Source organism: Esox lucius, chromosome 6 (assembly GCF_011004845.1).
Source record: "Esox lucius isolate fEsoLuc1 chromosome 6, fEsoLuc1.pri, whole genome shotgun sequence".
NCBI classification, from domain to species: domain Eukaryota; kingdom Metazoa; phylum Chordata; class Actinopteri; order Esociformes; family Esocidae; genus Esox; species Esox lucius.
Window position 1 is genome coordinate 28,679,815 of NC_047574.1, and position 70,138 is coordinate 28,749,952.

At 41.2% G+C, this 70,138-nt stretch overlaps 7 protein-coding genes across 9 annotated transcripts in view; 5 read left to right on the top strand and 2 right to left on the bottom strand.

Moving 5' to 3' along the window:
- Window positions 1-477, top strand: part of LOC105026567 (lysophosphatidylserine lipase ABHD12-like) — a 16,949-nt gene extending 16,472 nt beyond the window's left edge. The window contains exons 12-13 of the mRNA XM_013132141.3: window positions 1-45; window positions 153-477. The exon at window positions 1-45 is cut by the window's left edge and continues 80 nt beyond it. Coding sequence (XP_012987595.1) covers window positions 1-45; window positions 153-180 — 73 coding nt within the window. The 3' untranslated portion in view covers window positions 181-477. The remainder of the gene's footprint in view (window positions 46-152) is intronic.
- A 3,890-nt stretch (window positions 478-4,367) lies between these two features.
- tm9sf3 (transmembrane 9 superfamily member 3) lies at window positions 4,368-17,151 on the top strand. The gene is made up of 15 exons (XM_010898088.5): window positions 4,368-4,607; window positions 5,830-6,025; window positions 7,161-7,283; window positions 9,975-10,135; window positions 10,226-10,303; window positions 10,478-10,609; window positions 10,697-10,863; window positions 10,966-11,060; window positions 11,277-11,407; window positions 11,535-11,674; window positions 14,949-15,017; window positions 15,168-15,314; window positions 16,060-16,143; window positions 16,677-16,753; window positions 16,891-17,151. Exons 1-15 carry the CDS (start codon window positions 4,515-4,517, stop codon window positions 16,956-16,958), a joined length of 1,761 nt encoding a protein of 586 aa, XP_010896390.1. The 5' UTR covers window positions 4,368-4,514; the 3' UTR covers window positions 16,959-17,151.
- Window positions 17,152-18,988: 1,837 nt separating this feature from the next.
- prdx3 (peroxiredoxin 3) lies at window positions 18,989-21,114 on the bottom strand. The gene is given in 7 exon segments (NM_001311059.1): window positions 18,989-19,197; window positions 19,281-19,446; window positions 19,554-19,657; window positions 19,802-19,937; window positions 20,215-20,356; window positions 20,499-20,613; window positions 21,054-21,114. Coding segments are annotated over 7 exon segments (753 nt in total). The 5' UTR covers window positions 21,090-21,114; the 3' UTR covers window positions 18,989-19,143.
- A 102-nt stretch (window positions 21,115-21,216) lies between these two features.
- On the top strand, window positions 21,217-27,332 carry sfxn4 (sideroflexin 4). Its single transcript, XM_010898086.3, has 13 exons — window positions 21,217-21,559; window positions 21,714-21,779; window positions 22,360-22,419; window positions 22,684-22,738; window positions 22,938-22,963; window positions 23,095-23,148; window positions 23,231-23,293; window positions 23,412-23,480; window positions 23,593-23,683; window positions 23,882-23,997; window positions 24,092-24,177; window positions 26,127-26,241; window positions 26,328-27,332. Exons 1-13 carry the CDS (start codon window positions 21,521-21,523, stop codon window positions 26,403-26,405), a joined length of 918 nt encoding a protein of 305 aa, XP_010896388.2. The 5' UTR covers window positions 21,217-21,520; the 3' UTR covers window positions 26,406-27,332.
- A 1,331-nt stretch (window positions 27,333-28,663) lies between these two features.
- On the bottom strand, window positions 28,664-33,640 carry dennd10 (DENN domain containing 10). Its single transcript, XM_010898093.5, has 10 exons — window positions 33,278-33,640; window positions 32,904-32,967; window positions 32,354-32,550; window positions 32,176-32,255; window positions 31,907-32,055; window positions 31,644-31,755; window positions 31,337-31,437; window positions 30,801-30,908; window positions 30,471-30,565; window positions 28,664-30,280 (listed from the first exon to the last, which is right to left on the bottom strand). The coding sequence occupies exons 2-10, from the start codon at window positions 32,947-32,949 to the stop codon at window positions 30,113-30,115; spliced, it is 1,056 nt and encodes a 351-aa protein (XP_010896395.1). The 5' UTR covers window positions 32,950-32,967; window positions 33,278-33,640; the 3' UTR covers window positions 28,664-30,112.
- Window positions 32,981-52,123, top strand: eif3s10 (eukaryotic translation initiation factor 3, subunit 10 (theta)). Of its 3 annotated transcripts, XM_010898089.5 has the most exons (24): window positions 32,981-33,085; window positions 36,723-36,873; window positions 37,927-38,117; window positions 38,234-38,370; window positions 38,540-38,703; window positions 39,791-39,990; window positions 40,093-40,301; window positions 40,517-40,688; window positions 41,140-41,244; window positions 41,384-41,482; window positions 42,626-42,742; window positions 42,890-43,075; window positions 44,115-44,462; window positions 44,648-44,752; window positions 44,881-44,994; window positions 45,145-45,267; window positions 45,443-45,596; window positions 45,957-46,156; window positions 46,752-46,837; window positions 46,947-46,964; window positions 47,133-47,572; window positions 49,725-49,884; window positions 50,002-50,183; window positions 51,536-52,123. In XM_010898089.5, exons 2-24 carry the CDS (start codon window positions 36,825-36,827, stop codon window positions 51,745-51,747), a joined length of 3,771 nt encoding a protein of 1,256 aa, XP_010896391.1. In that variant the 5' UTR covers window positions 32,981-33,085; window positions 36,723-36,824; the 3' UTR covers window positions 51,748-52,123. The 3 variants fall into 3 exon arrangements, with proteins under 3 accessions (XP_010896391.1, XP_012987591.1, XP_012987592.1); XM_013132137.4 differs by lacking the exon at window positions 32,981-33,085 and having other exon boundaries at window positions 36,825-36,873; window positions 49,725-49,872; XM_013132138.4 differs by lacking the exon at window positions 32,981-33,085 and having other exon boundaries at window positions 36,825-36,873; window positions 49,746-49,884.
- Window positions 52,124-66,037: 13,914 nt separating this feature from the next.
- Window positions 66,038-70,138, top strand: part of emx2 (empty spiracles homeobox 2) — a 4,638-nt gene continuing 537 nt past the window's right edge. The window contains exons 1-3 of the mRNA XM_010898094.3: window positions 66,038-66,814; window positions 68,009-68,193; window positions 69,493-70,138. The exon at window positions 69,493-70,138 is cut by the window's right edge and continues 537 nt beyond it. Of these exons, the coding sequence (XP_010896396.1) occupies window positions 66,427-66,814; window positions 68,009-68,193; window positions 69,493-69,666 (747 nt within the window). The 5' untranslated portion in view covers window positions 66,038-66,426 and the 3' untranslated portion in view covers window positions 69,667-70,138. The remainder of the gene's footprint in view (window positions 66,815-68,008; window positions 68,194-69,492) is intronic.

Genomic DNA, 70,138 nt, shown 5'->3' on the forward strand with positions numbered 1-70,138 from the left:
TCATAATGGGTTGTATAAAGACCCTCACCTGCCAGACATCATTCGGTAAGAAAATCTCTTCAGTTGCATTTTATATTTTGAAAACAGATTGCAATGTCATTGTTTTATACTAATAATACATTTCCACCTTTTTTTCATCTATTTCGTTTCAGGGAATTTGTACATTCATTGTCCCCTTAATCCAGAGATCTATGCAGAAGAGCCATTGGACATCAATTGTTTGACCTAATATTGTAATGAAGTTCAATTGTTTTTATTATGCAAAGACAGAGTCTAAGGTCCAGTGCTCAGACAAGCACTTATAATTCAATTCATTATTTTCCAGACATAGGTTATTTGCAATTAACAAACTATAAGTAATTCATTTGTTGACTGAATGTGATGAATAATGATTAGTCAATGTGTTAAGCTTATAACAAATTATTTTTGTTGATTACTTTTTAACATAAAACCTGATAAACAGCTTTTAGAATTTTACTTTGGCAAATGTTTTTTTAAGATTGTATTCCCCCACCCATTTGTTGCATGAGGGCTCTTTTCTCACACTGACTGTGCTGAAGAAAAAAAATATATGTATATATGATCCTTGAGTGAGCTTATATACACTACCGTTGAAAAGTTTGGGGTCACTTAGAAATGTCCTTGTTTTCCATGAGATTAGTTTGAATAGGAAATATAGCAAAATGAATAGGAAATATAGTCATTGACAAGGTTAGAAATAATTATTTTTAATTGATATAATAATTGTGTCCTTCAAACTGCTTTTGTCAAAGAATCCTCCATTTGCAGCAGTTACAGCCTTGCAGACCCTTTGGCATTCTATTGGTCAATTTATTGAGGTAATCTTTAGAGATTTCACACCATGCTTCCTGAAGCGCCTCCCACAAGTTGGATTGGCTTGATGGGCACCTACATACCATACTGTCAAGCTGCTCCCACAACAGCTCAATGGAGTTGAGATCCAGTGCTGGCCATTCATTTATAGACAGAATACCAGTTAGCTGCTTCTTCCCTAAATAGTTCTTGCATAGTTTGGAGCTGTGCTTAGAGTCATTGTCCTGCTGTAGGAAGATTTAAGAAAATGTAAGACAATTGTCTCCAATCAAGCGCCATCCACAGGGAATTGCATTGCTTTGCAAAATGGAGGGATATACTTCCTTCTTTGAGATTCCCTTTTCCCTGTACAAACCTCCCACTTTACCACTACCAAAGCACCCACAGACCATCACATTGCCTCCACCATGCTTTACACATGGTGTCACACACTCCCCCAGCATCCTTTCATTTGGTCTGCTTCTCTAAAATGATCTTCTTTGTGATGTGCCTGTGCTATTTCATAACTTTTCCCAGAAGGCCAGCATCCTGGAGTTGCCTCACTGTTGACATGGAGACTAGTGTTTTGCGGGGTACAATTTCATGAAGCTGCCAGTTGAGGACCAGTGAGGCCTCTGTTTCACAAAGTAGACACTAATGCATTTAATCTTCTTGATCAATTGTGCACCAGGGCCTCCCACCCCTCTTTCTATTCTGGTTAGAGCCAGTTTGTGCCTTTCTGTGAATGGAGTAGTACACCGCATTCAGTTTCTTGGCAGTGTCTTTTCTAAGTGACCCCAAACTTTTGAACAGTAGTGGATACAGTATGTGATCACTGAGGGAGCAACAATCAAATGTATATGGTTGTCATCTCATCTGGTAGACTGGTGAAGAGAATTAACATATTGTAGCTTTTCTGAACATCTTAAAAATACCCCTTGCTTAGATGTTGCATTTATCAACCAATGGTTGCATGCCATGTCAACAACCATATTACTGACAGACAGAATGTTAATACTGTATTTGTATAGCTGTTTATCAGTGTCAGACGCACCACTTATCTTCACCTGGGCTTTCAATTTTTGACTTTCTCCTCAGGTCTCTCCAGACTTTACACATTTTAGTTGTAACCCTAAACTAGCACAGCGGATTTATGAGTCAACTAATCACAGAGGTATTGACTACGTAAATATGCCAGTTTTGGGGTTCAAGTAAAATTGTGACAGTCAGGAAGGTGCAAGAAGACATTGGAAAGCCCTGTATTGAACAAGGCTAGGGACCATGTTGAAGAGGCTTCAAACTACAAAGTTTTATGAGTGAAATGTGACTCATCAGCCCCTTTAATAATGAGTCCTTATTAATGGTGCAAGGGGATTTTTTTTATTAGTCCGTATGCAGTTACCTGCTGATATTTTGATCTTCTTGAACACAACCCAAGTCTGCAGCCCTGACCGTGATGTGGTCAGCTGATAGGTAAATGATCCTGTCTATCCATTTGTTGTTAGATATGACTAAGCTCAGCAAAACTGAGCAGAGAAACAAAACCAAAAATAGAGACCCAACACAATGGCGATCATACACAAATAATAAAATACATATTAATAATTAGTGCTGTGGATAATGACCCCTGCTCAAAAGAATTAAGGGAACACGTAATCATCACAGTATAACACAGAGTCATTGAAACTTCAGGGATATCAATCTGTCCAGTTAGGAAGCATAAGTGACTGTGAATCAGTGTCACCTGTTCTGGTGCAAATGAATGTGACCACAGGTGCACTGGAGAAGCAACAGAAAGACAACCCAGAAAAAGGGAAGGGTTTTGCAGGTTGTGGCCATAGACAATTTCTCTCTTCTTATCCTTCCTGACTGATTATTCATTAGTTTTGCATTTTGCTAGTATTTTTGTCACTACTGGTAGCATGAGGCGGTACCTGCAGCCCATTCAGTATGCACAGGTAGTCCAGCTCCTCCAGTATGGCACATCCATACGTGCCATCGCAAGAAGGTTTGCGGTGTCTCCCAGTACAGTCTCAAGAGCATGGAGGAGATACCAGGAGACAGACAGTTAAACGAGAACTGGACAGGGCTGTAGAAGGGCATCAACTGCAACATCATCCAGCATGACCGGTTTGGCGGTGGGTCAGTGATGGTCTGTGGAGGCATATCCTTGGAAGGTCGCACAGACTTGCACATGCTAGCCAACAGTACACTAACAGCTGTTAGGTACCGGGATGAAATCCTCAGACCCATTGTCAGACCTCACGCTGGTGCAGTGGGCCCTGGGTTCCTCCTGGTGCAGGACAATTCCCGGCCTCATATGTTGTCAGTTCCTGGATGACGAAGGTGTTCATGCCATTGACTGGCCCTCACATTCCCCTGACCTGAATCCATCTGAAAACCTCTGGGATGTTATGTATTGGTGCATCCGACACCACCAAGTAGTACCACAGACTGTCCAGGAGCTCACTGATGCCCTGACCCAGGTCTGGGAGGAGATCCCCCAGGACACCATACGCCATCTCATCAGGAGCTTGCCCAATCCTTGTCAGGAGTGCATATATGCACGTGGGGGCCATACAGACTACTGAGTCACATTACAAGTTGCCTTGATGAAATTCACGCAAGTTGGAACAGCCTGTGATTTCAATTGTTTACTTAGATTTTTGGTCTGAGTTAGAATCCAGCCCTCAATCAGCTGGTGCTTTTGGATTTCATTGACTGTTGTTACGTCATTTTGTTCTCAGAAAATTACACAATGTACAGTAAAGATTTTGATCTAGACCTGATGTGTGATTTAAGTGTTCCCTTAATTTTTTGGGGCAGTGTATAACCAAGATCATGCATTTTATTGTAGGAATATGGTATGCAAATGGTAGATTCCTGAAAGTACAGTACATTTAAAAGACTGAGGGCAGTCTGGGAAGACTGTCCGTCACCCAGTCCCGCTACTAAACAAGGTTTTATATAATTTTTTACAGTTTCATTGAGATGCAACATTTCACATATCTGAACCTCAGCCCTTATATTGTAGACACATATCACCTTCAATCAAAAAAAAATTCATAAAGAATCAAAAATGTGTGTACTAACTTGTAAAACACCATAAAATTCACAGTTGTTCCTCCTTTCTGACACTGAACTAAAATGTGATGTCACATGATACTGACAACATAACTAACAATCAGATGTTTTGATGATTATAATACATCTGAAATCACGAGTCGTCTCTAAAAACTGTATTTTATTAGTGTGGTCACCTTTTTCATCAGGTTTCTATACCGGCCGTCCGATTCTTTTTAAGTGAAAAGAACGGGTGTGATTGGTCAAAAGACCAATTAGTGGATTTTTTTTTATGCCTTTGGAAATGCAGACTAGTACCCCACAAAGGTGAGGCAGTTCTGGTTTTCGAAGTCGGATGACGTGGCTGAAAGTGTAGGATAGTGTAGAAGCCGGAGTACAGCCGGAGTTACATTGTTCAACGAGTTCTTCATCGTCTTCGACTTTGATTGGGTAGTAGAAGCCATGTGACATTTTTGCATCAATCACAAGCGAATACGATGCGTGCCTGGAAGGAAATCTACGCCATATGCGTACTATGAGAGCATCCTAAAAAACTGCCACTGTCATACAACCAGGAAGAAGGTGGGATAGCCCTAACTAAGCTAACATCCCAAATCTGTAAACTTTCCCAGAAAATTATGGGGTCTTCCAGGTGGAAAATTGCAGTGGTGGTCTTTCTCTCGCTTGCCGAGTTATTATTGCCGATAGAGGCAGATGAACACGAACACACGGTAAGATCAACTAAGGCCGATTGAAAAGGGGAAAGCCTTGTGTGAAAATAATGGACGTTCTGGTTTGCGTTAACTGCACCATTCAAATGCTTAACCTAGGTATTTTTATTGCAACAAGATGAAGAATAAATATAGTTATCATTATGGTATATTTAGTATTAACAACTTTAAATGTTGATACAAAATAAATACGAAGTTAACACAGGGGACCTCGTAGCTAAGTTGGCTAATCTTAGATGGCTAACGTTAGTTAGCTAGCCTGTGAAGAAACTAAAAGCTAGTTAGCAAGGGTGCATTACGTTTATATTTAAATCTGATTGAGGACAATAATTGCATAACCAAAGCATCTATTCTATTTCGTTATTTGGTTGCTTAGTTAAATTGCAAACTGTTAACTAAATTGTTACAAATTGCAAACTACAGTATTAGCCGGGATCAAAATGTCTAGCTAACAGCAGTTAGCTTAGCTAGCTATATCCAACCACAGTAATGTACTGTACTTTAGCTACCTAGCTTGCTATCATCGATAGTTATGTCATTGCGAAGACTGTATCCGGTTATGCAGGCCTGTCTGTCTAGGTAAAATGACATTCACTTGTAAAAGGAAAAGCTCATCTCCGTCCGATTTTAATTGTGCACTTGTAAATGCTGTAATTTCTCTTGTTTTGATTTCTGACTTGCAGTGTAAGGGTTTGATCATCATGCTTCAACTTGATCTAGTACTGTTAGCGCTAGGCCCTAGCTAATAGTATAAGCTTGGCATCCGCACTCGGTGCAGAATTGATAGTGTTTTCTGGCTAGCTAACTGCAAACCAGCGCAAGCCGACATAACCTTACCAAATGACATATTGTCAGTTTGGATGTGATCAGGTTAGGTATTACATGAATAAAGGTTAGGTATTTCAATTGTGTATATAGTGTTTCGCCAAAAATTGTCGTTTTGGCGATTGCTTGAATTTGCTTGAACTGTCATTCGGGTTGAAAAGACAGTGCAGCTGCAGTGTGCGTTTCGAAGCTGTTTACTTATGCCTGTGTCATGTTTTCACACAGTGACTTTTCATCACTCCATCAGTGTTACCATTGACAGCAGCCCTCTGATAGAGGCTTTTTTGGAATGAATACCATGAATAGAATACAAAATTCAGCAATCTGAGTACTAGCAAGACAAGTAGAACTAGTAGGACATGTTTGCAACGTGTAATGTCTTTCTTCCCTTCTGCAGTACACAGATAAAGAAGAGGTGGTTTTATGGATGAATACAGTGGGTCCTTACCACAACAGACAAGAAACATACAAGTACTTCTCTCTGCCATTCTGTGTGGGCACCAAAAAGACCATTAGCCACTACCATGAGACACTAGGAGAGGCTCTACAGGGAGTCGAGCTGGAGTTCAGCGGCCTTGACATCAAGTTCAAAGGTATCCAAACAGCGACACCCACTGGCAACTGTACTTAGGCTGATTATGTGGAATTTTGTGTGACAGGAATCACAAACAGTTGTATTAATCACTGTTTGATCAGCATTTGTTTGATCTGGAGTAGCACATCTTCTAAAATCCTTCAGTCTATCTACTATATCTCTGTCTGGTTGTATACCATTGAGCCGCCACGCTAGTTATGCCACAGTCCATTGCTGTACCAGTTTTAGCAGCACGTGTACCGAATTGGATGGTATCTGCAAACGGTAGACAACATTTTTTTTGTTTGTTTGAATTGCTGAGCAGTGCCTCATTTAAGTATCAAACCTGAGTCTGTTGATGTCAACCACCCCCTCCAAAACATTCCACGTTGCCTTGCTTATCACAAACCCTGTGTAATCATAGGGATTATTTACATTCATACTATGCTATATATATTATAAGGGATATCAAAGAAGACTAGATTATTTTGTTGTGTGAACTTGTGAATATCGTTGGCTCGAGACACTACCTTCCAAGCTAGTGTGCCACATTTTTGATTGAGCCCCCTGCAGGTACGCAAGTGTGAAGACAGTTGTAGGAACTGTATCAAGTTTCTGTACAGTGTGCATGCATGTAGCTCAGTTTTCCCTTGATTGACACCCACAGTTCTGCCTTGCATGTCCTTAACATGCCGGTGTAAGGTATGGAAATTATTATGCAAACCAAGATAAGTCCACCTAGTATTTTACTCTCTCTCATAATGCAAATAACCCCATATTAGCCATTTGGCAGCATGCTGCTGCAGAAGGGAAGTGATATGTAGCTTGTATGCTCAAATGTTGACACCTATGTTAGCTTATTACTTTTGATAGGGTGGTTGTCCATGCAATTGGATTTAATACTTTCTTGGTCACTCTGCGCAGCAAGATATGCCACGGTCTACTGATTATGGTCATCACCCATGCATGATACATGTTGCTAAACCTGGTACTGCAATGGGTTTTGGCTTAACCAGCACAGTCACTGAATGCTTTATAGCTAGACTGATTTATAGTAAGTATACTGTCAATCTCTGTCTTGAAGGTTGCTAGATGCGTCTTGTTGTGTCATAGTAAATCTAAAATCTCTTTTTTGTGTTGTTTTGTCCTAACAGATGAAGTCATGCAAACCACATATTGTGAAATCGAGCTGGACAAAGCCAAACGTGATGCCTTTGTATATGCCATTAGGAATCATTATTGGTACCAAATGTACATTGATGATCTACCGATCTGGGGTGAGTGATTCTGATACAAAGCCTGTTGCGACCTGTCCAGTATTTTAATTATTCTTTTCAATGTCACTCCCCAGGTAGTTGTAAAAATGACATCTAGTGTTCATTCTGAATTGTCTGCTTTTCTTGGCTGATCCGTGGCATGGTATAGAATGATCTTTGACCATGACATAAGGAGAAGATCGTTCATTACTTTAGAGGTCTGGCACTTCAGCTTGTTTGGGTGGAATGGCACCTGTGGGTTTGAACGCACCCATTGGCGTTTTTGTTTATTTCTATCTTCGTTCATCTATTAATTAGTCTGAACCTCTGCAGTGAGACTGGGACAGAGGTAGGGAAGAGTCATGGCTGGGAAATATTGCTTCTGGCTTTTTGAATTGTTTTGTGTACAATGTTTTTTAAACGTAATACATTATGTTTAAAAATATTACGTTTATATCTGGCGCACACCAGGTTAAACTCTGGTCCTTTAATGTGTAACAAATCCATGGGAAAAAATATTTAATATGGGCTGGGATGGGTGTGGTTTTCTTTAATTACTGTGGGGAGAACAAGTATTTGATACACTGCTGATTTTGCAGGTTTTCCTACTTACAAAGCATGTAGGGGTCTTTAATTTTTATCATATGTACACTTAAACTGTGAGAGACGGAATCATAAAAATCCAGAAAATCACATTGTATGATTTTTTTAATAATTAATTTGCATTTTATTGCATGACATAAGTATTTGATCACCTACCAACCAGTAAGAATTCTGGCTCTCACAGACCTGTTATTTTTTCTTTAAGAAGCCCTCCTGTTTTCCACTCATTACCTGTATTAACTGCACCTGTTTGAACTCGTTACCTGTATAAAAGACCTGTCCACACACTCAATCAAACAGACTCCAACCTCTCCACAATGGCCAAGACCAGAGAGCTGTGTAAGGACATCAGGGATAAAATTGTAGACCTGCACAAGGTTGGGATGGGCTACAGGACAATAGGCAAGCAGCTTGGTGAGAAGGCAACAACTGTTGGCGCAATTATTCGAAAATGGGAGAAGTTCAAGATGACGGTCAATCTCCCTTGGTCTGGGGCTCCATGCGAGATCTCACCTCGTGGGGCATCAGTGATCATGAGGAAGGTGAGGGAACAGCCCAGAACTACACGGCAGGACCTGGTCAATGACCTGAAGAGAGCTGGACCACAGTCTCAAAATTAAATTAAAAAATCATGTGAGAAGGTCATGTGGTCTGATGAGACAAAAATAGAGCTTTTTGGTCTAAACTCCACTCGCCGTGTTTGGAGGAAGAAGAAGGATGAGAAGAACACGCATGGAGGTGGAAACATCATTCTTTAGGGATGCTTTACTGCAAAGGGGACAGGACGACTGCACCGTATTGAGGGGAGGATGGATCGCAAGATGTATTGCGAGATCTTGGCCAACAACCTCCTTCCCTCAGTAAGAGCATCGAAGATGGGTCGTGGCTGGGTCTTCCAGCATGACAACGACCCGAAACACACAGCCAGGGCAACCAAGGAGTGGCTCCAACATAGAGGACCATCTCAAGGTCCTGGAGTGGCCTAGCCAGTCTCCACACCTGAACCCAATAGAAAATCTTTGGAGGGAGCTGAAAGTCTGCATTGCCCAGCGACAGCCGTGAAACCTGAAGGATCTGGAGAAGGTCTGTATGGAGGAGTGTGCCAAAATCCCTGCTGTAGTGTGTGCAAACCTGGTCAAGAACTACAGGAAACGTATGATCTCTGTAATTGCAAACAAAGCTTTCTGTACCAAATATTAAGTTCTAACTTTCTGATGTCATGCAAAAAAATGCAAATTAATTACTTAAAATCCATACAATGTGATTTTCTGGATATTTTTTTTAGATTCCGTCACTGAGTTGAAGCGTACACTAGTCAAGCCAAGTTTGAATATAAACCAAATTTGACCCCTTTGGCTTTTTCTTTCAAACTCATGGCCTATGTATACATGTTACTGATTTATATTTTCCCTGGCCAAGGGGCATAGAACCATAGCATGCTAGACTGTGTGCAGCTGCTGTGTTGTTGATAGACTAGCCTGTAGTTGATAAGACTGATTAATTACCTGATTTGCATGCAACATCTGCTTCCAGATGTCACGGTCTAGTCTGGTAGGTTGAAGTTTTTGCTTTTCTGTCAGCAATTCTGTCATCATGCTTACTAAATAGGCTACCCGTAGAGCCTGGTCTGAGCTTTGGGCCTCGTCCAGCTAACCCAGAATCTTGTTGGATAAGACGCAAAGCTGGCCCAGATTTACCAGTAGCCCTCTGACTGGCAAATTGTTCTCAACAGAAGAAAGTTGCTACTCTTTTTTTTTTTTAATGCTTTGCGTCCCTATGTTTACATAGTCAAAAAGTAATGTGGCACTGGCATGATGGCAAATGCTACCTCACCAGTTTGTGGAGGCTTGATTTGAAAGGAAATTATGGTGAAAACGACATTGGCTTAATCAGCCACAGATTTATATGTGAATGCGCTAGTATGTGTATGCAAATGGGGGAGGTGAGGCAGATGGCCTTGCCCATGTTTGTATACCAATAAAGAATGCTTCCATTGAGTTTGAATAAATATAGACTTAGGCCCTGTAACTGGTTGCTGCAATCCACACCAAATTGCCAAGGTGCCAGCATATTTCTGGTAGTGGTCCATTCATCACACTTACCTTCTAGGTATTGTTGGTGAGGCTGATGAGAATGGAGAGGACCATTATCTGTGGACTTACAAGAAATTGGAGATCGGCTTCAATGGCAACCGAATCGTCGATGTCAACCTGACAAGCGAAGGCAAAGTGAAACTTGTGCCTAACACAAGGATTGCAATGTCGTACTCTGTAAGTTTTGTATTGTTATAGTCACCTATATCAACTGCACGTGGCTCATTTCCAAAAGAAGGTTGAATTAAATTGTGTATTTTGCCACAGGTGAAGTGGAAGAAGTCTGATGTGAAGTTTGAAGATCGCTTTGACAAGTATCTTGATCCGTCTTTTTTCCAACACAGAGTAAGTTCCTGCTTGTTCTAAAAGTAATTTTGCATTGAGTTACCCAATGTATACACAGCAAACAACCTGTTTAAACATTTGTCATGGATATCACAATGTGTTCTAGTTGTCAGTGAACGACCGGATATGTTCTGTGCCTGCATACAAGTAACTCGCTAATGAAATGTCTCCTAGATTCACTGGTTTTCCATATTCAACTCCTTCATGATGGTTATCTTCTTGGTGGGCCTGGTGTCCATGATTCTGATGAGAACGCTCCGGAAAGACTACGCCAGATACAGCAAAGAGGAAGAAATGGATGACATGGTAACCTTTCTGTTTCACTGGTTCATGCTTTGGTGCTTCCTGTGATATGATAGCTGCCTGATCTTCTAACGCCCACCCCCGCCGTAGGACCGGGACCTCGGAGACGAGTACGGCTGGAAGCAGGTCCACGGAGACGTGTTCCGACCCTCCAGCCATCCTATGATCTTCTCCTCCCTGATTGGCTCTGGGTGCCAGATCTTCTCTGTCTCTTTCATTGTCATCATTGTGGCCATGATCGAGGACCTGTACACAGAGTGAGTGACAAGCACCACCCTGGGCAAATATACCTAATGGAATATGTTTTCCTCTCCACACGGATTCTAGTTTGTTATTCCTGCTTCTGTTTGTCTCCGCAGGAGGGGATCCATGCTGAGCACGGCCATCTTTGTGTACGCCGCAACCTCTCCCGTCAACGGATATTTTGGCGGAAGCTTGTACGCGAAACAAGGAGGTACACGAGGATTCGTCTTAATACACACACACACACTTTCTACCATGAAGACCTGTTATTATTGCACACAAGTACCCTGGGGGTTATACACATTGTTTATGTGACAACTGAGTATGTGGTTGAAACCTATTCAAATGGACTTTGTCAAATTAAGCTTTGTTGATTGTTACTCAGCCATGATCTGCTCCTCATGGTGATTGATATTTGATTCAACAGGCAGGCGGTGGATTAAACAGATGTTTATTGGGGCTTTTCTGATCCCCGCTATGGTCTGCGGCACGGCCTTCTTCATCAACTTTATCGCCATGTACTACCATGCCTCGCGAGCCATTCCATTTGGGACCATGGTGAGTTTAGAGGCAGTACTCCCACCCACTCCACAGTGCAACACATGACCTAATACCACATTGGGTATGATGTTGTCTGCTCCCTCGCAATATTTGTCACAGGTTTTACTAATGTGTTGAATTTCAGGTGGCGGTTTGCTGTATTTGTTTATTTGTCATCCTGCCACTCAACCTCGTGGGCACCATTCTGGGCAGAAACCTCTCCGGCCAGCCCAACTTTCCCTGTCGAGTCAATGCGGTGCCCCGGCCAATCCCAGAGAAGAAATGGTAACTAAGCCTATGATCTTATGTGTAAACGATAAGTTGTTTAGTAAGTAAAAAATCCCTCCCACAGGCGGTCCACTGAGGAATGTCTTGACGTCAATGCCTATTAGAAACTCAAAGTTCAACTCCCTCAAATCCATTGGGAGTGGTGTGACGAGACAGGGACATAGATTTGATATGACACTATTGGGAAAGGGAGAAAAAAGGGAAACAACATATGTTTGTTTTAACTGGGTGGAACCTTCGGTAAAGAAGCCGAATGAATGTCTAACAGCATTTTACAGAGAAGTCCATTCCAACTAACAACCACTTATCTGGATCAACTATTCTATCAACAAGGTCACCAATTCTTGTAGGAAACTAAAAACAAGGTGCAGTAACCCTGGCAACTGGTGACACACACTGCAAGTCAATATCACATCTTCACTTGTAGATATTATATGGTCTCAAAGTTCATTAAACATTAAACAAAGGCAGAAATGCGATATTGGCAGTTACATACGTCAAGAGATGTACATTTTAAGCCAAACACTAAAACCCATGTGTATTACACAAAAAAAAATGAAGGCATTGTGTTAATCCCTTATGGATATATATTCCCATTATAATATGTACAGACAGGCTTATGTACTACTAATGTCCTTCTCTGTGTAGTTCTCAACTGGCTGTTTTTGCTGGCAGTCTGATCAAGTACTGCTTTGACATTCTCATTCACCTGGCAAATAGTTGCTCTTCTGTTTTTCCCTTAACCATCGCAGTGTTTTTATTTTACTTAATTTATGCAGAGAAATCAAGAGACCAATGTCTCTTCCAGCTGAGCCTTGTGTTACAACAATAAGAACACAAAAAATTTGAAATGAAACATTAAGAAAAACTGTCAAAATGGACAATAGACTATAAAATGTCTTATAGGTGCTAAAACATGTAACTTAAGATCACTCAGTGGCATTCCAAGAGTCTGGGGCAAAATATTAAAAAGCAGTTTTACTCAGTTTTGATTAAGCCTGCGGTAACTCCAACACTACCTGGTCATGAGAGCGTGTTTGGTGACATGAAAATTCCAACTAAATATTGAGGTTATTTCATTCCTGCTTTATATCAAATCTTCAACCAATGTCTGGCCCTTCTAAATATCAGTGATTCCCAGCCAACTGAAGCATATTACAAACAGGTGTGTGCGTGCGTGGGTGTGCGTGCGTGGGTGTGCGTGCGTGGGTGTGCGCGCGTGGGTGTGCGCGCGTGGGTGTGCGCGCGTGGGTGTGCGCGCGTGGGTGTGCGCGCGTGGGTGTGCGCGCGTGGGTGTGCGCGCGTGGGTGTGCGCGCGTGGGTGTGCGCGCGTGCGTGCGTGGGTGTGTGCGCGTGCGTGCGTGGGTGTGTGCGCGTGCGTGCGTGGGTGTGTGCGCGTGCGTGCGTGGGTGTGTGCCTGCGTGTGTGAGTGAGTGTTTACAACAGTCATATAACGCAAGGTTGAATGATAGACTGCATCCAGAGACTCAACTCCAGAGGCATGCTTATACATTATATCTCCACAACCTAGCAGCGACATAAGTCGCTCACAATCTTTTCTATGCTGACATGGCAGACATGATTTGTTCCTATAAAAGAAACTTATTTTAAACTTTAGCGTGTTTTAAAACACTGATTTTCATCTAACCAAATCCCAAGGAATGTGCGAGAAGCAATATGTTTGAAATAAAATAACTGTTTAATGTTGCCATTTTAGGGTTATTTAAAGTAAGGTTGTGTGACATATTTAGTTTTATTTGCGTGTAGTACCAACCTACGGCCCGTTATGATTTTTGTAAAAGACTGCAGGGTTGCAACTGCCGTAGCGTATAGTACTGTGTCTATAAGAAATGTTGATGTAATTCCATCAGCTACATTAGTCTGTGTTCTGTCACTTATGTATTTTTAAAACCAGAGGCAAGTGTACTTTGCCATATCCCAATGAATACAGCTTTTTCAACAAATAAAATACTGATCTTCTGTATCAAACGCCGTTGACAGGTCAGTAAATGGAGAAATGGAGCTTAATTTCTAATCTAACTATTTGACAATGCGGTGAATCAAGGACCTTTTTTTCAATAACTGAATCAAAGACCTTTTTCAATGAGCACACAGCAAAAACCATTGGCTCTTAAAGGCAGAGTTATGCATAATGAATAGATATTCATTTGTTCCTCTATCATATTTATGTCATTTGGGGTAGATATAAAGGTTTTTCAAAAAGATCGCCTGATTCCAAAACTATCTGTTGTGGCAGTGTGGTGGAAGCATTGTTCTTCGGGGTTTTTTCTTTTTTTACAGAATTTGGAAGGACATTCATTACAGGTAGATAGCATACTTGTATAGTAGTTTGCTTTTCTTATACGTTTTATATGTAGGTTGCTCCCGTAATGCACAGTCATCAATGTCATTTAATGCGCACTTTTGACTAATTTCCAACCCTGTTTATTGATGTCTGTCCCATATGTTCTTATTGAAACACCAGTCATTTGAGCAGTCTTTGTGACTGATGCTCCTTCCAATAATTAATCGGCTTTCAGAGTAACTTACAAGATTTTTTTTCTTTTTGTGAAGAGGCAACTCATGGATGCTAGCCTTCTAGGCAGAGTTGCAAAGAAAAAGCCATATCTCAGACTGGCCTATAAAAAGAAAAGATTAAGATGGGCGAAATAACAGGCACTAGGCAGTGGAAGATTAGTGTTCTGTGAAGGAGGTCGTACACAACATTTTACGAGGTCTTGAGTTTCTCGCATGGAATAGCCTTCATTTCTCAGAACAAGAATAGACTGATGAGATTCAGAAGTAAGTTCTTTGTTTCTGGCCATTTCAAGCCTGTAATCAAACCCACAATTCCTAATGCTTCAGGTACTCAAGGAAATGTCTTAGTGACCCCAAACCTTTGAATCATAGTGAATGTTTTTATTTCATTTTTCAAATGAAATACCATCAATATACACACTATCCAATAATGACAAAGTGAAAACACATTTTAGGATTTGGCCAAGCTCTGTCCTTACAAAATGTTCCCATGTTGTAAACATTTACATTTTCTATTTTAGCAGATACTTTAATCCAGCAATCCTTTTAGGTTTGGGGATTCAAACCACCAACCTTTCAGTACGGGCACTAGACTAACCACTTGGCTATATTATAACTTTGAAACGTAGTCCTGGATTAGAAACAGTGCTTTGGCCCAAGAAGATTTGAGATGTACACATCTGTAATTGTCAGCTGATTGTAAACTATCAGTTTGTGATGTATTTAATTTCAGGTTCATGGAGCCCGCTGTCATTGTCTGTCTGGGAGGAATCCTTCCTTTCGGTTCCATTTTCATTGAAATGTAAGTCATGGCTCACCACTGCCTTACTACACTTCAGATAAGTAAAGCAACATTTAGCAGCTTGATAATGCACACCGTAATTACCAGCGCATGGATGGAAGTGGAAATGCATAGTCCGCTGGCCCTGAATCACCTATTCTAACTTTGCAGGTACTTTATCTTCACTTCGTTTTGGGCGTACAAGATATATTATGTGTACGGGTTCATGATGTTGGTCCTCGTGATCCTCTGCATCGTCACTGTGTGTGTCACCATTGTCTGCACTTACTTCTTGCTCAACGCTGAAGACTACAGATGGTGAGGGGAAAGACAAAAGTCTGCCGTGTATTTACTTGTCTCTATTTAAAATACTTTTATATTATGGTCAATATTTACATGAATTAAATGGAAGGGCCTTCTAAAAGACATTATACAGCCTGTGATATGATTAGGATTAGTTGGTTGGAAGTGCATGGCTAGCTTTAAGGCTATTTTACACCTGAATTCAGGAAATCCTAAACACCCCAGGTGTTTAAGCCTCAATCTCCACAACTTCCCACTGGTTACCTATATGCTGGCGCATTGACTTTAAAGTCCCTGTTCACACTCAACAGGATATCCACAACTCAGGAGCGATGTATAACTGCTGCTCAATTTTCCTGTATGAAATCAATCAAATGTATTTCATACATTTTTACATCAGCATTTGTCACAAAGTGCATTTCATTTTTTTACAGAATTTAATCAATTGGAGGAAGTCATTAATGTTGGGAACATGGCTTCCTTCTGGCTGTAGTCTTTAGAGACCAGAGAATGTATTAACCTGGTTATCCTGCAATTTGTGGCCGGTAGGAACCTGGCTGAGACAAGTGCAATGGCTCTATTGAACAGGGACAACAGTATACCTACACTGGTGTGATCAAGAATTCTGTAAAACACAAAAGCGAAACAATTAGGATTTGTTACAAAACATGACTGCATCTTTAGGTCATACGGTATGCTCAATCAACCAATGTAGTCCTGTTGCATTTTCCCTTAAGTTATTTTGGTTTTCTCATTTCAGGCAATGGACAAGCTTTCTCTCTGCTGCATCCACTGCGGTTTATGTTTACATGTATTCCTTCTACTACTATTTCTTCAAAACAAAGTGAGTTCTGATATCCTTTTTCTTCTGCGAATAACAGGGGCTTCATTTACACAGGCAGCCTAATTCTGTTGAATTGCCTTATTGGTTTAAATACCATTTCCTTGTGAAACAAGTTCATCTGTTCACTGTCAAACACAGTAACCTGTATGTATTCTTTCATATATTAGGGATGGGCACAAGAACTTGATTGAAAGGCTGCATTTAGTTTACTAAAAAGTGTTCTGAAAAATCTTCAGATGGAGATGTTTTACAGGTTAGATTTATATGCACAGACAGAATTTTAACCTTGTGAGAACCTTTTGAGATTTATTGTTTGGAGCATCTCACATGGGGTGCAAAATGACACCTTGACCATTCCAAAGGAAGCAACAACCTTTGTGTCTCCGGTATCATGTCTGGTCAACATGTAAGCCCTCATTGTGTTCATCAGACTACCTAGGCATTGTAACATGTGCTTTGGCTATGTTTGGAGGTTTCAGCAGTACATTAATTTGTATTACTGCTCACGGTTGTTTTGGCCCACTCTGTTACAGAATGTATGGACTGTTCCAGACATCCTTTTACTTTGGCTATATGGCTGTCTTCAGTACTTCTTTGGGAATCATGTGTGGTGAGTCAGATTTGATCCAAGTATTGACATTCTTAGAGACATTATAATTCTGTGAACACAATGTGTCTTTTAAAATCTAGCTTAGTGTAACGCACATAGTTAATGACACAACCTTCTAACATATCTTTCTTTTGTAGGAGCTGTCGGCTATGTGGGAACAAGTGCCTTTGTGAGGAAGATCTACACAAATGTGAAAATTGACTAGGATGGAAGCAGACCGTGAAGGATTCATGGATCAGCCGAAGCTTTTCCCAAACAAAAGCGGGCACACTTTTTTTTATTTTATTTTTTTTTTGCAAGAAGAGATTGGTCTCTTACTTTGTACAAATGTAGTTTCCCATTTTTCTGAATGAATTTCCATGTCGCAAAAGAAAGTGTATGAGAGCAAAACTGCACAAGAGGAAAACATTTAGCATCAGTTCTGTTTTTATCAGTTGCTTTCAACCAATGTTCTGGAGCAGATGTTATTCAAAAAATAGATTCTCCTTTCCAATCCAGTCTCACCCGCCACCAGAGAACATAGATCTTTATTGATGGTATAGTCTAGCTCTCTTCAGTGAAGAGGCCTTATTGAAAGCCTTTGTTCTATTGTATTAGAATATTGGACAGTTGAGTTTGCGTCCATAATCTGACATGATTCTATTTTGTATTACAGAGTCCTTCAGAATGCCATTATATTATTGTATTCTGGCTTCCTTCATTTTTACCAGCTACTCTAGACACTTAACATAGTACTTTCAGGTCCAGTAAAATTACTGGATGTTACATTAATGTATCAGAGTTGGAACCATTCCCATATTTTGACAATTCTCTAATTTCCAAATACAGTAGTTATAATCCAGCCACGCAAATGACATATTTTAGATCTGCTGTAGTTTGCTGTACAAAAACATTCAGGAAATAGTAATTGACTGTTGGTTTTGGTGTACAGTTTAAATTACGGATTACAGAAATTATGTTCTAAGTGGATGTTTGATGTGATCCAATTTTCCAGTTAGTCTTATGTTTTCTTAATGTTTGGGTTGGAATGAAGACTACTGTAAAGATAATATATGGATAGGGGTAAAAGTGTATATAACCTTGATAATGTAACTTTAGATGTAGATCCCAAATGTATTTTGGTTGTACAGATTTACTACAGGGTGTTTTTTTAAAACGAATCATTCAGTTATTAACAAAAGTTTTGTTTTGTCTCTTTGTTTTGGTGCTTGGGTCAAGGCAGATGGCACTGTTACATCTTGCCTGAGATTGCATGAAGTTTCCATCGAACCATCGGTTCATCAAATTTAATTTTGTTTGGCCGTTTGTTGTCTTAGTTTTTGTTTAGTTTTTTTAAACTTTCTCTGGTTGTGGACATCTCATGTAGCAATCCAAAAACAAAAAAATCTGAAGTGTGTCATTTGACTGTCCTGGCTGCTTGCATAAGAGAGATGACATTGACAGAAAACAGACTCTTGTTCATTTGGTTTTGTGTATTATTTAAAGCTTTAAAGGGCTCCATTAATTGGTCAGCCACGTCCCTCATGCTATGTTTGGTTTTCATAACCAGAAACATTGTGAATGTCAGATGAAATTAGGCCAGTGTGCCGAGTTCTTGCAAACATACTGTACAAAGTGGAATTTATGTACACTAAACTAGATGTTTTCATAGCAACAGTGCAGCAGTGTTTAAAAAAAAAAAAAAAAGCTTTTTCCATTTTGTGTATATACAGTATCTTTTAGTGTATGAAGTGGCAATGCCTTTTCTAATTATCAATTCTACCCCCCACTGAAATTGATTACTGGCACCTCATGTTGTGTACCATATGTCTGTTAAGACATTTTAAACTTGCAAATTAACTTGCTGTAAAAAATAAAATAAACATTCTTTATGTACAGGGGTTATATAGGCATGGTTTGTAAATGAAAGCTAAATTGTCTGGCTTATACATTTGGTAACTGATTTTTGTTTTTCAACTATCCAAGTCACAGTAGCAACATTGTGTATGAACAACATTTGGGAAAAATACAATATTTATGTATCATCACACTTAAAGGAATAAAATGTTTTTCCCCCCCTTTGCTTATTTTGATACTGCCGATTGAAACTTGATATGTATTTACATGCTCTGCCGTTTTAGAACCATCATATTATTTTAAACAAAACGTCTCAGTACTAGCAGTAATGTGAGCAAAGGGAATGGTTAAGGTTCTCAAAAAGTGCATGTAAGAATTTGATGCTGGCCAACAGGATGTGATGTTTCAACTCTGACAACTTCAAATCTTTATTTCTGTCTCATTTGAATACAAATAAATGCACCAAAACTAATGGAAAGTATCTGGCATTTCTATACAGTTTGCCCTTTCAGTTCGGGATAAGCAATATATTTTATAAATGAAAAGTGTGTCCTTTAGTCATGGACTTTGTTAAAGTACTCCTTCGAACCTTCGGGAGTTGGCTTGATCTGTAAAACAAAGTTGCATGGGTAAGTAAACGGATTATCAAATATGGTTAACTTTGACAAGGAAGTGAAAGGTAAGGGCTTACTGTAGGAGAATCAGGGGTCCAGCTAGCAGGACACACTTCACCGTGAGTCTCCACAAACTGGAAGGCCCTCACCAGACGCAGCGTCTCATCGACGGAGCGGCCCACTGGCAGGTCGTTCACACTCATGTGCTTCACTACACCATTTGGATCGATGATAAACAGTCCCCTAATGGACAAACACACCATTCCACTCAGTGGTAGGAATCTATTGTGGTGTGTCCACAATGCACTAATATAGGGAATAGGCTGTCATTTGGAAAGAGCTCACGGTACCTCAGTGCAATGCCAGGCCCCTCCAGAAGTACACCATAGTCCCTGGAAACCTGTTTGTTGAGGTCTGCCAGCAGGGGGATATGAATGTGCCCCAAACCCCCAGCCTGAGAACATGATACCATGACAACAAATGAGAATGCAAGCTGCTGGATGCGGTATCTCCTGTATATGCAAACTTTTTTCTGTGGGATGCTGGGTGTCAATGGAATACTAGTAGGTAGGTGGGTAGGCACGTATAGCCAATGTACCTTGCGTGGGGTATTTATCCATGCCAGGTGGGTAAAGTGAGAATCCACTGACACACCCACCACTTCACAATTAATGTCATGGAACTCGTTGGCCTTGTCACTGAACGAGATGATTTCTGTTGGGCAAACGAACGTGCTGTAAAAAGAAAATATTGTTGTAAAGGCCACTACACCACTCATGTATTCAGCGATCAAGTGGACTAAGCCAGTGCCTCCGGTACCACTGCAGCAAGGGTTTGAATCATGCCACTGCTCTTTAATCAAAAACCCATCTCTTCTCCACCATCTCTTCGGGATAAAACAAAAATATTGGAAAACATGCCTTAAAAAAATATACGTTTTAATTTAATTCTAAAAAACAATGTAAGGACTGTACACAACAAAATATTTTCTAAGGGAAAAGCAGTACTCACAAATCCAGTGGGTAGAAGAAAAGGACCAGATATTTGCCCTTGAAGTCATCAAGGCTCATCTCTTTAAACTCTCCATTGTGGACAGCAGTAGCTTTAAAATGTGGTGCATGTTGAGTTACTACTGGAGTCCACCTAGCAGTACCTTTTGGAAGAAAGCAGTTTTATGAAAAATGTGGATTCTAAATTCAAGTTAGTGATTTTCAACTATTTATTCACTCAAACTGAGTGTGTACAATATTCATGTGATCACATTTCCTGTCCTGAAGAGTATGGTCGATACATACTGGTTGAGAAACAGGTTCTCTGTAGTGCCGGACAAGCGAAAGTTCTTGAGGCCTTGCTCAATGTAGTTCCATGAGGCGAGGCTGTTACTTTCAGTCCTCCAGAAGCAACCTTTGCCTTGATGGAAAGGGGCGATTTATCGTGAAGCAGATGAATTGAAAAACGACAGCAGCTGTTATTTTTGGCGCTAATGCGAATTAAACAATAAATGACTGTACATTGAGCTTTTAATTGTATTTTCATTTAGTTACTGCTTCCTATTAACGCAGAGGGATTTATCCTCAAAACAGATAAACACAGTTCGCTTTGGATGGTGGAGGTTTTAACAATAAACCAACGGATTGTTCGAAAATAGCAAACTCCACCCAATCAATACACCGGGTCAAGTAAGAGAAACCCATGCAATTACGGTAATGTACGTTACCTTCAAAATTCTTTCGCATTGCCAATGTCATTTATGTAGCTTAACTTATGAACTAACATTGTTCAGTTTGTATTGCAATGCATCCGACTATTGTTGTCTTTGTAACATAAAAGGTATTTCTAAATTAACTTACAGAGGTCTTGAGTAGTCTCCCAATGGTGGCTGCCATTTCGTATTCTGACAGCGCTGATCGCAGAGTGGCTGTGTTCTAGGGAGTCATGTTCTGCGTATGTTGTATACGTAATGATGAAACATTTGGGTAAATATCTTCAATATTTACCTGAAAACTAGACATGCCAATATTTTTGAATAAGTGTGAGTATGTATGTTTAGCACAGAATGTTGTCTTTTAAATAGTATCTGCAGATGTAGTTAATGTCTGCGCAGTGCTTTGCCTAGGACACCTGTGAACCGCAAACACGCCACGTGATCAATTCAGGAACTACTTTGTAAATACAACTTGACCTAGACATGCGGTTTATGGTTTAAACTAGTTTGCTAAGTTCTTTCTAAATGTCTTCACATTGAACATGGTCGCATATGTATGCTGGACACAAATAATTCACTGTCTTTGTGGGAGTTTGTTTGATTGTTACAAACATGGATATTAACTTGCTGTTTTGGAAAAACGAGGGCAAGGTAAATCCCTTTCCATTTATCATGCCTATGATGAATGGTGGATGGATGAATGCATTAATACCATCCCCATACTAAGCCACATAACGGATATTTAGATACGTTTTTTAATCTACTATGGCTTTGTTTCAAATGCATGTGAAATTACATTTTTCAGACGTTCCTCAGTCGACTACGAATATGGTTTAGTGTTCTTGACCCAAGATCATTATTCAGCTCTGATGTAAGTACCCAGGAAAACGGACTATTTACCACCCCCTCATGTTGTGTTCTTCTGTACAATAGGTACGACTATCTTAATGTCCTATTTCATTTGTTGTTTTGGCTCTATACTGCAGCGCAATGAATATGAAATTACACAATGACAAGGCTGCATTTAGATTGTGCACAAAAGTCAAGAGTGCCTGGATTATCTAGAGCCTCTTGTGGGCGTACCAGGGACAATCTGCCACATGTCTTGAAGTTCTAAACGTGAATGGAGGGGGTATGCACAGAAAGGGATGTAATACCTACATGGTTCACGGTTTATGGATGAAAATACTCATTAAAACTAACAGTCTGCATTTTAACCTCTTTTAGTCACTGTTGATTTTAAAATCCAATGTGCTGGACTACAGAGCCAAAAATGTTCATTTTGTTCATCTTTTTTTTCTTCAATACTCCATATGCAATTTACCTCAGTTCCTGACGCAGCTCAGACAATTGATGTACCTTGAACCCGATGAAAAAGACAGTAGAATTACCAGCATTTCAAGCATCTAAGTTCAAAAAGTAAACATAATTTTTTTTCTTTTTAATTTCAGGCTGAAATAAAAAATGCCCCCTCAATTATTGGAAGTGCAGAGAGAAATCTGAACTATGAGGTAGGTGACATTTCTGAAAACAGTCATTACAGTTTTACATTCTGTGAAGTGTCTTAATTTGACACATTGTAAATTATTTTTGTAATAGGACAGAGATGCAGCATGTATTCTCTCTCTGCAAACAAAACATTCTGCAACCTGTCCTAAATCTTTTGTGTACAGAAACCAACTTTCTAATATCCAGACTCAATTGATTAGAACACATTACAAGTACAATTGATTTACATATTTTGACAGTTTTAATATCAGATTATATTTCTGCAGTCGTCTGTTCATGCTGGTACCAGTGATATACTGCCAACCGTTTTCCGGCCTCAAGGTACTGTAGCATTAATTAAATTAGATGTCTGATGGTATCCTCCTCTTCTTCTCTTAATACTACATTGTCTTTTGACTAGTCTATGAAAATTTGAGACCTGGGGCAAAAAAATATTGGGGGGTAACCAATCTTTGTAGTGACTTTATGGAGAATGGCAAGGGGCCATAAAGCATAGCATCTTTCATGTCATTTTTTATAGCATTCTTTCCAATATCAGCACCTTTGGTAAGTATTTTTAACTTATTTTAAGAGCTATCACTTTTAGCTTTCTCATACAAAAAAGTGAATAACCATGAAATCTAACTCCCATATTCACTACACTTTGTTGATTGAAATAGTTTGGATTTTGCATATAGGTTGTTGCTAGCTTTTTGCCACACACCATGGTGAAATCAGCACTTCTCTGGCAGGTGAGGCACTTGGACAGCTATTTTTAAAACACTAGTACCATAATCTTAATTCTGTTCACTAACGGAATAACTATTTTTACAGTTTTTGCTTCAGAGCTACGTTGCTGGATTCAATCATGCAAACAGAAATACATTGCCTGACCAGGTTAATAGTTTAGGAATTCAGTTTCTTTACAATATAATAACAGCATTTAATATTTTATCATTGTTTGATTTAAGTTGAATGTCTTTTCCACTTTTAATTTCTTGTTTTTCTCAATTAGGGGCTTAAGACATCTTTGAAACAGGGACTGCTCATTGTTGGTTCAGTTGCGTATGCAACATGTGCAGGTGTGAGTATCACTACTTGGGGAACAGGAATTATTAAATGATTGTCAAACAGATGTGGGTCATGGCTGTTTGATTTTTAAGATGACATTAAGTTTGACTTTACCTATATTTCAGGCAATTCCTCAAATTGTGATGCGGCGATTACGCTTGAGCAGCCCAGCTGCCCAGATGTTTTTTAGGTCCATATTACCAATTCCCCTCTCAGGTAAGTGCAAAAAGTTTGAAATCCTGTATTTTCCACATTAAAGGTAAAGTGTTCTGTGCCATATAAACAAAACAAAAAAGTTGTTGCAGTCCTGATAAAAAGACAACAAAAAAGTCACTAGGTTTCTAGAATGATTTTAATATCTATCCTTACTTTTTTATTCACACATTAATTAATCAATGCTTTATCATCCCATAGCCTCTCTGATGTATTTTAACGTGGTCGTTATCAGAAGTGAGGAGTCTGAGAATGGAATCCAGGTGTTTGATACCGATGGCAATTCTGTTGGAATGTCTAAGGCAGCTGGAACAAAAGTGAGAGGAAAACAATTCCTTTTAGGAAAATAAAGTCATTTGTGGGCCTATAATATACAGTTTTTAATTATTTGCTTACATCTTTCATTGTTAGGCTGTACAGGAGACTGCTGTCTCCAGAGCTGCGCTGTTCGGTACAACGGCTGCAGTACCTAGTTTAGTTTTGTTCCTCCTGCAAAAGTAAGTCGCTCATCTTATGAGGAGCTGTATTTCCCTTTGTTTCCTATTAAAGTCTTTGACTATGTTGTTGTTGTTTTCAGAATATATCTTCCGTTGCTTTGATATCATTAGGTTCTCATATGTTTTAGAACATTGGTGGAACAAATTAGAAAATGTTGACTATAATACAATTAATATACTAATGTGCTTTAATCTAGCATGAAATCAGAAAAATAATCAATATTAATCTCTTTACAGCTGCAGTGTGTACTAAGTGACCCCATATCCCTGGTTAAATTGGAGTAAAATGAAAAAATATTCAAGGCTCAATGCATAGATCAGGATACATGTCCTATCTCTGTATATTTCCCATAGTGAACTGGTTTATTGAAATTTTCATTGAGTTTGTGTAGTTCAGTTTAATTAATTGGCTGATCCCTTGATGACCCAGTTTGAATCGTGATCACAGTATTTCTCCATGAAGAGTTAACTGAGAAAAAAAATACATTCTTTAATTTGACTTTGCCGTAGAAGGTTTCTGCCATTTTATTCTAGTCTGGGTGGGTGTTGCAACTTTATTGGCTGATCCCTCCAAATGACCTCGGTTGGTAATTGGCTGATCTCCTGTAGTGACCCGATTGCTCATGTCACCAAGGAATGATCAGGATAGACGAAAATGATTAGACTACTGCAACATACTGTAGGGACGGTTTGCAGCCGAGTGTGAAGCGGTGGGGATGAAAATCATTACCTCCAAATCCGAGGCCATGGTCCTCAGTCGGAAAAGGGTGGCTTGCCCTCTTCAGGTTGGTGGAGGAGTTTAAGTATCTAGGGATCTTGTTCACAAGTGAGGGAAGGATGGAATGGGAGATTGACAGACGGATCTGTGCAGCTTCTGCAGTAATGCGTTCGATGTATCGGTCTGTCGTGGTTAAGAAAGAGCTGAGCCGCAAGGCAAAGCTCTCGATTTACCGGTCAATCTACGTTCCTACTCTCACCTATGGTCATGAGCTTTGGGTCATGACCGAAAGGACAAGATCCCGGATACAGGCAGCCGAAATGAGCCGGGCGATCCCTTAGAGATAGGGTGAGAAGCTCGGTCACCCGGGAGGAGCTCAGAGTAGAGCCGCTGCTCCTCCACATGGAGAGGGGTCAGCTGAGGTGGCTTGGGCATCTGTTTCGGATGACTCCGGAACACCTTCCTGGGAAGGTGTTCCGGTCCCGTCCCACCGGGAGGAGACCCCGGGGAAGACCTAGGACACGCTGGAGGGACTATGTCTCCCGGCTGGCCTGGGAACGCCTCAGTGTCCCCCCGGAAGAGCTGGAGGAAGTGTCTGGGGAGAGGGAAGTCTGGGCATCCCTGCTTAGACTGCGGCCCCGGATAAAGCGGAAGATGATGGATGGAACATACTGTAGGGATGACCCTTTTCCTAAATAATGTGTACAGAAACTTTCTAATATTAATGACAATGCCAATGCTGGAATCAGTTCAATCCAAATGACAGCATGTCCAATTCACACGTTTTGTTGATTTACTGTCTTGGATGTGATGGAAATTGTACGTAATTGATATGAACACCTGATTGAAGTCCATTTGACTACTTGCAAGGAACAGAATTCGACTTGGTACTATTTCTTCCAACTATAATTCTCATGGAAGTGTAGCTAACAAGGCAAAGGTAGTGTTCCTGTTGCATTGTGGGCAAGTGTACAGCTATCTCTGAAGGAGAGTAAAAGCAAGGATGGAGATCATAGCAAGACAAACTTGACCTTTCATCAACTTTGCAATGGGCAGCCTTGTCACATTTGGACTTTGAAGATTACCCATGAATACATTTTGATTTACCTTACAATGCCTACAAAAAATGTCTCAACCACAGTAATTTGTCAGTTGATAACATGGCACAGCACTATGGGGTAATGCAAGCAGGCAACCACGGTCAATGGATTCACAGATTTTGTCATTTCAGGGGAAGGTTTCTCCAAAGCCCTCTGTTATTGGCTCCTATACGTCACATCAGCACTGCGATTGTCCTGGGCTTGATGATTCCGGTGTCCTTCAGTCTCTATCCACAGCTCGGAACAGTAGGACTCACATTACGTTCATATTTTGATTGTCCAATTCTCAAAACCCAAATCAGACTGCATAAAATATAATTATTTTTTTACAGATAAAAAAGGAAAACCTAGAAAAGGAATTTCAGCCTGCCGCTGCAAGTGGTCCACTGTTCTACCATAAGGGGCTTTGAGGCCCTTCATCTAGGTGATTTCTTTGATGGGGCAAGAAGAAAAGCAATCTTTAATACCCTTCAGATACCCTTAAAATTTATGTATGACTTAAATACAATATATATGTGTATGTATATGTTTGATAGATATACAGGTATTTTGTATTTCTAACATGCAGACACATTGGAAGGACCTGCGCCCTTATCCTCAATAACATTCTTTGACTTATTTTTTGTGGTGACAAAAATGTGAATATAAATGTTTAGAAGTAACTTGATTCAAAAAATTCATTGACTGTAGTTCAAGACGTAAAATACAGATAACAAAATACTAGTAAGTTGAATGCATTTCAAACACATTTAAACAGTTGTCATACACCAGGACGATGAAATCAGTCATTAATTACAAATGTATACTGAAAGGAGTCCAAGTATCCATGCTGTTTAATTTAATAGCTGCAACTTGTATGTTGATGTACCGTAAATAAAGCACTGCTAATTAATTAACAAATCTCCTTCCTCATACAGCTTTTTGCAAACATTAAGTCAGTCATTTGGTTTAAAAACTGTTCAATTGTATTTATAATGCTTCTTTAGTTATTTATTAAACATGTAATGAAAAACACAATGGATTTTCTTGATGATTTAGTTACACAAATATGAAAAGTTTCTAAAACAGATGTGCACATACTGCACACAGTGTAAATATCAAGTCAGACACATACTAGCCCTTTTTATCAAAAGGACACCATGAAATGTTATGCAACATTTAGAAAAATGTATATCCACTAACAATGGCTGACAGTTGACCAGGGAGGAGAGATCATTTAAGCCTCCACCCTTTGCAATCAGTCCACTGCTTATCAAACTGAGGACAGGTGTTATGGGTTCTCCTTCTCAAACCAACACCCAAATGTAGGATAATGCAATGCAAGAAAATCCTCCTAAGTAAGAATTATAATTTGGCACTTTTTTTTTTGATTATTTGACAACATATGAGAAATGTAGACAAACTGAATACAATTGAATTTACAGTACCAAGAAACTACATATTGTGGATATTAATCTAAATGATAAACCATTGTTCTTGAGAAGTATAAGTCTTTATATGAACAATTAACTTGTTAAACTATGGAATGCTACAGCTAAATGTGATTTCTGTTTATTATACAGTTTTATAAACGAGTGACCACAGCTGATGCATTCTGTAGTCTGCATCTGGGGAGAAACCACTGTGCACTAATTAAGCAATAAGGCACGAGGGGGTGGGGTATATGGCCAATATGCCACAGGTAAGAGCTGTTCTTAAGCACAACATATCATAGAGTGCCTGGAAACAAAGCATAGCCATGGTGTATTGGCGATATACCAAGAACACCTTATTGCGATTACAAACTGGTAATCAACACAATTACACCAGTAAAAAGTGGTGTGATATCATTCCCACTGCACAGTCTAATACCAAGGCTACTTGGCAATATGCCTTCAGGATTGAAAGCAACTGGTTAATAACTTTTGTATAACCAACAGATGTCCTAGCACTTTGAGCATCTGATCAGTAATCAAAACGTTGCTAGATTGAATCCCCAAGGTTGTTTTATCCCAGAACCCAACTGTAAACCTTAATTGCTTCCTGGGAACCTTCTCCAAGTTGGAGGTTGGGTTAAAAGCAAAGTCACATTTCAATTGGACTATGTTTTCATCTATAACTACAGCAAATCAGTTAGATTATTCAATATTAATAATTTATTGGAACAGCCCTGTTTCACTTACAGCCCACGGTATCATCTTTGCTTTAGGCTACGGCTGCTGTTGAATAATGATCAAAAACGCTCATCTAAATCTAATTTGTCTGTTACATTGTGACAGTAGGCTGTTAAGTTAACATCTCACAGTTAAACAATGTCCACAATATACATCAGTATGGAGGAAAATAATATGAAACTTGCCCAATCACACAAAGTGACAATTTCAGAGACAAATACACTGATCAGCCATAACATTACGACCACCTACCTAATATTGTATAAGTCCCCTTTTGTCGCCAAAACAGCCCTGACCCATCGAGGCATGGACTCCACTAGACCTCTGAAAATGTGCTGTGGTATCTGGCAACCAAAACATTAGCAGCAGATCCTTTAGGTCCTGTAAGTTGCGAAGGTGGGGCCTCCATGGATCGGACCTCTTTGTCCAGCACATCCCACAGACTTTTGATACGTACTGACCACTGCAGACCGGGAACACCCCACAAAGGCTGCAGTTTTTGAGATGCTCTGACCCAGTCTAGCAATCACAATTTGGCCCTTGTCAAAGTCTCTCAGATCCTTACGCTTGCCCATTTTTCCTGCTTCTAATACTTCAACTTTGATGGCAGAATGTTCAAGTGCCATGATAATGAGATTATCAGTGTTATTCACTTGTGTTATCCAGCGGTCAGTGGTCATAATGTTATGGCTGATCAGTGTATACTTGTATAATAAGTGTTTTTATATCCTGGAGATTACCATTTCCATAATAAATGTAAAAACTTTGTAAATATACATGATGTGGAAGCAAGTGCACAGTTCTTACTGCAGCATACAGTATATGTAAAATGACATAGATAAGCTAATGCAAATACTTAGGTTTACCATAGTGGTGTACACGTCGTACCCAAATGTATTGACTACTTTGCACTTCCTTCAAATAATGCACAATTTATTCTAGAAAACTATTGAAATTCAAAAAAACTATCCGCATATGTATGCTCGATTTGCAGATAATTTTAGTTAATTCCACAAAGAAATCCTTAAAGTATTTAAAAATATTTTGATTACAAGCAGGTGATTCTCTTTGGAATTGAACTCACTTGTGGCAAGCTGCAGGTGCCAGCAATATGAATCACCAACTCAACCATTTTGAATAGAGAACTCTCTCCTGTTTTGTGTTTCTATGTGTACCGAAACAAGCCTGGAGAAAAGAAAGCAACCACAGAATTATCTGCAGTAGTCAGACAAGATTGTAGCCAAACATGTACAATCTCAAGGCTACAAGTCCATCTCCAAGAGAATGCCAAGTTTGGAGTGCAAAGTCAAAACCAGTGTCAGAAAGCTAGATTTGTGTCATGGGTCTTCCAGTAGGACAATGACCCCAAAACACACTTAAAAAAGCAACCAGGAATTGTTCAAGACAATGCTGGACTTTTGCTAGCCAGCAATGAATCCAGATCTGAATCCTATGGAAAACCTGAGTACAGCTCTGGAGACAGTAGCTGAGAGGCACCCTTCATATGTTGGAGAACTCAAGCAGTTTTCACAAGAATACAGGGTCAAACTGCTAGTACAGAGGTGCAGGAACCTGGTCTATGGCAATAGGAAGCACTTGAGTCTAGGGTGTCAATTTTGTCAGTGCCACTTCTGTTAATTTTCTTATTTCAAAGCATTTTGCTATATTATTTGCATTATATATTTCTTAATGCTTACCCGTGTGCCATGTAGATACCGTGAATTTTCAGAATGATTAATTGTTCAGAGTGTTATTTGGTGAATTTAATAAATAAAATACTTTGACTAGATAGATATATATAGTGTTCCAGGTCAAAGAAAAAGGTTCCTTAATATTAACAGTGAAAAAGTATTGTGGAGACCAAATACTTTGGTCAATTCCAAATTTTGTTACAGACAACTGAGTAATTCAAAGAAAGTGCAAGGACGCCAGTAGTTTTGGCCAAGACTGTAAAAGGTCAAGGGTCATATCTTGAGGAGCTGTTCAGCAGCTGCCAGGTGGAAAAGGAAGTTCTCGGTAGCAGGTGGGAAGTGACGGTGCTTTAAGGTCTCAAGGGTGATTTTGGAATTATCGCACTCCTCTGCAATTGACGCCAGGTCTGCCAGGACCTCCCTAGTCTTCACAGAAATATCCTAGAAAAAGGGCTCTCAATCATAAGAAACATTTGACTGATTCTTTTGTTTGTCTTTCTTAAATATTTTTTAGATTGTGCCTTTTCTATTGATACATATAATACATACTGTTTGAAAAGTATTCTTTTACACCGGATAGTCTCCTCAGAAGAATGAATGTTAATAATTCTGTGTGCTTTTTAGCACTCACCTTGATGACTTGCCCTTCTGTTCTATCAGCATCCCCTGCAGACTGGACAATGAGGACTCCAATTTCTTTGTGCAGCTTTCCCATCGCCATAGCCTCTGGTAGAGTGCAAAAGATTAAGGGAAGGAGAGAATGTAAGCGAGATTTAGTGACCGACTGTGGGAGTGTGTGAAAAAGTGTGTGAATGTCAGTGAGGGGCTGGATGGTTTCATGGTATAAAGGGGGCAGAATCTGTTTTTTCTTTCCCAAGTTATAGTTTTCAGACACACAGCATTCTTAATTTTGAACAATTACTTCCAGTGATGGGAAGGGGATTTGAATTGAGACACCCACCTTTGGCGTGCTGGGATATGGTGATCTCCCTATCTGGAAGGTTTACAAACACATCGAACAGTTCCGATCTGTTCCTCACTTCTGGATCAATAAATCCTGCGACATAGCCTGCAAAGGACAGTGAACATATGGATGCTCAATGATAAATGTTTTCCCCATAAAGCTAGTCATGGACAATAATGATGGTGAATAATCATACTTATCATTAGATTTTGTTTTCAAACTGCATACAGTTAACTATTGTCAACTAGTTATTGTAAGGTTTTTATTTTTCCCCCTCAAACATTTCAATTTGCTTTTCAATTTAATTGTACACATTATAGGTCACATTAAAAGTGGGAAAATTCTGACATGATTTATCTTTGTCTCATTCTTTTACATCAATAAAAACCTGGCATTTTAACAGGGGTGTGTATACTTTTTATATCCACTGTATGCTATATCCATGAAGTCCCTCCCTTTAACAGCCCATTTCTTGTTGGTGTTTAACAAACACGACCCAAGTATGAATCAGTTTGTGTACCCAACATCCTTACCAGTGCATTTCTTGAGATTCACCAGCTCACTGTCAGTCAGCCTCACATAAGGGTGCAGAATGGACCAGTCTTTCCTGTGCCACGTCAACGCCGGAAGGGCTCTGGAGGGGGGAAAACCGATAAGAAGGTCATACATTAAATAGACTAAAACTCTGCAAAGTTTATTGTAATTTGCATCTACAATAAAGTGCATTAACAGTGAGAGGACTGATCCGGTTAGAATAAATAGAAAATATTCCATCTGAGTCTGTTTCTATTCATTTAAATGAACCGCAACAATAGGTGTTTTCCCTATTTCTATATTCACCTTGTGAACTCCAAGAGCGCTTCAACCCGAGGGTGATAGACCACAATCCTTTTCTTAAGCATAACAGCCGTGTACAGAATGATGGTCTCCATCCCAAACTGGGCCACCACATCTAAAATGTCCATCACAAGATTGAATAGTTTACTTAATCCAGCCAATCAAGTGAAACCAGATTCTACACAGACTTGATACTGTGTACGGAATCTTGTATTAATGGTCATGTGTATGTCCGGTAATAACAGTTTCAGATTACAACTTTTTACCTTTCACCGAGCCGGCTAAGTATGCTTTCCTGATGTCATAGTCCTTGATGAGAAAGGACCCATTTTCATCACTTTTACAGATGCCTTTGGTGAGGACTGCAATGTAACTCTCCATCATTCTCACTGGGCTTCCCTGTTTCATATACATCCTAAAATATCAAATACACAAAGAGATGAATAAAGAAATACATTTTGGACAAGCATGAATGATTGCATTTGAAATAAGCAGACATTCAGCTACTGTGACACCTTTGTGTGTTACGCTGTACCTGCAAAGTACTCGACTGAATGCAGCATACTTCTCTGGGTTGAAGTCCTTTGCTGTGACAAGTACTGAAAAATGTGTGACCTAAAGAGAGATAAATATGAGCAATATAATTTAACTTATTGTTAGGTCTACATGTTAAAACTTTTTAAACAAATGGCATGTTTACAAATTAACTCTACCTTCTTTAGTGCTGTGGGTTCCTGCACCTCAACAGTGGATATGTAGTACCAGGTACGGCAGAACTGGCTGAACACAAAGGTGTGCAGGCCTTGGCTGTCCTGTGTGAGACAGCACTTATTCAGCAGGACTTCCCGGAGCTCAGGCCTGACTGAGGGATAGCACCACACCCACAAGCTGTCCCCATTAACGTCTTTCTCTGAGTGGGGAAGAATGAGTAAACCTTGTCATATTGCTTTACATTACAACTATTATCACCATAATCAATATTACCAGTGTACCTTATACAAATTGAAATGACTTGTCTATTGGCCAGTTCCTCATACATAGATTAAGCCTAGTCGAGGACAAAAAAAACAAGCTTAATGGAGTTTTCTACTGAACTTGATTTTTAGTCCAAAAGACTAGGCTTAATCCGTGTCTGTGAAATCGGCCCTATGTGTATACGTCAAACAGAATCACGTTTGCTGTCTAATGTGCTAATCAAAGGCAAAACAAATGAAAGTTGGTATGCATTAACAGATTAGGGGAATGATGCGTGTCTGACCTTACCGATTAATCCAACGCTTAACATGAGTTGAGTTTCTGGTTCCGCCATTTCCCATCACGTTCTAAACTGTGGGAGTCAACGAATTGTCTGTTAACGTCTTGGGATAAGGGACAAGACATTCACCAAACTAACAGCTGTTTCTAACGGTTTTCCTGGCAATATCGGATTGTGCAAAACAAAAAAGGTACGGCTCTGATAAAAAAATGTGCAGTTGTAGTAGCAAGTTTGAAGTTCAAGTTAAACCAATATCAAACAAGTTGGACTGTCAAAGCATATTATTTGAGAAGTCATACTTAACGTTTCAGCGTTGCGTATAACAAATGGGCTGTAACTACACTCCGGCCCGTAAAGTTGGTGAAAGTAATTATACACTTACATCGTGCGTCTGGTTTAGGCAGGCAATGTTGGTGATATGGAGCGATCAATAAAATCTATATATTATTACAGTGGTTAAAAATTTATGCTTTCAAAATAACATATCAAAATCTCTTCCTACTTCCTTGTATCGTTTCTTTTTCTTCGGTGGGTTAACAAATAGACAATAAAATAGAGATGGAAAAATTATTTTTGTAAAAAATACTTTGATAAAGACAGTATACGCCTGCCTTGTTTTTATATAAGTTAGTATTTGGGGGAGCATAAAGAAAGGCATACATCTGCACAATTGAACGTAGATTTTTGTTACTATATAATGATAATCGTAATGTTTTGGATGTATCACTTTGGTGCCACCTGCTGTGTTGGCGGTATAAGCGTACCGTCGCAAAAAAATAGATGAGATTAAACTTTGTCATTGAAGAGTACAAGAACAGTACAACGAAATGCAATAAGCATCTAACCAGAAGTGCAAATAGGTGGCAGAAAAATATTAAGTGTTTACAAGTATTAAGTATATGTATATTACAAGTGGAATGTGTAGGTGTGCAATGAAGGCAAATGCAGCACAAATGGCAATACTAAATGTGCAATGAAGGCAAATAGAGGAGGGCGGATAGTTTACAAGTATTAGGTATAGTGTATGTTACAAGTGGGATGTTGTATGTTACGAAAAGTTGTTCGGTACAAATGGCAATTCTAAATGGAATACAAGATGTGCAAACAAGACAAAAGAAGGAGTACTGTAGTAGGGTAGCATGAGCAACCATGATGCAGAGATAGCAGCATTAAAGTCTTTGAGGAAGACGTGTGTAACAACTTGTAAAAATGTAAGTACAATGGCAATAGTAAAAGTGCAAATTGAATGTATAAGATGCATGTGCAACTGAAATGCAGGGATAGCAATGATGAGGTACCTGAGGTAGACACGTACCTATAACGTCCATTATCAGGCTTTGCCAGGCAGTGTCAGTGTAGTACAAGAGATTAGTGCAACAAGGTCCCTGAGAGGTGGGGTGTGTGTGGTAAGTGATGGGTCACAGAGTTCTCTGGGTCACAGAGTTCAGCAGGGTTACAGTGGATGGGAAGAAACTGTTCCTGTGCCTGCTGGTGCGGGACCGAAGAGACCTGTACCGCCTGACTGATGTTTGGAGGGCAAACATGTGTGTGAAGGGTCCCTGATGATCCCGGGCACTCTGTGCAGAGACCATTTGCGCTGGAGGTCTGCGATGACAGAAAGTTGGGCACCAGTGACCTGCAGTGCGGTTTTCACCACCCGTTTCAGGGCCTTCTGGTCGGCTATGGAGCAGCTGCTAAACCACACTGTGGCGCACTTTGTCAGAATGCTATCGATTGTGCAGCGATAAAAGTTCATAAGGATATTGGATGACAGACAGGCTTTCTTCAGCCTCCTCAAAAAGTACAGGCACTGCTGTGCCTTTTTGACCAGAGCTGAGGTGTTGAAGGTCCAGGAGTGGTCCTCGGTGATGTGGACCCCGAAAAATTGCTCAACCTCAGTACCCTTGAGGAGGACTGGGGTGTGGCTGCAGCTTTTAGACTTTCTTAATCCATAATGAGTTCCTTGGTTTTCTTTGCGTTGAGGGCCAGAGTGTTGTCAGTGCACGATGCTGCCAGGCGTATGACCTCTTCCCTGCAGGCTGACTCGTCATTGTCACTAATCAGGCCTACCACCGTTGTGATGTCTGCCAACTTGACAATGGTGTTGGAACTGTGTACAGGAATGCAGTTGTGGGTGAAGAGGGAGTACAGGAGAGGGCTCAGCACACAGCCTTGTGTTACACCAGTGTTCAGGATGAAGGTGGTGGAGGTTGCCTAACCTGACAGACTGGGGTCTGTTGGTTAGGAACTCCGGAGTCCAGTAGCACAGAGAGGGGCATGTCATGGTGTTTGTTGACCAGCCTAGAGGGGATGACAGTGTGGAAAGCTGAGCTGAAGTCTATGAACAGTATCTTCACATAGGTGTTGGTTTTGTCCAGGTGGGTCAGGGCAGAGTGTAGAGCCGTGGAAGTGGCATCCTCTGTAGACCTATTTGTGGTCATTTTTAGCCATCCTGAATCCCCTTTTCAGCTTGGCCCTGAATGAGCTGTAGGCCTCTGCATCGCTGGATCTAAAAGCAGCGTTACTTGCCTTGTCGGACCTCTCTGTTCATCCACGGCTTCTGGTTGGGGAAGGTCTTTATTAGTTAATGGGTGGTGACATTTGGTGCAGAGGAAGCATATGTTTCAATGTCCATATGGGAGTCAAAGGTGGCTTGAGTGGCAAACAGATTCTAGTCTGTGGTGAAACTGGTGCTGCAGAAGTGAGTCTGACCCTTCTGGCCACACTTTGTCTGTCGTCACTGATGTTTTCACACGTTTAATGAGGGGTAAATACTTCGATAGTAGGAATAGTGAGAGATGGTCAGATTGACCCAGGTGGGGGAGGGGAATGGCTTTGTAAGCTTCTGGAAAGACAACACCAGATAAAACATAATCAGTTTTATTCATCATGTGCTAAGCATCAGCAGGTTAACTGCAATGATGACTGAGAAGTATGTCTTTGTGTTTCTGGGGGTGAGTGTATGTGAAAGCCTTATGGAGGGTCAGTATCAGATGTGTGATGGGGTGCAAGTCAAGAGTGATTGAGGGATCTCAACTTACTACGGAGTGAAACAATAGTAAAAATACTCTAGACAAAATTTCATTCCGTATAAGCAGTTTCTCTTGCTATTTTATTTACTTGATCATCTGACAATGTAAATTTTTGAGTTAGTTTAGCCAGCTATATTATCTAAAAATATAGACATAATATTTGTTAACATGACTGAATACTGACCACGCAGCCAAGCCCTCACCTCAATTGGGGCCTGCATTGATTTTGTTAATCAATTTTACTCAGACATATAAACAATGTGCATGTCAGTGCAAAATGTGAATGTTTATGAAATTATTTGTTTAATGGCAACAACCACTAAAAATATTCCATAGCAAAATGAGGGAATAGGTTGTTCGGGGCACTATACTGTCAGGTCTGACCTATCATTAGGCTGTCATCATTTTAGTGATCATGCCTACTCATATGGAAAGGGTTATGGTATAGTGCTCTATATCAATGTCATTATAACATATTTCCAGCATGGGCTGAGTGTTTTTTAGTGTTTTTGTCTAAGAGGGAACCAGTTTGGTAAATGTTATACTTTGGGTTTGTGATTTGATTATAAACAAACATATTACGTTTTATGATGTCATGGTTGTCACCTACAAAATGTGTATTGAGTCAAATGGAGTTACCCTCATGCACTACTGAATGAACTGGTCACAGCCATAAGTAAAAGCGTGCAAATGTTGCCAATGTAACTAAATCACCTTCATCGCTTTGGTTACATACGGGAACTTATGTCGTCACTGATGTTGGCCGCTTGACGCACGAGGTTCATCCTTTCCCAGGAGCTTGTCGGAGCGGGTGAATGCTTAGCGCGGATGGACCGGTGAAATTTGTAAAATTCACCCAAACCGATCTTCTCTTCATTCCGCGAGCAAGCCATTAGAATGCCGGCATATTTCCAACGACCGGAGAATGCTCTCAAACGAGCAAATGGTGAGTAGTAGTTGTTCATTTCCTATGTGTCATGGCATGCCAGCTATATCACGCTAGCTAAGTAGCCTAGCGTTATTCGTTGTTGGCTTTCCTTGGTGAGCTAACTAGCTAACGTTAGCTACTCATGGCGGGGAAGCCATTATGTATGTATGCACCTTCAGCCCACCCCTGTCTCAGTAGTAGAATAGGCGTTGAGGTTCCACCGACCGTAGCAAATAAACTACTTTTAAACTAAAGTTGTTGTGGCTCGTCTAATTCACTGAGAATAGACACTTTAATCGGAAATTACAACCATATGATTACTGTCGGGCCTAATGCATCTGAAGTTAACATAGCTTCCTGCCATATTGCTCGCAGTCAAACTGACTAGCTATCATTTAAACGTCAGCACAACCTAGCTTTGAAGAGCTAACTAGCTGACGTTTTAGCATAATGCCCTGTTAATCATCAAGCTACCTCCTAGAGACTAGTAGTGGTTATATCATAAACCTGTCTGACTCGTTCTGAATTTAAATCACGTTAATCGGTTTAACCATAGACTACTGTAACGATTTATACTCAACTGGTTCATGATTTTACCCTTAGATTATAGACTAGCTCCATTATCAAAACATCAGGCCTGGCTACATAGTCGATCAGTTGCAATACTTAACAATACAGTAAATGTTACGCGTTATCCAGCAAACATCCAACGAGCTAGTTTAGTTGGCTAGTCACAATGAATTCTTTGGTAATTCAGTGACAATGAAAGCCAGTTATCAAATGAGTGTTATCATAGTTGGCTTGCATTTTCTTCAGTCGCTCGTCATGCATATTTAATTGTAATCGAATTACTATCAAGCTTGGCAGCTAGTAGTATCAGTATATGGATGTGATTGGTTTGGACAGTTACATGTTTAGGTTGATCTCTACCATCTTCAAGTATCAGATAATTTTAATCTCTCAGGTGTCACTTGTGTATAGATGTTACATTATAACAAGCAACAACTGGTTTTCCTTTGACTGTTGTATTTTGTACATTTTAATATAATTAGCTTATTTTTTTGTTTACAGAGTTCTTGGAGGTTGGCAAAAAGCAGCCAGCTTTGGATGTTTTGTACGATGTCATCAAGAGCAAAAAACATCGAACATGGCAGAAGATCCATGAGCCCATCATGCTCAAGTACCTGGAGCTCTGCGTTGACCTGCGCAAGAGTCACCTGGCCAAAGAGGGCCTCTACCAGTACAAGAACATCTGCCAGCAGGTAGGTGGAAGGACCCCCAGCCTTGTTGCACTGGATTATATTTTGTATATATGTTATTGATTCTATTGAGCAAGCCACTCACAGGGTCAAGCATGAGCCTCCATTTTGGGTTGTAGGTGAACATCAAATCCCTGGAGGATGTGGTTAGAGCCTACCTAAAATTGGCAGAGGAGAAGACTGAGACAGCCAAGGGAGAGTCACAGCAGATGGTTCTGGACATTGAGGATCTTGACAACATCCAGACTCCTGAAAGGTAGGCTATTTGTTAATTTTACCTCAACTAGTTCAATTGAAACGTTAGTATGAGGAGCTGTAGCTACATAAGACATTAGTGTACTGGTGACATGCTCACACCGATGGAGTGTTGGTTGTATCGTTCTGTAAGCCGGTGTACTGCTACATGACATCCTTTCTGATCCCAGTGTGCTTCTGAGCGCTGTGAGCGGTGAGGACACCCAGGATCGTACAGACCGACTGCTGCTTACACCCTGGGTGAAGTTTCTGTGGGAATCCTACCGGCAATGTCTGGACTTGCTACGTAACAACTCCAAGGTGGAGCGCCTCTACCATGACATTGCCCAACAAGGTTAGTGCATTTATAACGTTTAGCAGGATGCATGTTCAGTGTTTGGCCTGTGTTGATGTTATCTAACGTTATTTGCTTTTTGACATTTACATTTGAGTCCTTTAGCAGCTCTTATCTACAATGACGCACATATTATTGGGACCTATATCGCTGTGGTTATGACTTATGGTTTACACTGAACAACTTGTCCACTTGTCAGTGTTTCAAACTTTGGAAATTGTCTGAATTACACCAACAGCTTGGTGTAACCAGATTACAAAAGCCATAAAACAATATTTATGGGATATAAGAAAGCAATTAAGATGTAACAATGATTCCCAACACTTCACTCCTTTTTTCACATAATAAGTAAACTGTATACATTGTTTCCCGGTCCTGGGAACCCAAAGGGTTGCATGTTTTTGCCCTAGCACTCACACACCTGTTTCAAATGTTGCCTTACCACTTACATACTCAATTGACATAATCAACCTATCATCAAGTCTTTAATTTGAGTCAGGTGTGTGAGTGCTTGGTCAAAAACAAATGTGTCTTTGGGTCCCCAGGACCAAGATTGGGAAACGGTGTTATAGAATTTTAGCAACCAGGAAATGGCAGGGATTTCCCTTGCTCCCATCTGCCGTTGCTTATTTGAGGGGATATAATAAAATTACTTTGAAGCCTATAGTAGAGTTAGGTTGCTGCTTTTCCATTTGCCAACAGAGGCCGGTGCACCTTTGGTTGCCCATTAATAAGTCTGCGTTTTAAAGTTGCTTTTTTTATACACTTACCTCAGTTCTGGTCAGTAATTGTTGTGAACACTTCACTTACTGCAAATATATTGTGGAAGTTTTCTGCTATTGCAATGGAAAAATTATACACACAGCCCCATGAATGTAAAAAACAACTAATTGTTACTACTGGATCATTAGCTAAAATGCTGTTTGTTAGAATGCCTTGGCCAACAAGTGAAAAAAATGTCTTGAGCAAGGCGTCTAACCCAAATTGCAGGTTTAAGTTACTCTGGATGAGCGCCCTTGTTCACTAACTAGAATGTAAAGAATAGGAGTTTCTCTTCGTCCTAACCCAATCCTTATGTCCTCCACAGCTTTCAAGTTCTGCCTTCAATACACCCGCAAGGCCGAGTTCCGGAAGCTGTGTGACAATCTGCGCATGCACCTGGGTCAGATTCAACGGCACCACAACCAGAGCACGGCCATCAACCTCAACAATCCAGAGAGTCAGTCCATGCACCTGGAGACCCGTCTGGTGCAGCTAGACAGCGCCATCGCCATGGAGCTCTGGCAGGTATGAGGGCATCTAGAGGAATACAATGTAGTGCTTTTTAAGAAATAAAATAAACACAATGTTTATCAAAATGTTCTGAACACATGCCTTTGCTGTTGCCAGGAAGCTTTCAAGGCTGTCGAAGACATCCACGGCCTGTTTGCCCTTTCCAAGAAGCCCCCCAAGCCCCAACTCATGGCTAATTATTACAACAAGGTGTCCACTGTGTTTTGGAAGTCTGGCAATGCTCTGTTCCATGCCTGCACCCTCCATCGCCTCTATCACCTTTCCAGGGAGATGCGCAAGAACCTCACCCAAGAGGAGATGCAAAGGTATTGGTTAATCCTTGTCAGTCTCTGAGGCAAATGTGTGGCTGTTCTATCTGTCACATCTCTTGCATTTTCAGCTCTTCTGAGTTTTCGATTGCACTACCGGATTCTTCCTCCTTCATTTGGATTCTGGGCATTTTGTAGTTGGTGTTTGGTGACCGGGAGATCAGAGGCTGTGGCTCAAATGGTGCTCACGTTTTTTCCTTTCTCTCCTGTAGAATGTCCACTCGGGTTCTCCTGGCCACGCTGTCCATCCCCATAACCCCAGAGCGCACGGATATCGCCCGCCTGTTGGACATGGACGGCATCATCGTGGAGAAACACCGCAGACTGGCCACACTGCTTGGCCTGCAGTCCCCACCTACACGCCAGAGCCTCATTAACGACATGGTAATGTAGTGACATTGTATGACAGCAACAAGCTACCCCTGCCAATTAACATGGAATTTTACGATGTTCTTTTCTTAGTGTTTAAATGAAAAACCTGACAGTTTAACATTAAGTAAAATTGGCAGTTTTTCACATCTAGTACAGCAACAGACTACAAGCAATGACATTTTAGAATTTCAGTTTGATCAGGCTGAATTTGAGGACAGTATGTCCCCTTTGTCAGTGTTGAAGAGGTGCAGTGCTTGGCTTATTTTTGTCCTGTGAACTACCCACATTACATTGGTTTAAAACATAATTACAATGTCAACCAAGCACTGTTTTGTCCATTGCTGATTTTCACTTGCATTACATTGGCCTGTTAACCAGTTTCTTTTTTCCCTCCTACAGAAGCTTCCTTAATCAGTTTAGGTTTACTGACTAAGTGCTACGTGTATGTTATGTTTCCCTTAAGGTGAGGTTCAATCTGCTGCAGTACATTGTACCCGAAGTGAAGGAGTTGTACAACTGGCTGGAGATGGACTTCCACCCGCTGAAGCTGAGCGGTAGAGTCACAAAGGTAATATTTTCATTCAGATTCTGTACATTACCTTGTAGAAAGAAAACAAACCTGTGCCATTCCCTTGAAATACAGCTATTTGTGACCTGGCCAATTTGGTTTTGTTATCTTAATCTGTGGTACTGTGCTATTTTCTTAGGTTCTGAACTGGGTGAGGGACCAGTCAGAGAAGGAGGCGGACCTCCAGCAGTATGTTCCCCACCTGCAGAGTAACACCATTCTCAGACTGCTCCAGCAGGTGACTGTCTCTATTTGGTTTGATGGTTTGTTAATGCTTTGATGGTCTGTTATTCTCACTCACGCTCACTAATTTGTGCCAAACAAAAGCTGGATGTTGGATGCAAGCTGATTTCTTGTATTTTGTTTTTGGTTACCCTAATTGGATTTAATTAAATACATTAATGACATTGGATCTTCTAAAACCTGATGGTCAGTATGTAAATAGGATTAGCAACCTATGTGAATTCCAAACCATGCGTTTGCTAGATTGCAACGCAAACTTGTTTTTCTGAAGTTATTGGCTAAGGTTTAAGCTATCCCATCTATTTCTCTTCTGTGCCACTATGCTAGCTTAGAACATGTATATCAAAAGCATTTGTTTGCTAGGCTATAGTTATACCATGTTATAGCCTTAGCTCCAGAGTCAAAACCACGTGGTTTCTGCAGTTCGCCTTGTAGATGCTAAAGGCTGGACGTATAAATATCTAAGAGCCACCATGAGTAAATGAGGATGGATCTTAACCTACTCACTGCTTGGTTTGGTTATAATTATAACTAAGCGATACACAAAGTAAAAAAGAAAAGTAGCTTTTCGATATAGCCTTCCACAATGGTGGCCTTCAGTTTTTATTCGTCTAGAATAATGTACTCAGTCCCTTCCCAATGCTCCAAATACAAGCCAATGAAACCTGTCTAACTTGTATTATATTAGAGGACTAGGCATTACAAACAAAAACATTAGTTGTTTAATTAAGAACTTAGTTTAATTTTGTTGCCTCTAGTTGTTACCTGTCACTCTTGTCCGTGCTCCCCTTTTTCTTTTGCTGCTGTAGCTTAAAATATATATATTTTTAAAAGCACAGTGCTACAAAGTACGTCTGTGCTTATATCTCAACATAATATTTTAAGAGGTTAGAATAATGTGAAACTAGCTAGCTAGAAAGCTAATTCATGTTGTCAAGCAAACAAACTAGCGAACAGGAATTGAAGTGAGTCATCCCTGTTTGCCAAGGCAAAGCCCACAGCCAATAAATATCAACCTGTGGAACATTGTGGATAACAAAGTGTTGGTGTTGTAACAATATGCTGTGGAACCTGTCATGTATTGAAATGGTGGCATAATTGGTTAATCACTGAACAATATTTTGTTTTGGAATTTTAGGTGGCTCAGATCTATCAGAGCATTGAGTTCAGCCGTCTTGCCTCCCTGGTTCCATTTGTGGATGCCTTCCAGTTGGAACGCTCCATTGTGGATGCAGCCCGACACTGCGACCTGCAGGTAGACTCATATTGCCTGAACCTATTAAATTCTCTCTAAATAAATTTATGTGAAATAAATCTTTTCTTACCTTTATATTGAGTTAGTAATTTAGGAAAAATGCCTTTTACATTAAACACCTGAGGCTTTTTGGCATGTCATTTCTAGGTTCGAATTGACCATACCACTCGAAACCTGAGCTTTGGTTCGGACCTGAACTACTCCACCAAAGAGGACTCTCCGGTGGGGCCGTTCCTGCAGAACATGCCCTCTGCACAGATCAGGAACCAGCTGACTGCAATGTCCTCCTCCCTGGCCAAAGCCATCCAGGTCATCAAGCCTGCATCCATGCTGGTGAGTGTCCCTCCATCAAGATAGCATTGGGATATGCAGTTCTAGCTGTAAAAAGTGAACAATGTTACTGTCCTTCAAATATTGAAACATAAGTCAGGCCTTTGTTATTTTAGGTGTTTTTACAACATTTAGGGTCAATGCTGTAAGTATTGTTCCATGAATACAGGACTTGGCAAATATTTCAGGCAAGGAGAATGTACACTGAAAATTGAATTACATTTTTAGATAAATATTTTTGGTTGGTAAGAAACCTCAGTGACTGGTAGATTTGTTTAATCTACCTCCCTCAATGGCTATTACATAAATTTGTACACACACCTGAGGAGGGTAGGATAATGACAGAATAGTCAAGTCTGGCAATTATACATTATTAGTCAGTAGTTACTAAGGCAGGTGGACACAAGCTTTCTTAAATTACTTTTCTAAAGTCATTGCTGATGTTTTTCTTAACCAGAAAATATTTCAGGTTTCCAAAGCAATTTCATCTTGTGTTAATGCCCCTGCTGACTCTAAAGTCACCAGAATTCCCTGACTAAATATGATAATACAATGGTACTTAAATTTGGTCCCCAAAATGGTTACAAGAGTTTCCCTGGGATTGAAGTGACACAGAGGGAGAAGTGAATTGCTCATTCCTTGTTATTGCATAATGCGCAGGTTAATCAAAATACTTCAAAAATATATATATATTGGGCAAAAAAGCTAGTCAAGTTCAGGTATATACACTACAGCTGTTAAAAAAGTAGCAACAGTTTGCTGAGTGTTCATCATGAAGTTGCTTATTGTAAAATGTTTGAAATTAAATGTTTGCTGATCTGGGTGATTAATCAAATGAGTTGTAAATATGATAATGGTGCCCATTTCTGTAAACTTTCTTTCATAAAAATAAGTGTTATTCCATTAATGCAGGCAATTAAAAAAAATCTGGATTTTGGGCAATATCGCTGAGCTCACATGCCCTGGTGGAAAGTTCTATTCGCGCATCTTTTATGATTCACGTGGTTCTTGATGTGATAAACCCATTGCCCTCTCTTTTCAGCAAGACCGTGAGGAAAAGAGCCAGCTGGCCATCACTGCCTACCTAAAGAACGGCCGCAAAGAGCACCAGCGCATCCTGGCACGCCGACAGACCATTGAGGAGCGCAAGGAGCGCCTGGAGAACCTCAACATCCAGCGGGAAAAGGAGGAGCTGGAACAGCGTGAGGCAGAGCTGCAGAAGGTGCGCAAAGCTGAGGAGGAGCGCCTGCGCCAGGAGGCCAAGGAGCGTGAGAAGGAGCGCATCATGCAGGAGCATGAGCAGATTAAGAAAAAGACTGTGCGAGAGCGGCTGGAGCAGATCAAAAAGACAGAGCTGGGTGCCAAGGCCTTCAAAGATATCGACATCGAGGTAAAACAATATGCTGGCTTAGCAAAGATGTACATTCTCCCACTCAGTTAAACTTTTTTGTAAAAAATAAATATGAATTTTGTTAAAACACCTGTACCAGTACTGTTGTCTTTAGGTTTATAAGGTTTTGGAAATGAAGTGTGGATTTACAGTTGTAAAGGGAACTCCTAATTTCCCTTGCACAGGACCTTGAGGAGCTGGACCCTGACTTCATCATGGCCAAGCAGGTGGAGCAGCTGGAGAAGGAGAAGCGAGAACTTCAGGACCGTTTGAAGAACCAGGAGAAGAAGGTGAAGAAATGTGATCTGGTTAACAGTTCTGTTTTCTTAATCTACTTTGCCTGCTAGACAAACAGGAGACTCATGGACCTTCACTAAGTGGATAATGAACCACTCACCGTTGATTCTGGACCTTGCAGATTGACTACTTTGAGAGGGCAAAACGTCTGGAGGAGATCCCTTTGATCAAGAAGGCCTATGAGGAGCAGCGTGTCAAGGACATGGAGTTATGGGAGCTTCAGGAGGAGGAGAGGGTAGGCAGGATATGTTTGTTCGCTCTGAGCCTTTTGTTAATTCTAAATACCAAGATCATAGGAATAGTAGAATGCCAAGATGGGTCTCTTTGTGATGTAATTTTATTTTTATTTTTGTGTTAATATGGTGGTTGTTGGTTATGGCTGTAGATCAGCAACATGAAGATTGAGCGTGAAAAGGCCTTGGAGCACAAGCAGAGGATGTCCCGAATGATGGAGGATAAAGAGAACTTTGTAGCCAAAATAACAGACGCTCGCAGCTTCATCTATGAGGTAAATGCCATAAGACAATGGCGGGAATGACAGATTATAGAAGCGTATGGATTTAAAGAGCTAGTATCAATTGATCCAACGTGGGTTATTGAGCTGACTTATTTTCTGTTTTAATAATAAATGTCAATACATATACAAGAGCTGGCCATATCTTTACTTGTTGTATCCTTCCCAGGAAAAACTGAAACAGTTCCAGGAGCGTCTGGTGGAGGAGAGGAAGAAACGCTTGGAGGAGAGGAAGATCCAGCGAAAGGAGGACCGCCGCAATACCTATTACCGCCAGAAAGAGGAGGAGGCCCAGCGCATCCATGAGGAGCAGCTCAAAAAAGGTATTTTCAGTTACCTGTTAGCCTCAGTTTTAGTCATGTATGTCACATTGTTTTAGACCAAATCCAGGTTCCTAACGGCATTTTTTAGGCTGGGTGCATCCAGCTAAACACTACAAGAAATGTACTTAGCCCAAAGATGCTGCTTCTGGAAAGTAGGCCTTGGTAAATTCTTAGATTTTTCTTAAATGGTGCAATAGTAAGTAACTATCAGTGTGTGGGAAACACACTCGTCATGCGCACAGATTGGGGTAGGTTAAGATTTGAGGTCTAATTGTGGTTTTGGCGATCATTCATTTAGGTGCGGCTTGCTCGGTAGCCTCCAGTGTTCTGAGACAATGTACCATCCTTCTGTTGTTGTAGAGCGAGAGGAGCGCGAGCGCATTGAGCAGGAGCAGCGCGAGGCAGAGGAGGCGGAGTACCAGGAACGCCTGCGAAAGCTGGAGGAGCAGGAGAGGAAGCAGCGCGCCCGTCAGCAGGAGATTGAGGAGCGTGAGCGCCGCAGGGAAGAGGAGCTGAGGGCCCCTGTGAGGTCTGATGAGAAACCCAGAGGAGAAACCAAGGTAGCATACAAGTTGAACAATCAAAATATTTTCTTTGGCAAAAAGACCTCCTTACTCTGCCCAAACGCCACGGCCACAGACTCCTCCCCAATCTAAGTACCTCCCCAAACATTTGTAGAATAGAAAAACATTGTGGGTCAACTCGTCCCAGAAACCAAAACTTGAACACACATGACTGAAGTGTGATTTTGAGTATTGGTCATTGTTTTTGACGGGCGGATTGGTTAGAGACAATCCAATCACTGATGTTTTGAGCAACACCCCTGGTTTTGATGTTACTATAAATTGCTTCAATGGGAGTTAATTATGTGTGACTCCCTTTAAATGGGTGTTAAAATAGTACATTTATGAATGAATGGGTTTCATATAGTGCAAAGGTGCTTGTTTGTTCAGTGATGATTCTCCTCCATTGATCACTCAAAGAGCAACATGAAATTACATGCCCTTTTTTCACCGGCGAACTGAGAGCAACAAGCACATGTAGCCGTCCCATGTGGACTTACGTTTCTACTTGTTTTTTTACCATCCAGAAGCTTGTGAAACCCTACCCATTTGAGTGTCTGGCATAACTCTTGGATGCCTTTTCTCTCTCTAGGACTGGGGCTCTGAAAAGGAGGAGGGGGGAGGATGGAGGAAGCGAACCGACGGTGAAGCAGAGAGGCGTCGCCCGGGGCTGGATAGGTGAGTGGGATGTCACGCAGACCTTGTACCTTTCTGTTTCTGAAACTTAATCTGTCTGCGAAGGCTTTGTATATTCACTGGTCCACCAATCTTTTATTACTCTCTCTAGTGACGCCGTGCCAGATAAGTGAGTGGGAATTCATTAAGATTGCACATTTTAAAGCCTTTCACCTGGTGAAAAATACAGTTTTGTGTTCACTGGTTGGAAGTGGCCTCTCATTCCTTCCTGAATTGGTGCGCTCCTACCTCCTTTTCCTTTCTGCCTCTTTGTCTTTCACTTCCTCTCTCTGTCTAGGGACTGGAGGTCTGAGGCCCGCGATGAGGTTGAAGACCGAGAGCCCTCTTTCAGAAGAGGGGACGGGCCTCGCCGCGGCACCACAGAAGACCGTGGACCTCCGCGCAGGGGCTTCGGGGATGATGATCGCCCGGCCCGCCGGGGCATGGATGATGACCGCCCCCAGAGGAGAGCTTTTGGGGACGATGACCGTGGTCCCAGGAGGGGAGGGGATGAGGACCGAGCTCCTCGTCGAGGCTTCGACGATGGTCCAAGACGAGGCTTCGATGAAGACCGGCCTCCCCGCCGCGGCTTTGAGGACGGTCCCCGCAGAGGAATGGATGATTCCAGAGGCCCAAGGCGCGGGGCCGATGATGACACCTGGGGCCCCAGGAGAGGAGGTGATGACGAACGGGGTGGGGCTCGTGATGAGAAACCTTGGAAGCCCGCCATCCGGCCCGGTATGAGTTTATTCTTGTTTCGTCCGTACGAAGTAGGATATAATTTTATTGACGTGGCTGTGTCTTTGTCTAGTCCGGTGTTTCCCAACCTTGGGGGCCTGACCTCCATGGGGTGCAGCAGAGTTCGCTGGTGGGTTGCCAAGCCTACTTGATTTGAGGGATGTAAAATATCTATAGAAATATCTACACATTTTTGAATATTTTCTACGTCTCTAATGAAAAGGGATTTATGAATCATTGTCAACAATAATGAATGTATACAAATTAAGGTGCATTATTAAACATGAATTTACTGCTAATGCACAACGATCGCTAGTTTTCTCAGACAGTAGGTGTAAACACAACTGACTAACAAGTAGTCTACCTATATTTAAAAAAGAACCACTTAGCAAAAGATGGCTAAGCACCAGGGAGAATGCAACTCTTCGTCTGCGAACATTAAGCATATTTTTGCTAGGGCTGAGAATGAGGACAATCAGGCCTCTGTCGCATCTTTTGAGTGTGCTCTCCTGGTAGCACAAGCGAATAAAACACACCATCGGGGAAAATCTAATCAACCCGCTTGCATTAAAATGGCAGAAATATTATGTGGCCCACAGGTTGCTGCCAAATTTTTAAATGTACTGCTGTCCACCTATAAAATGAAAGAATGGCTGGAAACGTTGAGAGAACCTTGATTGAAAAGCTGAGAAACGGGCTGTTTTCTATCCATTTGGATGAAACTACCACAGTGGCAGATGAGGCTACACTGATTGTGTGTGAAGTTCATTGATGAAACTGACATAAAAATACTTCCGTCTGGATATCTGACCACAACCACCCGGGGAGGATCATCTTTTTTTTTTTTGTGCAGTTGATGGTTACTTTACAAACCACAATTCACTATGAAATTTGTATTGCATGGTGTACTGATTGATGATGGGGGAGAAACAAAGGCTTCAATAGCCGCACAAAAGTGAAGGCTCCCCATTGCATAGTGTTTCATTGTATGATACACGGCCCTGGCGAGCAAACAGCTGTCCGAAAAATAAAAGTTGGCAAAGTTCATACATTGATTCTCCCACAATAGACTGGGGCGTGGCAGAGGTATTGTCCAAGTTGCAGATCGGGTAGTATTTAATTAATTAAAGATCCACAAGCAGGCAGAAGTCGACATCGAACTAAGGAAATACAGTTTATCTAAGTTTATCAAACACCAAATAACAGCGTTATCCTGCACACTGAAATTCTTGATATGGCACACTACATCTACATAGTAAGGACTAAGAAGTATGAAGCAAAAACATGGCAATAATATACCTAATTGTAAACAAGCAGCACTTTTAAAAAGCTAGGCGAAGCAACTGATCTTCACATAGCTTGTTGGGGTTAATGCTGTAGAAAATAGTTGGAATTCAGCCAATTCCTCCGGTTGTTTGGTCAGTGTACAGTTTTAAAAGGTGATGCCACTGTGACATTACTGAATGTAGTTTGAATTGTTTTGGAGTAGTTTTTTGCTTGCAATGCACCTTTACTGTAGTGGGACGAACAGTTTCCTTTTATGAAATTGGAAGATGCTAAGAATGCTAATTACAGCCTGGGACAGAGCTGAATAATGGGTGGTTGGAAAAAATGCGTTCCAGAATAACTTTTGGTAAGTTAAGTTTTAGATAAATGGTTTTTGGACACACTATCCCTTTAAAGACTAAATGTCAGGTATGTGTGTTATCACAAACTGTGTAGTTAGGTGTGATCATTAAACTGAAATGTAACACATGGAAAATGGGGGTCCTTTGGGGAAAAAGGTTGGGAAACACTGGTCTAGTCTGTTGGCATCGTAACCTCCTGGAGTTTAGTGTAATCTGGTTCATTGGCATTTTAACTTCTTATACCCTGTCAAAAACCCTGACCCTGGGTCCTTTTTTGTATTCTAAGAATGGCCTTTAAATTGGCATTGCTTACTTTAACCCATACTCATAATCCGCCATGCGGATGCGTTAATGATTTAATTACAGATGCATACAAGAACTACAACTCCCAGCATGTGCATGTTTTATCTTTTAAAATATTGCCCATCTGAAGTTATGTTATAATCGCTTACGTGTGCTGTAGTAAATGTGCGCTTTCAAACTGTTGTCTGAAATTGTTCTCACACGGACTGGATCATGGGCAGTTGCTCCTGTGTCGTCTTCAGGTGGTGGCTGGCGCGAGAGGGAGAAGGCCCGTGAGGAGAGCTGGGGCCCGCCCCGCAAAGACGGCAACGAGGGCGAGAGAGACGAGAAGCCGGAGAGCGACCGCTTCCGAGAGCGCCGCCCACCCAGGTCAGACACACAGTATGTGGACAAATTGAAAGTGATTTATGAGAACGTCCCCCTGAACAGATTTAATGCTGGTCCTGTTTTTCTTGTTTTGTTTTATGGAGTAATGGGGGGAACTTAAATTTTTTCCAGGGATGAAGTTGGGGGTGGCGGTGCCTGGAGGAGGCTTGGTGCTGACGACGAGCCTCCCAGGAGAAGCTGGAGAGACTCCACTCGCACCGAAGAACCCGACCGTGACGACCGTCCTCCAATCCGCCGAGAGCGACCCGAGCGCAGGGATGACCGTCCCCCGCCCAGCAGAGAGCCCGAAGAAGGTGTGTGGAGCCTTTCTGAGAGCCCTTCAGTGTTTGAGAGATCGTCCGTCAGACAATCTTTAGCTACAGGGTGTCCCTAAACCCCTTGTAATTTGGCTCTAATAAACAGGGCTATGAAGGGTGCCGCAAAGTAATAGGTTGTGTCCAACTGGCTGCCAGTGTTATTTCAGAACAAAGTACAAATACTAAGTTGTCAAGTTATTTGCAGTTGTTGGAAACAGTGCATCAAATGAAATCCCATGCCTGCATTGAAAGGTGAATAGGAGACATAGAAATCAATTTCTTGTTTAGTTATTTTGGTTCTGTTTCTCCTTCAAACTCTCTCTAAGCTTTTTCCCTCAATTTGCTGCATTGTTTCAGTCTATCAATATTGACACATGGTCTATTGACTCTTTGCAAACATTCTCATAAGTGCTTGTTTCAACTCTTAAAAATTGGCTTCTGAACAGCAATGTATCTAATATGATTATGGTGACTTAAGTGCCATGGCAATTGAGAAACAAGGATTTTATGCCATAACAGCCTGAAACCTAAAGAAATTAGTGTGACGTTTGTTTTAAACCATTCCACCAGTAGGTGTCCCCATTTGCTCTGTGTTGCGTCCATCGGCCGGTATCTAACAATACTGTTGTTGATTGTCTATTACATGGGGTGTAACGTTTCAGTAAACCTACCATTTGTATTGCTGTACTTTTTTTGCTGTTGCAAAATGTGAATTAACTAGATTATTAGATGATCCATATTTCTGAGCCTATTAAATAGGAAGTGGTTATTACACATGAATTAGTCTAATACTTTATTTTATAACACAACTACTTCAGTGTGTGTAAAATATATTGGTATATATGGCTCAGACATTGGGAAGCTGGTGATGAGGGAGGCTCATAATGGTGTAAATTACATTAAACATAAGAAAACCGTGTGTGTGAAGGGTTAGACACCATTTTATTCTGTTCCAGTTGTTACCGTGAGTTGGTCCTTCCCTGTTAAGATCCCACCAGGTGATTGACCTATGCTAAATCTTGGACAGTGCTTCTGACAGTGGTGTAATCATTCAACCAGACAATGTTACATTATCATACTGATTTTGTTGTGGACATACTTGGAGCTTGCTACTGGGTTTTTGTCTGTTTAAAGAAATGTAGAATGGGCCAATATTTCAATTGTGAATTTCTTTTCCTTTTTTTTAATGTTTGTTATAACAATACATGTACATTTTCAACCCCAAGTACATCATGAACATGTTTTGTTGTATCCCCCTTCTGGTGGGTCAGTCTTTCCTTTGTAAAGGAATGTCCTTTTGAACTCCTCTCTCAAGTCATCCCCTAATGAGACGTGTTCCGTGTACGCAGGGGGCTCTTCTTGGCGCAGAGCCGGCGACGACAAGCGTCCGGAGCGTAAAGAGGAACGTCCAGCTCCCTCCAGACCCAGGGAGGTTGAGCGTGAAGCAGATGGGGAGAAGAACTCCTGGCGCTCGGAGAAAGACAAAGAGAGCGCCGGTCGCCCCAAGAAGACCACCGAAGAAACCGACGACGACGGCTGGACCACCGTGGCCCGCCGCTGAGTCCGCCCTTGCTCTGAGCATCTGCTTCCAAATGCCCCCACAATGGCTAATGTACCCCCTCGATGCCGCCAGCCTATTAGTGGTTTAACCTTGGCACAAGCTTATTAAAACTTTGGCATAGCACAGCTGTTTAATTGTTATACCAAATGTGTCATCACCAGCTATCGCTATTGCCATTGAAATGTATTTTGTTAAAGCGGCTTCTTAATCAAAAAAAATAATAAAGTTAATTCCCATTTTTGATGTGCATGCTTAGAGTATTCAATTGGTCTCTATCTAGTGTGTGTTCTAACTGAAAGCATTCAACCATTTTTGACACCATGAGTTGCATGTTTCTAGATAAAACCTTTAATAAAGTTCTTGGCTCAACAACTGACAACTGGCTTTTGTTTCTTAACTTCTTTAACGGTAAGCTTAGCATTATGATGTTGGCATGGGAAGCAACACAAATATTGCAGCGAGCACAATGTGACACTGCTGTCACAGTCAAAATATGCAAATGTGTCTTTTGAGGCTAAGCCAACCAGCGTGCGTGGCTAAGGAGCTCCATTACTTTGTCATCTGACCCCATCACTGGTTCCAATCCAAGTACAAATGCCATTTAACATTCTTCAGATATTTACGTTTCTGAATGACTCTTTGGCCTGCATTTGGAATGGTCGGTTTGATGTGAAAAAAAGTATAACTCTATACCGGCTGTAAAAAAATAAACAAAAGGAACAAGGCATGCCTAGTTCAGTCGGCCTGCAATTAAATCGATTGTTACTACCCTTCAATAGATTTGAACCTGTGGCTCCCGTGCAAGTGGCTGTAACCACTGCAGTCGTCTACTACTAGTCATCTACTACTAGTCGTCTACTCAGTCGATATAGCATTTCGACATTAGATTATGTCACGCATTACCATCACGCAAAGTTTGAATATTTCGCTAAACACCATTAAGGATTGTGTTATACTGACTAACGTTTAAGTTTACCTCCACCACAAATGGCATCAATGAAGTGTATGGCTTTTGCCACCAGACGTTTTAACAGCTTATTAGCCAGTAATTGGCTTACTAGTATCTACTAACTTACTACAGTACTTGGAATAGTCATGAGAATTGAGCAATTGCTAGCGAAGACCGAAGATACAGTTGTGCTCAACTTCGCATACCCTTAAAGAATTGACAATTTTTAAAGAAAACATTAGGTGAGCAGGCAAAACACATTGCTTTTATTTCTTAGGGGATTCATATTCAACAGTAGGTTATAACAGAATAGCACAATCATAAAACAACATGGAAACTGGCCACAAAGATTTTTTACTGACCCCTGTTCAGAAGTCTGCCTACCCTTAGTTCTTAATACTGTGTATTGCCCCCTTTAGCATCAATGACAGCATGCAGTCTTTTGTAATAGTTGTCTATGAGCAGTGGCGTTTTTTATGTAAAAAATATATGATATATAAAGCTACAAATCACTGAAGGCCACAACAAAGAGGAAAGACAACTCTCTGACTTGGATGTCGTCATAGGTGTTACGAAAATGTTCAGCAGAGTGACGTGTTTCAGCAAAAGCCTCCTCTAGGTTGTTCTCATGGATGGATCTTAACAGAGACAGGGCCGTCTTACCAGTGTGCTGGTACAGAGTGGTCAGCACAGACTTCAACTCTTCCTCGTTTCCTAGAGGTCATAGTTTCACCGCACAGTCAAGCTCAGATGTAGGGAATGACAGGACAAATTGTGGGAAGAGCAAGCTGTCATCCAGCTTGGCAGCGATCAGTTGGTCACTTTGTGAAAACTTCTGCTCCACCTGGGAGATGACTGTGTCGAATGCCTCCTTCATCACCGGCGCTGTGTTGGTTACTTGTCGGCCTGGCTTGTCTGTTCCATCGTGAACGGTGGCAGCCCATTCATCAGTTTGCTTCTGCATATTCTGGACATTCTCCTTGAAAGGGGTGAGCACACTGCTAATCCCAGATGCATCGATGCTCTGTTTTTGCAGAGTGTTGTATAAAACATCAACTTCTGGCATAAGGAAGAAAAAAAATTCCAGCAGCTGCAGAAAGGCTTGGTCCAAGAGTTTTTTTGACCGGCCATATGCCTCACTTATGGCATCCTGATTGTGTGCGTATGTCCTCCCTACACAGGAGCAGCGCAGCACGGTTTTCCCAAACTGCATTGACAGTTGTACTTTTAAAGTTCCATCGTACAGCGGGAGGCCTTGGAATGTGTCTGTGTTGCCTCAGCAAGTGCCGCAACACGTTTTGAGCGCCAGAAAAAAGGTGGCAAAAGCAGTTAAATCTGAAAAAAAACACCTTGAGGATGCTCAGCCTTGCTGAACAAAGTTGCTGCAAGGTCAGGTTCAGCTGGTGCGCATAGCAGTGAACAAACTGGGCATGTGGGTATGTCTCTTTCATTAGAGTCTGTACCCCTCTGACATTTCCACTCATTACAGCTGCACCATCATAAGTCTGAGCGATCAGCTTTTCTCCCAGCTTCAGTGGTTCCAGCACACCCTTTGTTTGTTCATATTGCCTCTGAAGTCTCGAATCACCCTAACACAGTCTCGAAAATGCATCTGAATATTCAGGGAGACCACCGACTTGTTGTGCCCCCGCAGTGCGGTTTCACATTTTCCACACAGTTTAATACATGTTATGATCAGCTGAGAACGTACCTGTTTTCCTCTACCTCTTTGTTATGCTGCTCAATGGAGCGCCTGTATGCACTGTCAACTTGGGCTGCAACATTTACTCTTCCAAGTAAGCCCAATTTCACAGCATTGTCCAGATGAATCCCGCTGCTCTCATGTTTTGCAATCCTCTCAGAAAGATGTTTCAAACCTTTGTAACCCGTCCTCGACCAAGTACCATCTCCACCAAATAGCAGACATGGAAAACAGAAGAGTGCCTTCTTTTGTATGCTAACCGTTAGCCACTTTTTCTTCAAAAACCACTCCACGTTAAACCCTCGGTTACTTTTACCAGCAGTTTGAGTGATGACAATTTCCCGTGGCTGATGGGCACCAAGTCGCCTCAAATTTCTTCTCCAAATTAAGGGTTTCAAACAGGTGCTTGATTATGAAATCCATCCATCAATCCATCATCTTCCGCTTATCCGGGGCCGGGTCGCGGGGGCAGCAGTCTGAGCAGGGATGCCCAGATTTCCCTCTCCCCAGACACTTCCTCTAGCTCTTCCAGGGGGACACCGAGGCGTTCCCAGGCCAGCCGGGAGACATAGTCCCTCCAGCGTGTCCTAGGTCTTCCCCGGGGTCTCCTCCCGGTGGGACGGGACCGGAACACCTTCCCAGGAAGGCGTTCCGGAGTCATCCGAAACAGATACCCAAGCCACCTCAGCTGACCCCTCTCCATGTGGAGGAGCAGCGGCTCTACTCTGAGCTCCTCCCGGGTGACCGAGATTCTCACCCTATCTCTAAGGGATTGCCCAGCCACCCTGCGGAGAAAGCTCATTTCGGCCGCCTGTATCCGGGATCTTGTCCTTTCGGTCATGACCCAAAGCTCATGACCATAGGTGAGAGTAGGAATGTAGATTGACCGGTAAATCGAGAACTTAGCCTTGCGGCTCAGCTCTTTCTTCACCACGACAGACCGATACATGGACTGCATTACTGCAGAAGCTGCACCAATCCGTCTGTCAATCTCCCGTTCCATCCTTCCCTCACTCGTGAACAAGACCCCTAGATACTTAAACTCCTCCACTTGAGGCAGGCACTCTCCACCAACCTGAAGTGGGCAAGCCACCCTTTTCCGACTGAGGACATGGCCTCGGATTTGGAGGTACTGATTTTCATCCCCACCGCTTCACACTCGGCTGCAAACCGTCCCAGTGCATGCTGAAGGTCCTGGTTAGAAGGGGCCAACACGACAACATCATCCGCAAAGAGCAGAGACGAAATTGTGTGGTCCCCAAACCTGACACCCTCCGGCCCTTGGCTGCGCCTAGACATTCTGTCCATAAAAATTACGAACAGAACCGGCGACAAAGGGCAGCCCTGCCGGAGTCCAACATACACTGGGAACAAGTCTGACTTACTGCCGGCAATGCGGACCAACCTCCTGCTTCGGTCATACAGGGACCTGAAAGCCCTTAGCAAAGGACCCAGGACCCCATATTCCCGAAGCACTCTCCACAGGATGCCGCGAGGGACACAGTCAAATGCCTTCTCCAAATCCACAAAACACATGTGGATTGGTTGGGCAAACTCCCATGAACCCTCCAACACCCCGTAGAGGGTATGGTCCAGTTCCACGGCCCGGACGAAAACCACACTGTTCCTCCTGAATCCGAGGTTCTACTATCGGCCGTATTCTCCTCTCCAGAACCCTGGCATAGACTTTCCCAGGGAGGCTGAGAAGTGTGACCCCCCTATAGTTGGAACACACCCTCCGGTCCCCCTTCTTAAAAAGAGGGACCACCACCCCGGTCTGCCATCCCAGAGGCACTGTCCCCGACCGCCACGCGATGTTGCACAGGCGTGTCAACCAAGACAGCCCCACAACATCCAGAGACTTGAGGTACTCAGGGCGGATCTCATCCACCCCCGGTGCCTTGCCACCGAGGAGTTTCTTGACCACCTCTGTGACTTCAGCCCGGGTGATGGACGAGTCCACCTCTGAGCCCTCATCCTCTGCTTCCTCAATGGAAGACGTGACAGCAGGATTGAGGAGATCCTCGAAGTACTCCTTCCACCGCCCGACGACATCCCCAGTTGAGGTCAACAGCTGCCCACCTCTACTGTAAACAGTGTTGGTAGGGCACTGTTTCCCTCTCCTGAGGCGCCGGATGGTTTACCAGAATCTCTTCGAGGCCAGCCGATAGTCCTTCTCCACCGAACACCTCCCTGGCCCGAGTTTTTGCCTCCACAACCACCCGGGCTGCAGCCCGCTTGGCCTGTCGGTACCCATCAGCTGCCTCAGGAGTCCCACAAGCCAACCAGGCCTGATAGGACTCCTTTTTCAGCTTGACGGAATCCCTTACTTCCGGTGTCCACCACTGGGTTCGGGGATTGCCGCCTCGACAGGCACCGGAGACATTACAGCCACAGCTCAGAGCGGCCGCTTCGACAATGGAGGTGGAGAACATGGTCCACTCGGACTCAATATCTCCAGCCTCCCTCGGGATCCAGTCGAAGCTCTGACTAGCACAGAAGTCCAATAACTGAACACCACTCGGGTTCAGATCAGGGGGGGCGTTCCTCCCAATCACGCCCCTCCAGGTGTCACTGTCGTTGCCCACATGGGCGTTGAAGTCCCCCAGTAGAACGATAGAGTCCCCAGTGGAAGCACTTTCCAGCACCCCTCCCAGAGAATCCAAGAAGGTTGGGTACTCTGCACTGCCGTTCGGCCCGTAGGCACAAACAACAGTGAGAGACCTATCCCCGACCCGTAGGCGCAGGGAAACAACCCTCTCGTTCACCGGGGTAAACTCCAACACATGGCGGCAGAGCTGGGGAGCTATAAGCAAACCCACACCAGCCCGCCGCCTCTCACCATGGGCAACTCCAGAGTGGTGAAAAGTCCATCCTCTCTCAAGGAGTGTGGTTCCAGAGCCCAAGCCGTGCGTAGAGGTGATCCCGACTACCTCTAATCGGAACCTCTCAACCTCACGCACAATCTCAGGCTCCTTCCCTGCCAGCGAGGTGAAGTTCCATGTCCCTAGAGCTAGTTTCCGTGTCCAGAGATCGGGTTGTCTAGGCCCCTGCCTTCGACTGCCGCCCGATCCTCTTCGCACCGGCCCCTTATGGTCCCTCCTGTGGGTGGTGAGCCCATGGGAAGGCGGCCCCACGTCGCCCGTTCGGGCTGAACCCGGCCGGGCCCCATGGGGAAAGGCCCGGCCACCAGGCGCTCGCATACGAGCCCCAACCCCGGGCCTGGCTCCAGGGTGGGGCCCCGGCTGCGCCATACCGGGCGACGTCACGGAACTCAAAATTGTACGCATCATTAAGGGGTTTTTTTAACCGCTCTTAGTCTGACCCGTCGCCTAAGACCTGTTTGCCTTGGGAGACCCTACCAGGGGCATATAGCCACAGACAACATAGCTCCTAGGGTCACTCGGGTACTCAAACCCCTCCACCACGTTAAGGTGGCAGTTCATGGAGGTTATGAAATCCACTTTATTCATTTTCTCAAGTTATCTGGCAAACAAGCTAGATAATACAATCTACCCTCCTCAATCTTCTTGCCGACTAGACAGCCAGCCAATCAGGTCTGAAATACGAAATTACGCTGTAGTGGGGCTACTGGCTGTCAGCCCTACTTGGAATCAACATTTTCATTGATCACACTAACATTCTGAGCATGCATATTCATATTTTCACACGTACGATGTACATTGCATTGTGAGAGAGGAGCAAGCCCCACATTCACGCTCAGCCTATGGCCTACTACTGCGAAGTCGAATCGGCAGAATGCAGTCTGAAGCAGCAGGCAGGGACCAATGAATAAAATCCTAAAACAAATGATATGCAATTTAGGAAGATGCTATATTCATAGATAATAAATTATAGGAAGTAATCTTCGAGAAATAACAATATTGTTGCAGTTCTTTCTGTTGAGGCCCCAAATACTTGGAAGGTAGTGTAGCTGCCCATTAGTCTTGGCAAAATGCCAGTCTTTGGTTGTCTCCCCAGAGTGACTCGATAATATTAAGGTCAGGAGACTGTGATGGCCAATCCAGAACCTTCACATTCTCTGCTGTAACCACTGGAGGGTCAACTGGCCTTGTGCTTAGGGTCGTTGTCATGCTTGAAAGTCCAAGAATGTCCCATGTGTGAGCTCTAAAGGCACAGGGAATCCTGTGCAAATTGATGGCAAGAAGAATGCAAAATGTCTGCTAATATTTTTTCTGATAACATTCAGCATTCATCTTGCCATCAATTTGCACAGGATTCCCTGTGCCTTTAGAGCTCACACATCCCCAAATCATCAGTGAGCCACCACTATGCATCACAGTGGGGATGGTATTCTTTTTACTATAGGCCTTGTTGACCCCTCTCCAAACATAGCGGTTATGGTTGGGACCATAAATCCCTATTTTGGTCTCATCACTCCAAATGACAGTGTGCCAGAAGCTGTGAGGTGTGTCAAGGTGTTGTCTGGCTTATTGGAACCAGGGTTTTTTCGGCATTGGCGCAGTAAAGGCTTCTTTCTGGCAACTTGACCATGCAGCTCATTTTTGTTCAAGTATCATTGTATTGTGCTCCTTGAAACAACTACATTGTCTTTTTCCAGAGCAGCCTGTATTTCTCCTGAGGTTACCTGTGTGTTTTTCTTTGTATCTCGAACGATTCTTCTGGCAGTTTCGTCTGAAATCTTTCTAGGTCTACCTGACCTTTGCTTGGTATCAGGCGATCCCTGACTTTTCTTCTTAATAAGTGATTGAACAGTACTGACTGGCATTTGCAAGGCTTTGGATATCTTTTCATATCCTTTTCCATCTTTACAAAGTTCCATTACCTTGTTACGCAGGTCTTTTGACAGTTATTTTCTGCTCCCCATGGCTCAGTATCTAGCCTGCTCAGTGCATCCATGTGAGAGTTAACAAACTCATTGACTATTTGTACACAGACACTAATTGCAATTTCAAATGCCACAGGTGTGGGAAAATTAACATTTAATTGCCATTTTAACCTGTGTGTGTCACCGTGTGTGTCTGTAACAAGGCCAAACATTCAAGGGTATGTCAAGTTTTGATCAGGGCCATTTGGGTGATTTCAGTATTCATTATGATTTAAAAAGGGGCCAAATAACTATGTTACAATTAATGGCTTCATATGATCACTATCTTTCAATAAAATACTTTGCGTGATCAGTCATATTTACAAAATTACACAATTTCTGCCAGGGTATGCAAACTTTTGAGCACAATTGTATACTGCCAGAGCTACAGTGGATATAAAAAGTCTACACACCACTGTTAAAATGCCAGGTATTTGTGAAAGAATGAGACAAAGATAAATCATGTCAGAACAGTGTGACCTATAATGTGAACAATTCAGTTGAAAAACAAACTGAAATTTTGAGGGGGAAAATGAAAAATAAAAACCTTACCACCACCTGGTTGCATAAGTGTGCACATCCTCTTATAACTGGGGATGTGGCTGTGTTCAGAATTAACCAATCACATTCAAACTCATGTTAAATAGAAGTAGTTACACTCCTGCCATCATTTAAAGTGACTCTGATTAATCACAAATAAAGTTCAGCTGTTCTAGTAGGATTTTCCTGACATTTTCTTAGTTGCATCTCAGAGCAAAAGCCATGGTCTCCAGAGAGCTTCCAAAGCATCAGAGGGATCTCATTGTTGAAAAATATCAGTCAGGAGAAGGGTACAAAAGATTTTCCAAATCATTAGATATACCATGGAACACAGTGAAGACCGTCATCATCAAGTGGAGAAAATATGGCAAAACAGAAACATTACCAAGAACTGGACATCCCTCCAAAATTGATAACAAGACGAGAAGAAAACTGGTCAGGGAGGCTACAGCAATATTACAGGAACTGCAGGAATTTCTGGCAAGTACTGGCTGTGTGCTACCTGTGACAACAATCTCCTGTATTCTTCATATGAATGGGCTATGGGGTAGGGTGGCAAGAAAAACATCCAAGCCCGGCTGGGCAAAAGGTATGTTTGGTGCAAAAACAACACTGCACATCACCCAAAGAACACCATACCCACAGCGAAGCATGGTGGCAGCAGCAGCATCATGCTTTGGGGCTGTTTTTTTTCACCTGGAACCAGGGCCTTAGTCAGGGTGGAGGGAATTATGAACAGTTCCAAAAACCAGGCAATTTTGGCACAAAACCTTCAGGCATCTGTTAAAAAGCTGAAGAAGAAATTCACCTTTCAGTACGACAACGACCCAAAGCACACATCCAAATCCACAAAAGCATGGCTTTACCAGAAGAAGATTAATGTTTTGGAATGGCCCAGACCTGAATCCAATTGAACATCTGTGGGGTGATCTGAAGAGGGCTGTGCACAGGAGATGTCCACGCAATCTGACAGATTTGGAGCGCTTTTGCAAAGAAGAGTGCCACATCAAGATGTGCCATGCTAATAGACTCCTACCCAAAAAGACTGAGTGCTGCAATAAAATCAAAACGTGCTTCAACAAAGTATTAGTTTAAGGGTGTGCACACTTATGCAACCAGGTTATTGTGATTTTATTTATTTATTTATTTATTTCAGTTTATTTTTCTATTGAATTGTTCACGTTTTAGGTCACATTAACAAATGGTGGAAAATGTTCTGACATGATTTATCTTTGTCTCATTGTTTTACATCACAATAACCTGGAATTTTAACAGGGGTCTGTAGACTTTTTATATCCACTGTATGTATTAAACATACTGTATTTAATACATTGAACATAGTGGTTTTTGTGTAGTTCACTTGGTAGAGCATGGTGCTGATATCGGCAGGGTTGAGAGGTGGGTTGTACGACAACAGTATGATAATATTTGTACTCATTATAATAAGTAGCTTTTTATAAGACTCAGCTAAATTATTGAAATATACATCTTCATGTCATTACCCTATAAAATATAATCAACTTCAGAACCACCAGCAACAAAGGTTGTTAGAAAATCACCCCTATTGTGTAATTGACATTATAATGTTAAAAGCTTAGCTGCAGAATTCCAAGTAATACAGAATGTTTTTTTGGATTGTAACTTTGGTGATAGAGGTGCCCCAGTGTATTTACAGTGCTAAAACAGGGTTTTAAGAAAAGATTTATAGACAGAGGACTTTCAAAGAAATTAATGCATTAACACCATATAAGCCATTTTCCATGTACATCTATGGCAAAGCTTCATACATTCTAATGTTAATCACACAATGTGTTTTTATAAAACAATAGACGTAGCTGGTACTTCCAAACCTGATTATATATAATTTGAAAGGTAATTTCATTACCTTTCATAACAACTATCACACTAAGTTGAAATGTATCTGGTTTACTTCTAAATACCAATTTTATGGTAATCCTTATTCGTAACATAAAGTTCTCTTGACCTGAACATTGTGAAAATATGTGATGGACAGCTGTGGGTCTACGCTTTCCATTATCATAAAGGTCTGTAGTAAGCAATAACTTGTTTTATACTGACATGAAAACACAATGAGAAAAAAATTGGTACGATGGAAGGAAAGAGTTATAGTCCAAGCAATCCATCTTAACTAACTGTCCTTTGGCCTAGGGAGAGAATCTGTTAAGGGTCCTATTGGTAGTGATACCCCCTTTTCTGACAGCAATGAGAATAGACAATGACTGGTGTGTGAGTCCTTGATGATTCTCAAAGCCTTTCAAAGTCTTTCTGACTATCTGGGTGGCAGGGAGCTTGCCCAGATGATGCACTGGGCTGTCAGCACAACCCTCTAAAATGGTCACTAGACATTGTAAGCCCACAGCCTAAATTTGGGGTTCTATCATGGAGTGATGTAAGTAACCTCACAACCATCTGTAAGTATCATCCCCCTTAAGTGCAGAGGCTACTTGTTTGGCTCGTGGGTTATACAAACATTTGAAAAGAAGCGACTATTAGTTTAACTTCGGACTTTTAACTTTTATGTAACCAGTCTGCACAACATTCACCCTTATTGATTTATAAACATTGCAAATATTTTAGTTAGGCAGTACACCAGCCCACGTTGATGTGACTTCAATGCTCGCACACTATGCACTATATATAGTGTTGGAATTGTGCAAAACAGACGACCTATACGGAACTCTCACGTGCTTGTTGGGTGGTAATTGGTTACCGTCGAGACCCCACATGCTTAATACCATTTGTCCACACAGATTTCTACTATGAGCGTCTTAATGGTGATGAGCGACTTCATCTCTTGTCCGAATGCTTTCTTAATGCACCTATCGACTTGTCCAAGGGCTGAACGCTTACTAGCCTATAACCCCTGAAATCCCGGTCATACCAAGTGGGAACGGAATAACACAGTTTTAATGAGACTGTTAAAATATTTTTTCGCATATTTATTTTCTGTAAAAACAATGCGTATTTTTTTAGACGGGATCCTTGGCAAAGATGAGTATTGAGCTTAAATGTTGTCCTCTCTTGAAGCAGCCTATTCACTTTTACTTGAGCAGGTTGTACTCCGAAGCAAAGGCATACAGAAGTCTGGCAAAATATATAGGAGAGGTACCCTGTTGTATAATGAAAATATACAATATACAATAGCTCCATAAAACAATTTAAAATATAGGCTTATAGGCTTTATGCCTTATGTATGTGCTGAGGTCAGCTTTAAATGACGCGTGTATAACAGTATTTTCTTGGAAACTGTTTTTATGTCCAATCAAAGTCAGTTAATAGCGACGTACTAATCAGATGGGAAGTCTGTAGAAACACACACGCACGCAAGCACACACACACGCTCGCTAACTCGTAGAGCTACTTCAGTTTATTTTCATAAGGTAAGGCAAAATCTACAATATGCCTGTTGAGATGTAAGATAAGTGAAGTTATTGGACAATTTGTTTGCTTGTTGGTTTTTAGTGAATTTGCCAAATGGCTACTATAGACTACTATAAACCAACACAAAATAGTTTGCGCTTGATCAGTTAAGTTGTCGTTTCATTTTCTGCAAAATTGTTTTCATTAATAGTTTGTAACCTAATTTTTCGCAATCCCTTTCGTAATCTGTTTTGTATGAATGAATAAACATTCGGCATATGCTAATGCGCACAGTACGTAAATACACAATACGTAAACCAATTCACTTCACAGTAAGTGTATATTTTGGGGAAAATGTTTGATGGCTAGTCTAGGCCTAAGTACAATTAGCCTATTCTTTTTTCAATTTAGCCAAAGTTTGGGATTTAAATTGAAAATATCATTACAAACTACAGGGTGACAACATAATGCGTTTATTGATTTTATCAATTTCTAATAAAGTATATTCAAAAATTTTACCAATGCTTTTTTGTGACTGAATATTAAACGTTTAAAAGGTTCTTAAAAAACCGTATACACAACGGCCATTTTAACCACGGTAAGTCTGATATTAATTAAACCGCACTTTCACGAGATGTCCACCGGAGGCCGACAGCGCACCATAGCTAATATTTGTCCAAACCAAGGGGACCCGCGAACTATGGTGGTGGCTTAGAACCATTCTCAGCGGATGCCGTACAGAAAAATGATCTGTGAGTGATAATGTACTATGTACACACAAGCAACGGAAAAGACTTTAACAGGAGAGGGGGGGGGGGGGGGAGGGTCACTGATAAACAATTATCCGTACTAGTAGGCTACTTAGCATCGGCAAGAAGCAACCAATAGGTGACGCAATTCTGAACAGCTAGCCTATTCATCCCTGATTCATTAAATGTATTATTGCTAAATAAGAAACAATCTAAATAAGTAGACCGTTGTAGAAAAAAGGATCTTGTTTTATTATTTACAATGTATGCCTTTTAATCCAAGCATCCATTCACATTCGAAAGTAGACCTACAGTACATGTCTTCACTACATAAATATGAGAATGTATTGTTTTTATTAAGCGATTTGTGCTATAATTTTTGTGACAGTAATATTGATTTTGATAACTGTCATATTATTATTAATAATAATATCTATAATGATAACACTAACAAGATCGACAATTAATTATTAATATTGTTAGGCTATTAATTGATATTCTGCTACAGTGTAGCAAATGCATTAGCCTATGTCTGTCATTGCAAAACAGAAAAAAGCTATTTCCTCAACGATTAATGCAGGCAAATTAGATACTTGTGTCTTAAAGCAAACAATGTAGCCTAAACTATACAGGCTTGATCAAATACACCGTACACAGAAGTAAATATTACAAAGTAGACAATAGCCTAAAATGGTACAGTTTGTAAAATCAACGAGCAACATATTTTTTTTATTGGCGTTGTTACTGAAGATGACATATCGCTCAATGAGTTTAATTTCTGCCAATCCGGTTTTCAGTTATACAAGCCATGTTACGTAGCATTGTACTGTCATTAGTCCACTAAAATGACAGACACTTGCCCTATAGGACGACTGTTGTAATGTGTACAACGTTGAGAGATTTTAACTTCGGTCAACCTTCGTATTAGCCTATTCTTACAGTTAGTAGACGACATCTTTAATTTGAAAAGTGAATCTTTGCCAAGAACAAGGCTCAATAATGAATAATAAGTTGTAATTATTAACAATAGTTTTATCATAATTGTCAAGGACTAGAAATAATGCAGAATGGATTGGTTTCGTGGATGTAAACAGGAGGAGATCATTTTGGACTCACAGCACCACCAATCCATTGGCCTACAGCATTATCACCAAAGACTGGTATCTTAATAATAAACGATAACTAAAAAGATACAAGCAAATCAGATCAAAACAACTTGAGTAATTCAAACAGAAGGGCTTTATTGGATTAGGAAATCATATTCATAGCTTTAGCAATTGACAGACACTGTAGATATCTATTTATCACTAGGTCTATTGAAGTTAATTATAGATAAGGAGAGGTTTTATTTACATGGTACAGATATTTGTGATAAATTAATAATAAATTGGCCTACCCAAATAGATAACTTTCTGAAGTCACGCGCGTTTATAGGCCCTATAGGCCAATATCTTCCGATGTAGAGTTTGTAAATATGAAATTACGTACGCTAAACTTTTCATCAGTAAATGCTGGACTTGCCTCCTGGACTCACAAACAACATCTTAGAATGTTGTTAGTGAACTAATACAGGCTTACGTAAATTAATGTGTTGTTATAGTATGTCATTACAACAAAGTGCAGTGAACATAGTGCTGATCCAAAATCCATCATCCCAATAATCTGTCCAATAGAAATTGTGGAGCCTTCACCCCCTAATCACAAACGGATCGGAGAAAATGAAAACATGGAGAGACGAAATGGTATGTGGTGGTGTATGCTGGAATTACCATAATAATGGATATTTAAATAAAAAGGTTTAGGCCTACATTTATATTGGGTATACGCCTATTTCAAACAAAACTATCTGAAGGAAAAACACACCCAGGATACACATTTTGTAGGCTATGTAGCCTACTTAATACAAAGGCTGTCAGATTGTGGGGAAAAATGTATCGCTTATTAGCTATACTCTAAATAAAAAGTAACTGATAAACATAAAGGCCCCTTTAAGACCAACTGTCCTCAGGCCTTATCGGTAGACATAAATGCAAACGTAAGTACCTTGAGCTTTTCTACTGGTTCAGCTGAGTATGTAAAATGTTCTGAAGATCTGGTTCTGAACGAATCCGTTCCGTTTTGCTCGAGTCCGCCTCTCCGTGTCTGTTCCTATTGACGCACTTAAAGACTCTTCCCTCAACCTGAAGGCGAGTAGCAGCGACCAATCACCATGCCATTACAGGCTTCAGAGGAAGCTGTTTATGTGACTCCAGCGCTAATTAGACTCATGAACTAACACATCGCTTGCACAACTGGTGAGGAACCGATCACATCCATGGATTGTCTGGAGCAGTCGACCACCTTTATGGCTATTTGTTGATTTGTTGTTACTTTGGCTTCTATTCTTGCTGCACTCTTCGTTCCAAAGTTATTTATGCTGACAAACTTTCTTCGTGTGGAGTAGTAGGCAATTTTTCCGAAGAACGCCTGCACCTCAAACTCTAAGCTGGGGAATCTTGACTATCAAACCATGTTTCAACCTACACCGAAGAGGTGTTTTACTATAGAATCGTTGGTAGCGAAGGATAATCCTCTACCAGTGTCGAGGTCTGAGGAGCCCATACGACCAGCGGCTCTGAGCTATGCAAACTCCAGCCAGATGAATCCATTTCTGAACGGGTTCCATTCCAGCGGCAGGAGCGTCTACTCTAATCCGGACTTGGTGTTCGCTGAGGCGGTCTCACATCAGAACAACTCCGGTGTCCCAGTTCATTCGGTGCCCCCTCCACACGCTTTGGCTCACCCACTTTCCTCCTCGCATAGTCCGCACCCTCTTTTTGCCAGCCAACAAAGGGACCCCTCAACTTTTTACCCATGGCTAATACATAGATATAGGTATTTGGGTCACAGATTCCAAGGTAGGTTGAAATAGCATTTTTCAAAATGTTTCTGTATGCTATTTAGGACCTTTTGGATTTTCCTTTCCGTTTATCGAGGAAATAAAAATTAAAACTAATGCTGGAAATGTAAAAATAGTTATCCAATATTTTTGTATCTCACATTCTGAAAATATGGAATTGTGATGTTTTGAACAATTTAGGAACAGTTTTTATTTGCTATAATTGTAACACTGTTAAACTGGAGACAATTACTTCCAGTAAAATAGGGCATACAGTATTTCTCAGTGTGACCACACGGGTTCACAAATTTTGCCTAAAATATATATAATTCAGCATTTGTTAAAACGTTCATGATTTTTAAAAAGTCCTTTAGTATTTTAAACATTTTATAAATGTTAAAATCACACATTGTAGGCCTTTATAATCTACGTAGGCCAAATTAATCATTGCAAATGATTGTTTTATTGGTCATTTACTTCGTTGTATCTTAAATGTTGTAGTCTTACGTTTAAACTGAGAGTAAATCTACACGGATAGATGCTTATGTATTTTTTGGTAATGATCTGTGCAAGAATGGACTAAATGTATTTTAAAATTAATTCACAGGTCCCAGATAAACTGTATTTAAAAAATATATATTTGCAAATTGTTGGTATAATACGCTAACTGAACGATTAATTTTGAAACAAATAATGATTCATTTATTCATGGTCTTAATAATAATGAAGACCGAATTTAGGTTAGTCTGTAGCATTAATGTTTTACCATCCGCTATATGCTTATAATATACCAGTGACTGTAATGTTGAAAATGCAAGTTCTAGAAGGTTAGGCGATTTGGGCCACTTTGTTTGTAGACCAGTGTGTTGCTATTATCCATGTATGGGCTATAGACGGCCTAGTGTTTTTAAGACAGCCGTGGTCTAAAAAAGTGTTTATTATGTAGCCACTTCATCGTTGCCTTTTGAAGACATAACTGTACCCATTTGCAACTTTTTAAATGATTGTTTGAGAAAACAGTTGTCAAGGTGTTGCTTTTTACTATTTGATCTCCATGTTGAATTTAGTGTTGTAGATCATGGTTAAAAGTTAGAAGGTCAAGTTTGTGTTGGGGCTAGTCAAAATATGAACAGAGCATCACTGTCACTTTAATGCTCTCAGTTTGCACGATACAAGTGGTCATAATGAATATCACTCCCATTGTCGTTTTCAGGTAATGAAACAAGCCCGGAGAGCTTCCTTTTACACAATGCACTGGCCAGAAAGCCTAAAAGAATTCGGACTGCTTTTTCACCTTCGCAACTTCTGCGGCTTGAGCACGCTTTTGAAAAAAACCATTACGTCGTAGGTGCAGAACGAAAACAGCTTGCGCACAGCCTTAGCCTCACAGAAACTCAGGTAAGAAAATATTTCCCTGAAATTAATATTTACAGGTTCGTCAGTAAATCCACAATTAAATGTTTTTGAATAGGGATTGGGTTCAATGGCACGTTACATCTTACTTGACATAACAACGTCGTCGGGGGTATTTTTCTAGGGCTTTATAGCCTAGGCCAACACATTAATAACTGTTTTAGCAGGCGTTACGTAGTCGGCAAAATGCGTGTTCTATTATATTCCCTGAATAATTTTATTGAGTACAGGCTGTGAAATTATAGTAAGATACTGAATCCGCATGTATATTTAATGCACAATTAAGTAGGCCTAATTTAACAGCTACTAGTAAAACAGAAGATAATTATTTATTTTCCAAATTAGTAGGCTATTCCATTGCCTTAACTTTTATTTTTACAGACACAAAGATCTATAGAGACCTCCTGCCTTCAGCCTAGTTTCTTAGTTAAGGCCAATCCATGATCATTGTATAACCTTGTTTTAGGCGGGGTTGAATTACGTTGTTTTGGTATTAAAAAAAAGGTTTCAATGGAAAATCGAGGGCAATTAACCAGTTAACCATTTTATAGGATTCAGGCACACTAAAAAGAAAGAGGTGGACTCAATGAATTTCTCGAGCCATATTTAACATCGTATTTGTGCCTACCAGCTTGTGGAACGGTCGGTGTCTTTTGTCCCGGTGTCACCACCAGCTCTTCTCTAAACGGAGGCTTTTAGTGGGGATGGAGAGAGAAATGAACCATCACCCACTTCAATTAGCTGAATGAAAGCACATTAAATTCACCTCACTTGCCAAGCTGTCGATAGGATGGCTTGTAAATATATTACAGACCACATTATAGCATATATGAATTTTGAAAGGTTTAAGAATAACAGGTTTATTATATAACCAGTTCTGCCAATTGTTTGAAAATATTAGATATTTAATTAAAGTTGTTTATGCAACTGCATATGCATGTCTTGTATGAGTCGTTTCTTTTTACCAATATAGGACGTACTTTTCTATTATTGTTCATAATGTAGGTTTAATCCAAGGATATCTATATTTATTAAAAAAAAATGTTTCCTCACTTAAATAATTTCATATTTAAAGCCTACTGATAAACCTTTAAGGATTAGCATTAGTACATATTCACTCCTCAATTTCTGACATCATAAACAAATGTAAGGTTTACATTCCTGCTATAGCCTATGCTTGTAAATCCAATCGATTTTGCTGTTCAGCTATTTTGAATTCACATGATTGTTTTTTGTTGATTAGACTATTTGTGTATTTATTGCAGCCTTTTTTGTTTCCCTTAGGTAAAAGTGTGGTTTCAGAACCGAAGAACGAAATTCAAGCGACAAAAGTTGGAGGAGGAGGGCTCAGACTCGCAACAGAAGAAGAAGGGGACCCATCATATAAACCGATGGCGACTAGCGACAAAACAAGGATCGGGAAGCCCTGAGGAAATTGACGTCACTTCAGACGATTAAAAGACTACATTGTTTGAACCTGGGACAGTCGTCTGGCGTGAAGAAGGACATGGATAAGGATGTTGTACAGAGAGACAGACAGAGAGAGGGTGAAGCCAATGTCACATTTCGATTCTTCGGAGATCGGCAGCTGAGGGTGAGAGAGATCCGAATGGTGGCACTGCTGTCCTTATGGGCCTGTCAATCCGTATCAAATTGCCCAGGCAAACGTGATTGACAGTATCGCGTACCTGACCCCCTTCCACGCACCAACCCACCACTACAATCTCCCACGAACCACCCAAAAATGTATCTCCAATTCACATTGGACATTTGCACTTCTGAAAGTTTCTAAATATGAACGTTTCCACTCAAGATACCAAAATACAAAAACTGTTTTTGTAAAACTTGAACTGCATGGTAGACTTTCTGGTAGTTGTTTTAATTTGACATTTCCCCCAAAACAACATTGTTTTTACTATATTTTCAATCT

Excerpts from the sequence above, each read along its gene's own strand:
- tm9sf3 (XM_010898088.5), top strand. The coding sequence starts at position 4,515 with ATGGGGTCTTCCAGGTGGAAAATTGCAGTGGTGGTCTTTCTCTCGCTT. Across the intron at positions 10,304-10,477 it reads CGTCTTTTTTCCAACACAGA|ATTCACTGGTTTTCCATATT; the intron begins GTAAGTTCCTGC and ends AATGTCTCCTAG. Across the intron at positions 11,675-14,948 it reads CCAATCCCAGAGAAGAAATG|GTTCATGGAGCCCGCTGTCA; the intron begins GTAACTAAGCCT and ends ATTTAATTTCAG.
- sfxn4 (XM_010898086.3), top strand. The coding sequence starts at position 21,521 with ATGGATATTAACTTGCTGTTTTGGAAAAACGAGGGCAAG. Across the intron at positions 22,739-22,937 it reads AACCGTTTTCCGGCCTCAAG|CATTCTTTCCAATATCAGCA; the intron begins GTACTGTAGCAT and ends CATTTTTTATAG. Across the intron at positions 26,242-26,327 it reads TCTATCCACAGCTCGGAACA|ATAAAAAAGGAAAACCTAGA; the intron begins GTAGGACTCACA and ends ATTTTTTTACAG.
- dennd10 (XM_010898093.5), bottom strand. The coding sequence starts at position 32,949 with ATGGCGGAACCAGAAACTCAACTCATGTTAAGCGTTGGATTAATCG. Across the intron at positions 32,256-32,353 it reads AACCCACAGCACTAAAGAAG|GTCACACATTTTTCAGTACT; the intron begins GTAGAGTTAATT and ends ATCTCTCTTTAG. Across the intron at positions 32,056-32,175 it reads TTCAGTCGAGTACTTTGCAG|GATGTATATGAAACAGGGAA; the intron begins GTACAGCGTAAC and ends TTGATATTTTAG.
- eif3s10 (XM_010898089.5), top strand. The coding sequence starts at position 36,825 with ATGCCGGCATATTTCCAACGACCGGAGAATGCTCTCAAACGAGCAAAT. Across the intron at positions 42,743-42,889 it reads CCCGACACTGCGACCTGCAG|GTTCGAATTGACCATACCAC; the intron begins GTAGACTCATAT and ends TGTCATTTCTAG. Across the intron at positions 45,268-45,442 it reads CTCGCAGCTTCATCTATGAG|GAAAAACTGAAACAGTTCCA; the intron begins GTAAATGCCATA and ends TATCCTTCCCAG.